The sequence below is a fragment of the Amia ocellicauda genome, chromosome 18 (assembly GCF_036373705.1).
Source record: "Amia ocellicauda isolate fAmiCal2 chromosome 18, fAmiCal2.hap1, whole genome shotgun sequence".
In the NCBI taxonomy this organism is placed as follows: Eukaryota; Metazoa; Chordata; class Actinopteri; order Amiiformes; family Amiidae; genus Amia; species Amia ocellicauda.
The window spans coordinates 16,735,130-16,807,218 of record NC_089867.1 but is presented as its reverse complement, the minus strand read 5'-3'; the positions used below and the strand labels follow the sequence as shown (position 1 = coordinate 16,807,218).

At 43.4% G+C, this 72,089-nt stretch overlaps 2 protein-coding genes across 3 annotated transcripts; both read left to right on the top strand.

Moving 5' to 3' along the window:
* Positions 1 to 19,474: 19,474 nt before the first annotated feature.
* On the top strand, positions 19,475 to 36,467 carry ttll10 (tubulin tyrosine ligase-like family, member 10). The gene is made up of 10 exons (XM_066690631.1): positions 19,475 to 19,705; positions 20,613 to 20,731; positions 20,824 to 20,944; positions 22,137 to 22,222; positions 22,766 to 22,937; positions 25,252 to 25,423; positions 29,515 to 29,655; positions 30,216 to 30,332; positions 32,016 to 32,109; positions 35,526 to 36,467. Exons 1-10 carry the CDS (start codon positions 19,485 to 19,487, stop codon positions 36,290 to 36,292), a joined length of 2,010 nt encoding a protein of 669 aa, XP_066546728.1. The 5' UTR covers positions 19,475 to 19,484; the 3' UTR covers positions 36,293 to 36,467.
* Positions 36,468 to 38,341: 1,874 nt separating this feature from the next.
* Positions 38,342 to 64,599, top strand: LOC136713522 (uncharacterized). 2 transcript variants are annotated; one of them, XM_066690633.1, is made up of 13 exons: positions 38,342 to 38,500; positions 44,763 to 45,112; positions 49,901 to 49,970; positions 50,157 to 50,207; positions 53,205 to 53,348; positions 55,144 to 55,230; positions 55,436 to 55,514; positions 56,212 to 56,348; positions 57,090 to 57,236; positions 57,432 to 57,518; positions 61,193 to 61,268; positions 61,609 to 61,685; positions 62,566 to 64,599. In XM_066690633.1, exons 2-13 carry the CDS (start codon positions 45,024 to 45,026, stop codon positions 62,632 to 62,634), a joined length of 1,113 nt encoding a protein of 370 aa, XP_066546730.1. In that variant the 5' UTR covers positions 38,342 to 38,500; positions 44,763 to 45,023; the 3' UTR covers positions 62,635 to 64,599. The 2 variants fall into 2 exon arrangements, with proteins under 2 accessions (XP_066546730.1, XP_066546729.1); XM_066690632.1 differs by lacking the exon at positions 38,342 to 38,500 and adding an exon at positions 44,473 to 44,657.
* The last annotated feature ends 7,490 nt before the right edge of the window (positions 64,600 to 72,089 follow it).

Sequence of the window (72,089 nt, the reverse complement as noted above, 5' to 3'; positions counted from 1 at the left end):
GGCAGAGAAAACAGATAGGCCATTTGCACTCAGGAATTGGGTAGAACATGACAGAAGTGGTTGAGAGAGAAGAAATTATAATAATAATAATGCTAAAAATACTTAACTGCACTTTCTTCATTCTTAATAAAAAACTGTCTGAGGGGGTATTCATTTCAATGAATGATATAACTTCTAAGGAAAATAACTGTGCTGTAGTATAATCATAATAATAATTATAATAATAGTGTATTTTACAACACTGACAAAAGGATTTCTGTTCTGATGTAAAATATTTTCATGAGATTACAGAACAGCAGCTGCTCCATTTGAGATGAAGGCAAATGCAAGAATAGTTACAGACTCTTTCCAATACTCCAGCTTCTGTTGATGCCATAACACAACAGATGATGAGAAAACAGTATTGTTTTCCCACTTTCAAAAACAGCTTTTTAAGTCATTGAGAGAACTTATTACATGGTTATCATCAGGCTGGTCTTTATAGTCTACATCACAAGCCATCACAAGAATGAGGGAGCACTTTTATACTTCACAGTCATTATTCAGCCAGTTGCTGCATTCCTGCTAAAATCAGAACAAACTTTACTTTGTAGAATCCCCTAAATCACACAAACACACATATTGGTCATTTCTTTACAGTTGAATGAAGCTGCAATAAGTCAGATGTGAACACTAAAATGGCAGAGACACAATTTAATGTCAGAAGGAAGTGTGATATTCAAGAAATGTATTGAGCCTGTAAAAAACAGAATGAACATCATCAAAAACAAAGCAACTGTACAAAACAGCAAATACCAAAGTGCATTATTGGAAAAGTGAATTATTGGAATACATACACTTGAATTGTCAGAGTGTAGGAGATATGATGTGCGAACTACAGTTCAGTACAGAGGGGCTGTGTAATTGGTATGTCGCTTAGATAAGGTGTCTATCAGGACCCTCTAATGACTGTTGGCAAGGAAAACTACTGCAAATAACGACAGTAGGAAGGTGGCAGGGAGGAGGAAGGACAACTCCAGGAAACAAGTGATTTAATTTGAATGTTGGCCATCAACCCCCCTGTGAAACTCCCCATTTCTGATGTAATGAACTGTACCCGTCCTTCTGACAAATCCGTTTCAGCCCCTCCCACTGTCCGTTGCTTTGTTGGATTCATTCGACCCAAGAGGCAAAGTGTGTGCTTGTGTGTTTGGCAGTTGCTGCTTCGTTGTTCGGGGAGGCCTGAAGCAGTTCCACCTTTTGATGTTTTTTTGTTCCATTATTATATTTATTATTATCTTCATCATTATTATTATTTCAAACTTCAACACAATCGGCCTGTTCTTTCCTGCAACTGACATACTTCTGCCTGCATCGTCCTGCTTGCTGTTATCTTTACACTAAATACCACCCCCCTCCCCTTCCCTCCTTCCCTCCTTCGCTGGCCCTTTCAGTCCAAGGTGGATAGCTGTGTTGTCCAGCTCTCCACCACCCCAAGCCATGCTGTGGGCAGAATTACTTTCACAGACTGCAGCAGGGTGTGGGCCTTTCTTTGTCTTGGATCTTTATTTGCTTTCCTGGCCTGAGCATAGCTCTCACCCCACCCAGCCCTGGTTAAAGAATACTTGCTGCTGACATACAGTTCCTCTAGACACAGGAAGTTCCGCCCCCAACCGTTTGCCTGACGTGAGGCTCTGATTGGCCCACTTTTACTGTTGCGTATCACAGACCAAACCTTTTTTTAACTGACTGATGTAAGATAAAAAAATAAAAAAGGCAACACCTTCCCTGTCCCCCTCCATTCCCTTTCTGTTATCATCTCCTCCCTGAAACGGCAGTTACATTTTCCTGCTGCTTTTAAAAAGTGGGGAAATAGAGCATATCAACCTATCTGCCTGTGAGCAATAAAACTTTCAGCACAATCTTGCAGCTCTTGCCATTAGCCAGACTAAAGTTGAGAACAATCAATTTTTTGTACTGGGAAAAGTATTGTGTGCAATACAGATTTCATCGTTTTTTGTAACTCAAAGTACTGGTGAGGGAGATAGCTGTCTGACGGCCTCTCATTGTTTAATCAAGGGCGTTAGCTCCCTATTAAAAGGGCTTCAATCCCATGCGAAAAATTAAAGCAGCAAGCAAATACTGAATTGCACCTTTATTTGCTCAGTGCAACGTCGAGTTTTTGTGGAATAAGTTGGAGAAGAATGAACTGACGTAAAGTCAGTTTTTTTCATTCTCTTTTATGCTCTGATGATCTAATTGAAGGTGACGACATTAACCTTTAAAATGCACGGACACGCCCAGCACTGCTGTAAATGTACATTGAGTTTATGGGTTTTTTTTTATGATACAGCATGACCTGCTTTTCTTCTTGTGCACTGGCAAAGGAAATTAAGATGTTGTGGAAGATCTGCCCTGTCTCTTTCTCTCTCTCTCTATATATATATAACCAACAGTGGCTAGAAGGAGCTGAGGTGTCTTCATAATTTATAGACGAGTTTCAGGTAAAATCAATCAGGTTTCGCAATACTTTGACATATCCAGGGAAGACAGATGGAGTGAAAAGATATGGTGTTGGGGGAGTTTGCAAAACAAAAATGTCAGGAAAGGACAGCACTGAAATTAACTGACTGATTCTCAAAGTCGCTGTGAAGGAGATTTGGCTTTATGAAACGTAATTGATTTCATACAATAGTATAAATGTGTGTGTGTGTGTGTGTGTGTGTGTTTTACATTACAGAGCTAACAGTGGTATACAAAAAAAATACATACATCTTTGTTTTCTCTCTTCTCAAGAAAGCTATAACCCTACTCAGAACAGCTTCCAAGCTTTTATGTCACTCTGACGTGTGCATCTCTCTACCTTCCCCCATATAGCTGTTAAAAGGCACAAAAAATGCTTTTTTGCCATGCAAATCTGATTAGGACTGCTGATAACGTTAGACACCAGGAGACAATTAAATTGAGGGAAAGAGCCCGGCATGAGAGTACAAGTCTTGTTGTAATTTTTTTGTAGTTTTTTGGTTCGCAAAAATATACAGTTCTAGTGTCAAGTTCCCCCCTCATTTGAGGAAATGTTATTTGGTGGTTCGTTTAGTTTAATGAATACTATTCAATAAACTCCACTGTACTCACCGGTGTTGTCTTTTCAGGGTTGTGCACAACTCTGTCTTAACCCAGAGAAAACAGAACTACTGAAATGGAGTTAAACTCAAGCTTTCACCATAAGTAAAGCTCATCGGACTATGTTTATCAAACTAAACCATTTGCAGAACAACACTGTACTTCCCTGTGCAATTGTATATACATGCATACTGTATAATCTCACCTCACTTTAACCTTCCCTGCAGCCTCTCTCTCTGACACACTCTCTCTCTCTCTTTCTTCATCTCCAGTTTCACCTCTCCTTTCCTGGAGCCTCGCCTTCTCCATCCAGGTCAGAGATCACAGATCACTCCACAACTCGCCCCCCGACCAAACCCCCTGCACTGCCCCACCCCGCCCACAGCCATTTTTGCCTGCTGATTAACGTCTTACCAGACAAGGTTAGATCTATCTTCTCCTGTCTAATACTGTCTGGTAATGCCGTTCATCACAAGGCCATAATTCTTCAGGCTTCCCTGGGCCGTGGCCGCCAGCCTCAGCAGCAGGCCCTGTCCTCCTGGGGACATGATGAGCAAATGACGATGGTGACGGTGATGATGAAGGAGAAAGATGGGTAAATTAACTATGATGAACTATGAACCTTGCACTGGAAGATTGGTGTGCTTTACAGAGCTCTTCCAGGTGCATTGCGTCAGAGTTTGCCGCGTAACTCCACCCCTGAGCATCTACATATATTATTATTCTGCCTAAATATATATACATATACGTATACATTATTTTGTCCTTAGTAAGACTGCTGTGCTTCTTACTAAAACCAACTGAAAGAAAAGAAAGAACACACGAAAACAAACTCAATCTAATACTACATAAGGGCTTGGATGCAAACGAGATTAAATTAAATACAACAACAGCAACAAAAGTTTTGGTGTGAGTTTAAATCTGGAGAAAGAATATATATCTAAATCTAAAATAACACCCTCCCCATATGCACTCTCCGTGTCTCTGTCTGCAGGGACCTATCCTCACTGATCAGGCCCAGCCTCCTATTGTGTTTTATCTTTTCATTGTTAATCTTCTTTTTTCTAGTCTGTTCCTAAAACTCCTAAGCCTGTCTGAGCACCTTGCTTCTGTACGGGATTTGTAAGCAAAGACTCCAGTAAGATAACAGATGTACAGTATTTAACAGGAGGAAAACAGTTATCAAGCGTCGGCCTTGAGCTTTTGAGTGAATTGTTATGTATTTACTCTCACACACTGTGTGTGTGAACGTGTGGATGGCTGATAATATAAGACTCTAGACACTAGAATGGCTGCCATTAAAGTAAAAAAGGAAGAACAAAGGAAAGAAAAAGAAAGCAACAAAACATCCATATACACATTTTTCACCCTCCATCCCCCAAATATATGAGGGACCCGAATGGGAGACTTTACGGTCGTCATGGTTTCCTGAATTCCAAACTAGACTGACTCACCCAAGTCCACAGTCATAATTGGTCAGTTCACTGGCGCTCCTCAAAGGCCTTGTTTTAAGGTATGCTGCCTGGCGGGTCTCCAGGCTATCTAATCAAAAGCCTGGGCACTTTTCTCAAGCATTAATTTCTGATCTAACAGACATTCATTCCTTCTGAGCTCCTCTGAATGAAACACCAGGACTGTTGTAATGGAACTCGTCAAGAGAAGGCACAGATGACAATAAAATATTAAACTCAAATCTTTGCTTTGTGTTTGTCTCATTGGTTGTTTGGTTCCTCAGATATTATGATTATCACCACCATTCATGTGAAAGTAACATCTGCCCTTCGCTGGTTCGTGTGTGGAAACAGTGACGTAAACACGCGCATATCATGCCGCTCAGGGCATTGTTTCTTCTTTTGTCTTTTTAAGGACACTCCCACAATATGCAATTAATTAATTCAGTGTAAAGAAACAATACAAAACAACAACATCAAAACCTCCTTCCTCATAGCTGCTACGATGCCTTTGCTTTACACCTTATCTCCACTGTCAGATTCGTGCTAAATGTCAGTGAATTCCAAGTAATACTAATACACGAAAACTGAGACACATCTCTCGACGGATGCCTTGGTTGTTCATGCACACCGTTTTGAAACTGCCAGCTCACCGTAATTCAGTGCCTTCTGCTCGACCTTGCAGGCAAGTCGGTGGCTGTGGGGATGAGGGTCACGTGGGGTCATGGATAGGGTTTACATCTCTTATTTGTATTAGATCAGGGTAATATTTACATATGACATTCCCATCTACCCCTCTTTCTCGTCCCTTACATCCAGGATATCCTGACAGTCATTGAACACAAGGCAAGTTTGAAAGACACGGCCCAGCATCTAAGACTAATCCTCCTCAGTCATGCTGAATGGCAAAAACATACCCACATACAAACACACATACACACACACACACACACACACACACACACACACACACACACACACATCCATGGATATTCAAAACTAAATAAACTATGCCGTGTTACATCAAGCACGAAATGCACCCAGATAGTCTAAAATAAAATAAAAACACCTGTACTGTTGTGACAGGTCAGTGGAATCCCTGCAATATTCTCCAGCAGCAGTGTGCCTTTTGCCTGTCTCTGTGTAGTGATGTGCTCGTTCTGTGCACACTAAATGCTTTCAGTCTGCAGGGCCCAGATCAAGTTACCAGTGAACAGAGCTCCTATTAAATCCCTCCATTTAGCCCCTGGGTCCTCTTCTCCTGCCATTGTATCCCACCACAAAGCAGCTGCACACAGACAAACTGTGTTAGGCTTCTACCTGAGCCTGAGCACTCGAGGATCCTGCAGCTTGGAAAGAGGCAAGAGCAAACCCTCTGTCTCTCTCTGTGCACTCTCTCACTTGCCAAGTAAAGAGGGGTTTAATAAGTATTTGTCAGTATTATGACACAGAACTTGTTTGCTCAAAGGCCATCTTTACTGGTATTGAATCGAACGCAGCATCCATTATGTGGTCTTATGTGTAGACAGGCCATTGATCTCTCCCCTGCCTCAGAACTGAATTCTGGTTCCCAGCAGGCAGACACAGAACACTGAACACCTGTCTTTCAGTCCCTGGCTCTGCATACACACTGGTTAATACTCCTTTATTTTGAGCTGAAGAAATCATGCAAAACCAGCCAAACATACAATAAAAGCTGTGTGTTAACCAGTAAATCACCAGATCACCCACTGATAAAATCATAATTTCCAATGTGACACCACAGATAACCCGAGTAATAAGAAAGTTTACAAACGAGAGGAGGCCATTCGACCCATGGTGCTCGTTTGGTGTCCATTAATAACTAAGTGACCCAAGGATCCTATCCAGTCTATTCTTGAATGTTCCCAAATTGTGGCTTCAACCACATCGCTGGGGAGTTTGTTCCAGATTGTGACGACTCTCTGTCATAATTAAATATCAATAATAAAAGAAAAATACATTCATCCAGCCAACTGCCATCACTAAAGTACAATTTAAGGATGACAGAAGCAACAAAATAGCATGAAAGTGTGCTTTTTGTTTCATTGCAAAACCTGGCAGGGAGCTACACTAAGCATCAAGTCATTGTGACGAACAAGCACTGTACTGAATCATGGGGGAGAGTGACTGGGAGTAAAACAACTGAGACAAACTCTGGTACAGTGTGCGTGCCACTTTTCAGGACGTGTACAGTGCAGGGTAGGCCCTTCACCTGTGACGTGTCTGGGGAAGTAATCGAAGGAAGCAGCGCAAAGTGGTAGCTAGTGAATAAAAGTAAATACATGCTATAGAGGTGGAGCTACAATTGTGCCTTCAACCGGTTGTGAAAGCCCCATGCCCCGCCCATCCCCGCACCCAGTACTGTCTCAAGGGAGCCATAATATGGGCCCTTCTATGGCTGTAATTTTCCACATGAATATACAGGATTGTGTTACCGTCCATGTGGTATGTTACACATTCAACCTTCACCTCCACCTCTCTCTCTGCCTCTTTCTCTTTCTGTGGCCTCAGTGAGACACTGAATCATCAAAGATGTATTAAAGCGTTTGGGTGATTCCATAAGTGAGGTATGGGACCCCCTGGGGGTCAGTGAAGCTTCAGAAGCATGTCTGACTAGTTTCACTGTAAAGACTGCAGAGCACCTAACTCAACACATTGGAACTGACTGACTTGTTAATTACAATGAGAGAATACATTTTCTCCATTATTGATTCCAATTATAACACCTCTGAACTGATAAAGACTATATTAAAATAAAAAATCTGAGAAATGGAGTATGGGATGTTGATAGTTAGTCCCTTGGGTTCAGTTTTTAAATTAGTTCAGTAATTGTAACATGATCCTTGAGCTGCTCCAATAGTTAGAGTCTGGCTGGGTTTTAGTTCCGGTCTCAGATTAGTATGAGCACCATCTCGAGCTGTATGATTTTACAATTAAAAATAAAAGACCAGTTCATGACAGTAGTTTTGTCCTGTTATTATGCTTAGTGGAACACTATGTTGAGTATACTACACGGAGAAACGGAGACATATCAATAAAAGTGTTCAGTGTGGGTTGACTAAACGGCTGTCTTGTGTATGTGACATTTTGAAAGTGTGTGACGTAAACAGAGAAATTCCCGAAGTAGCGGTGAGGGGGGGCTGAGGACACAGGCCCTGACAAGGCAAGAAAACTGCTCTGACTGGATTCCTGAGAGGTGGGAGAGGTTAAACTAGTTTTTTTTTAATGTTTAATTATTATTATTATTACAGTAAGGTAGAATGTGGCAATGACAGAAAGAAAAAAAAATGTGCGTGGGCTGATTTGGCCTAGGAAACAGCATTGCGTGCTGGCAGTTGGCGATTGGTGACGTAATTACACATGCATTGTGTGGAACTGGTTAACGTTCCACGTTCAGCCCAGGGAAACAGGTAGAGCGCAGCCAGAGACTGAAACTCTGAAAACAAACAGCAATTGTTGCCTGATTCATCTGTGTTTTATAAATGCCTGCTGAATGACTCTGACCTAACTGCTACAACATAAACACATGAAAAGAGTACGTTCTGGAATAGCCTATGACATCATTATAATAATAATAATAATAGTGAAAAAAACATCTTGTTCAAGGGTATAACAGCAGGTCTCAGCCCAGTCTTGAACAAAAAACCCTACTGCATATATAGTGAGGGAAAAAAGTATTTGATCCCCTGCTGATTTTGTACGTTTGCCCACTGACAAAGAAATGATCAGTCTATCATTTTAATGGTAGGTGTATTTTAACAGTGAGAGACAGAATAACAACAAAAAAATCCAGAAAAAACGCATTTCAAAAAAGTTATAAATTGATTTGCATGTTAATGAGGGAAATAAGTATTTGATCCCCTATCAATCAGCAAGATGTCTGGCTCCCAGGTGTCTTTTATACAGGTAACGAGCTGAGATTAGGAGCACTCTCTTAAAGGGACTGCTCCTAATCTCACCTCGTTACCTGTATAAAAGACACCAGTCCACAGAAGCAATCAATAAATCAGATTCCAAACTCTCCACCATGGCCGAGACCAAAGAGCTGTCCAAGGATGTCATCTTGCGTTGCTCCCCCTGCCGAAGGGACGCCCTGAGATGTGTAACAATTTTGTGTGATCCTGAGATTCTGGTCACTGGCCCTCCAACAGAGTAGTGTACCGATTTATTTTTGGTTCCCGTTTATAACTCGGTCGCCAGGTGTGACCAGTAGCTACACATTCCCAGTATAGTGACCTGCCTCCGCTCCTAACACGAGGATCCTGACTGTGCACAATCACTTAATCATACACTACAGACCCTCCCCTCCTCTTCCCTGTTCCCCTGCTTCGGTTCTCCTTGCTGCTGTGCTAATTCAATACCTAGACAGAACAGAGCAAAGGTCCCACAAGATGACCTGACATCCTTGCCCCGAAAGAAAAGGAAGTGGATTTCTGTCCGTGAGCCAGAGCTCATTGTGTAATCGCTGTGCCAACACAACACGAAACACCCACCCACATAGAGGACTTGCACGTTCAACCTCATCAGACAGGAATGGGCCTTGCTCACCCCAGGTGGGGCGTGCACAGCTGGGAGGCGAATACAAACATTTCTGATGAAGGAATGCAGCCAGTTTCCCCGCATCATGACAAACTGAACTCTAGCAGCACTTATTAAACATAATTATGTATCTATCTACATATAATACACGCCCCACACTCAAACATGTATTTCAAATATATGCAAACCAAATAACACTGTAAGGAAACATAAAAGGCTTATGGAATATAATAACTAACACACACATACACCTGTATTTAATATGTATTTATTTATCATACATATAGTTAGTACTAAGCTACCCCTATGCGGTGGCTTGTCAGGCTGCACTTCCTGGTCGTGTGCTGGGAGCTCTAGATTGTTTGGCCTGGCAGTGACGTCAAGCAATGAGGATGTACAAAATGGGGTGGGGGGGAACAGAAAAATAAACAAAAAAAAACACCAACAACCATCCAGAACAAGTAACTGTCAGTATTACCGGCTCACGCTCAGGTGTGGCGGCAGATGAGGGTGAAGAAACCAGCCTGCAGGTTAACCCTTTACTGGCTGTCTGCAGGTTAATCCACAGCTTCACCGTATGCCTGACGGAGTGTTGGTTTTACAAACGTCCCTCTTGCATTCAAGTCAAAATATTATCGTACATTACAACTAAGCGTAAGACTGTCTGCTACTCTCTGGCTGAATACTTCTATCATCTGTCATCATTGACATCTGATCTTGAAAAACAAAATCTCTCTTCCACCACAAAGAGTCTGCGCGAGCTCTGAGAGGCTGCATCTGAGGGCTGTCTAAAGAAACAAGCACTGCCTCTTACAGTAATTGTGTGAGTGTGTGCATTTGTGCATTTGCTATGGAATCAAAGGTTTTATTTTTGTTGCGCTTACTTACACATCAGAGGGAGAATGTTTTAAATGTTTTATTATGTTTTCAAATAAAAACATAATAAGGCAATAAGGTGTCTGTGTTGAAGCTGGGGGGCGAGTCTCAAATGGCTGATGCTGTGGGTCAGTATCGCCTCACAGGTATCCTTGGAAAACTGATCCGAAATATACACTTCCTTTCATGAGGCCATGGAGACGAGTGTGTATTCAGAAGCCCCCAAGCTTCCACATGTCAATAGCCAGCGTTCCCATTAAACAGCCAGGATCCTACAGGTAACTTAACCCGGATCCCCAAGACAATCCTGCCACCTTGACAATTACTCTCCAGCTACTTTACAATGGTGTCAGGGGAAGGGTGAGGTTGGCCCCTCTGGGCAGAGCCATGCTGAGCTGCCTCTTGGTCCGCTCCCCGGGTCTGCATCTGGAGAGAGGAGTCAAACTTGAGCTCCCCCAGCCAGCCCCACCACCACCACCCTTATCCTCTGTACCACCCCCCCTCCCCCACTATGCAAAACACAAAGATTTTTTTTTTTTAAAGCAGATGGCAGACCTGTAGATGTAAACTAAACTCTGCCCCTTTGTCAGAAGCAAAACCGTCTGCTATTCACCCCCCATCAGTCTCTCTCTTGATCCATCTCCCTATATATAGTATAGATATAGATATCTATCCCCATACAGTACAGAGTGCAGTCACCACCATCACTGTGATGAGAGAGACCCTCTCTGAATTCCCAGGCGAATTACATTCCAGCTACCGAAACACGCCAAACATGACCGCGCTTCACGTGTCAATACAACATTAATGAAAATCGAAGGCTTTATTTCTTTATTTTCAATCTTCAAAGAGTTCTTCTTCACACGGCACAGCTTTGGTTTGCTTCGCAACTGTCAGTATATCGGTCAGTGTCCAGGTCTGATACCCAAGCTTGTTTATTCACAATCAGCGCTTGCTTCTGTGATTACACACACACACAATGACAAACCACTATACGACGAAATGCCCTTCTCCTGCTTTCGCAGAAATTAATGTTTTCGTGCACCCAAAGCAAACAGGGCCGGGCTTCCTTGCTATTCATAGCACATCTAGACAAAACACGGCCACACTGGGGCTTTTCTGACAGTCAGCACTGTTCTAATTGCCATTTGCTTTCCCGTTCTCTTCAAACTGTCATCTGCAGCAAGAGCATAAGCTGGGGCCATATAGTGCCCTGCAGGGGGATAGTCACAACAGGAAAGACATCATGGTTTAGGGGTAATCAGGTCTGCCAGTTCTTCATTTCTTTTTTTTTTGGTTGGGGGTGGTTGGGGGAGATCCGTTCATAGTACATTGTCACATCCTGTTGCTTTCAAACAATAATTAAAATATGACAATACTACAATACCCCCCCCCCACTCCATCCCGCCTGTCTGCTGTGAATGGCTGGTAAAGCAGGAGGGTGGATTAGAGTTAATAGCTGCCCCCACAGGTGAGCTCCATGAGATCAATGGATGGGAGCTGCCATAATTACTGTGCTCCATTCATGCAGGGTCGCTGCTGGCTAGGAAACTTGATGTACCCGTTTGTTTGGCAAGAAAGGGGGGTGGGAGGGTGGGGAGAGAGGGAGGTTTCAACGTCCAAGGCTATTTATAGTTTACATGAAGAAAAATGTATATATAATAGAGCTAAAAAAAAGATATATATTTATTGCAACCAGCTATGACATGGACTTCTTCCCATCTGTCCAAAGCCAATAAAGACACTGTCCTTCGAGGCATGGAAGATATCCTGACCTTAATCCACAGGCAGGTGGAGGTACAGGTCTGATCACACTGAAACTACACAGCTCTCTTTACAGTGTCAGTATCGGTTCTTCCTACAGACACACCACAGTGGATGATTAATCTATGCTGTGCAGCAGGGTAGACAGAGTGTTTCCACACCGCCTCATTACAGTTACATGACAAACACTTCAACTTTAGAAACCGGGGATCTCACCATTAAATTCCCATGCTTACACATTCGGGTGGTAATGCATAAAACACTGGCTACACTAAGTGCACCTAATGTTTTAATTGGGCAATTATGCCTCAATTATTTAAAGAGTGTTAAACTAGCACTGCCTGCATTACTGATTTTGCTAATTACCAATATAACACACCCGGCAAACTTTCTGAGTGTGATTACCAAGAGCAAGCCCGGACTCGGTGGTTAAAACGAAAAAACGGGCTCCTGTGGTGTTGATGCCAGTGATTTCCACACATCTCGTTGCAACTCGTTTTAGGAAGGAAAACGTGAGCAGTGACGTGTTATTGCAATCGCTACGGAATTCGGTATGGATACGTGAACAGATCCTGAATATTACGCATTGCTTTCAACGGAGTGTCAGTCAAATGTTTACACGTTTACATGTTTACACTCAACTCCGTTCTATCAGGTTCCTCTGTCGGGAACTAGCAAAAAACAACAACTGATAAACAGATAAGTCACTGACAAGCAATCCTTAAATGAAAAGTACCAGCAAGTATCAGTTTCAAACGGTTTAAATTATTTTTCTGCAACTGCACAGGCCCTAACCATAACCATCCCAAACCTCAATCCAGCCAGACAACACTGTGAATAGACTATTTTTAATTATAACAGTAGTATTTATATATATATATGTGTGTGTTTTTTTTTTGTTTTTTTTACATATGCCTTCAGGAAAAGCTCAGAAGACTGAGGCAGATAAGGCTGAATGCACAGCGCAGACTGCATGACCCAGCAGAGAGGTGGAAATTACGACTGAAATTCTTAGAACAAGCGAAGAGCTACATCGGCGTTCCGTACAGCAAGAAGTATCACCAGCCTGGAAGTAAGCGAGGATTCAGATTGGAAACACACAGGGAAAACTGCGTAATACCACGGGCACTTCCCCTGGGGGTGTTATATACCAATGTAGTTCTTTAACAAAGGAGGTTGAGAAGACAATGACCTGTTGACAATCCTATAAGGGGAACATTTTTAACAAAATCACAGAACTACTAAGTTGGTCTAGATTTCTGAAGTGTATAAAAACCTTCACACAGAAACAACTGTCATTTGTAGATCTGATTGTAGAACAGCAAGCAGGAGGTGCAGCACAGCTTGAGTATGGATTTAAATGACAAAAATCTGTCCGACTCTAACCCTACACTTACAGACGTATGCATGTTGAATGACTGTTCACATGGAGGCATAGAGTAAACCTATGGAGAGGCCAGGTACAGATCATTTTGTCCATTTTGGGTGTTTTCAGACAAAACAGGTGTCACTGTCAATACCCATTTTCTACATTGATTTAAAATACAAAAGTGCTGGGATCAGTAGGTGTAGTTCAACGTCTTTAAATTTGTGTGCATTTCACAGCAACTTAATAACTATACGAAAATCGAAATTGACCGTCAATGCTGCTGCCTGCAGTCTTTGCACATACAGGCAAAAGTTTTAGGCAGGTGTGAAAAAATGCTATAAAGAATGCTTTCAAAAATAGACAAGTTAATAGATTATATTTATCAATTAACTAAATGCAAAGTGAGTGAACAGAAGAAAAATCTACATCAAATCCATATTTGGTGTGACCACCCTTTGCCTTTAAAACAGCATCAATTCTTCTAGGTACACTTGCACACAGTCAGGGATTTTGTAGGCATATAGTCAGGTGTCTGATTAAACAATTATACCAAACAGGTGTTAATGATCATTCAATATGTAGGTTGAAACACAATCATTAACTGAAACAGCTGTGTAGGAGGAATAAAACTGGGTGAGGAAGAGTCAAACTCTGCTAACAAGGTGATGTTGCTGAAGACAGTTTACTGTCAAAAGTCATACACCATGGCAAGACTGAGCACAGCAACAAGACACAAGGTAGTTCTACTGCATCAGCAAGGTCTCTCCCAGGCAGACATTTCAAGGCAAACAGGGGTTTCCAGATGTGCTGTCCAAGCTCTTTTGAAGAAGCACCAAGAAACGGGCAGCGCTGAAGACCGTAGATGCAGTGGTCGGCCAAGGAAACTGCAGTAAATGAGACACAGTACTGTATGTGTGTCTAACATGTGTACACGTTTTTATTTTATTTTCTTAATCCAAAGCTCCAGAGTTTGAGTCTTCAGTGTTCCTGGACTGCTGTGGACTGGTCCGGCGGGTGGTCCGAGACCTGAGTGAGGATTTCGGCTTCTTCATCGGGCCCGGAAACCAGGCGTACCAGTTCGACACCCTGCCGCTCACCCTGGACAGCGAGGAGGCCATGAAGCCAGGGGACCTGGTGTTCATCTCGGGGACCTACTTCAACCCGCACAGTAATCGCTCCCCACAGCCTGTGTGTGCTTTAACCACAGGATGCAGCTGGCACACTTCTTCTGCAGTGTGACAACTTTCAATACTATCCTCTGTCCTTCTACATATACAGGAGTTACCAATCAATATTTGTCATTTTCCATTTTCCAGTGCTGATCCATCCAGACTGGGTCACTGGAGTGGTGCCGAGTTCTGGCCGAGGCCCCAGTACAGTAATCAAGTTGCTTGTGCTTTGCCTTTGCTCATTGGTCTTAAAAGAGAGTGAGGCTGACAGAGGCCTGTGTTGTGTTGCATTGTGTTGGCAGTGAAAAGGCAGATCCATGACATGGTGCATGTGGAGATCTGGCTGGGGGACGGGCAGCGCACACTGGGAGCACGCTGGCAGAAGGGCGTGGTGCAGGTCTTTGACTCCTACTGCTTTGTCTCCTCCTCCTACGGGGACATGTGCTACCACTTCAAGTCCATCGAGACCTGGCTGGGCGGGGTGTGCGCCAGGTCAGTGGCATCACTCTCCAATGGGCACACCGATGGGAGGCTCCAAGGCTCCATTGTGGTCAAAGAGAAGGTTTTTTTTACCTGTCCCCCCTCTCCTACCTCCTCCTCTGCTTCTCTCTCTCCTCTCTTCCCTCTATCCCCTCCCTCCAACTTGGTGTGTCACCCCAAGCCAGCTGCTGAACCTCCACACACTTAAAAGACTGTATGCTGCCACCTGACCGTGGTACAAAAAAAAAACTAATAAAAAGAGTAAAGGAAACCAAAGTGTAATCCCAAGCAGGCAAGTTGCAGGTACAGTAAACTATGATAGACTGCTGAGAGACAAAGTCAAATAAAGTACATGCAACATCCAAAACATGGGAAAACCAGGGGCCAGTGCACGTCTACTGTGGTAAACAATATAAAGTGACTCTGTTGCTGATGTACAGATGACCTCCCGGTCTCCAAGTCCTTTCAGATAACCGCTTCCTGCTAAATTAAATTCCCCCATCTGCTCCTGAAAAATAAACAGTTCAGGCTTACAGTGCATCGTCCAATTCATGTCTCATGGTGGCACGAGTGGCTTTTTTGGACAGGGGTCTGACAGTCCACTCCTGAAACCGGTTGAGAGGTGTGAGTGAAAAGACAAACTGCTGCAGTGCAGTCCAGTAATCACTCAGCTTAAAAAAACATGCGTGCACAGCCCTCATGAACAAAAAACACACAGACCGTGGATGCCAGTTGTCCCGGAATGATTTAACAACCTTTCAGACAGGACAATCTTTCATACACCCCCAGTACCTGAAACGATATTCTGTAACACAATCTGTATCAGGATGCGCTGCATTGTTCTAAGCTCCCCCCACAGAAAAAGAAAAACAACTCGGTACCTAAACAGTCTTGTTTGTCATTTTCTATTCTCACATTACAACCCGTATTCAAACACAAGCTTTCGTGACAGTTAATATTTAATGAGAGCCAACTCCAAAGGGGATGACCGTTTACAGAGCAAACTTCCTTGAGGAAGTCACGCTGTACGTACTTCTCCGAATCCATCCACAATTAGCAACCGTTGCCAAGGCAGCTGTATCCGAGGTGACCAGCAGCTGTTTACAGTTTCGTGGCTCCGGCTGAAAATGTGTCGCAAGTGTAGCAGTACAACTAAAGACCCGTCACACACCAGTAAGTTAATCTTTCTACGGAGGACCTGTCCGCATTCTTCTGGATCGATGAGAAGCTTATTAAATGCTACTTTCAGTTAAACACCGTGAGAGGGTAGTTTTGTGCAGCCGAATTACAGCTTCTGCGAGTTAACACTGCCATCCCTACAGAGTTTAGCAGTTCCTGCCAGCAGTGTCGGAAAGGTCAGAGTTTAATTTATTGCTTGTGCTGCTACACATATCCTCACTCTTCTATCTGTCACTTCTGATAAATGCCACAGCTCCTTCAATTACATTTTGCAGTGTAATTAAACACAATGTTTTTCTCAGCTACTCCTGTAAATCGTGTACAGTGCTGAAGGTCAGAGATACCAAAACAAGTTCCTTACAGCATAATTCAGTTTCTTGTATGACTGGTTCATGTGAAACATCAACTCTTGAGTTGAGGAGAGCGTCAAAATGTACACACCAACGAAGTAGAGAAATACTGACTTATTATTATCAATGTGAATAATAATACTACAAATATTGCAGTGAATAAAGTCTTACAATTTGTTTTATTTTTTTTTAAACACACTCTACTGTAAATATCCACGCAATGTGTCAATGTGAAGTTTACAACACTTGGAAAACTGTCAAAAAGGAGGAAATTACTGTTGCAGTGTGGATAAGCTGACATGTGCTTAGACACACAAACACACATGCACACTGGGGCACATAGAATAAATAGCTCAAATAAAGAAAACAATAACTTTGTTTTTTGAAGTCACTGCCTGGAGCACAAGTGGAGGTCTCCCACAGAGATGCCATGTGGGAAATCTGTGTTCTATACTGAAGATCTGACTGAGCAAGACGCCATGCCCGAGGAGGCTGGCACAGGGGCACCCAATGTTCTAGGGAGCAGCGAGGAGGCCAGGGAGCAGCATGGTGGGGAAATGGACCTCGGACCTGCAGCCGACAGCGTAGCCGACAGGGACAATGCCGAGAGGTCAGTGGATGCCCTCATCACTACAACCTCTACAGAACCGGAGATCCATGCTGGGCCTCTCCGCAGCTCTGCGCACCTAGGATCCGAGCCTGGACATACTGGGTGCCCTGCAGGTTCTGTCAGCCCACCATCAGATTCAACAGAGCGCCCCTCGGAACTGCAGATGACCAGAACCTCAGCAACCGCAGCCCCGGGGGAGAGTCCAGCGAGACCTAGCAGGAGCAAGTCACAGGGCGCCGGGTCGGTACGCAAGGCTGGGTCCAAGATGGCTGGATCAGAGGGCAGCAGGAAGGCGAGGAGGGGAGGGCAGCGGCCAGGGCGGCAAGGGCAGGAGGAGCCAGGCCAGGCCAGGCTATCCCAGGAGGGGCTGGGGGCCTCTGCAGCAGCAGACAAGGAAGGTGGGCCTGGAGTGAGCTAGCTGTAGGGTCTGCAGTGTTTCTAGCCTGTGTCCTCTGTCTCTCTGACCTGCGGCGTCTCAGGCACTGGCACAAGGTCTCAGTAAGATTGCATTGAAGTGTATGAAAACAGAAAAGGTTCATGTTTGCGTCTGTAAATGCATGTCTGTGTTATTCGCTGTTTATTTTTTTTAAAGAAATTAGCGTGAGTTAAAAAAAATTGCCAAATGGCAAAATGCAGATGCAAGAAGATAAAAACAATGAATTGTACCAAGAGGTAATATGAAATATAAATGTGATACGTATGTGTGTATGTGCTGAAACAGCTGTGTTAGAACTTCACACATATTTTTGACATCATAACATTTTAATTTAGGAAACAAAGGCCACCAGGGTCTCAATAAAGATTTTGAATTCATGACAATCTGAGTGTACACTTTATGGACAAAATAGTTTTCAGTAACAGCAAAACATTCCTAAACCGGCTTTCTGTAGAGAACAATAAAGATGCTGTAATAAGGGACTACCACCATCCACACAACAAGAACAACAATTTAATTAGCCATGCCTATGTGGAGCTGTGTGTTTGGATGAGAACAATCGACCTTACCTTTTGCAAATTAAGTCCCTTTTATTATTTTCATGGCAGCTGAGTAAATAGGATCTAAAGTTTCCCTTTATTTGCTTAATGACTGGCTGAACAAAGACCGAGACCCACTGTACAGATAGAAAAGGGATAATTATACATATTAGATCCTTTTGTCTGCCACTACAATCCTGTATTCATCGAGAGCAACTCCGGCCTAAGTCAAGCGGCAAAAGAAAAAAGAACACAAAAAGAAAAGTGCATTGCAGTCATTACCCTTGCTGCATGCAAATGCCATGTCAGTGCTCAAACATGGCCAGAACAGGGCTGTTTTACAGAGAGTCTGCACTGCGGTGCGTGATTCGCACAGACATTTGCCACGTTCATTTCTTGCTTTTGCAGTATTTTCAGACAAACATTGGGTGCACATTAGATCAAGTAAAAACCAGGAGAAGACACGATTCGATTGCTATGTCGCTTTGCAATTAGCAAGGTTTCAGCTGGGCCTTTGCTTTTGAAACTATTTGATCTGAAAGAAGAAAGGATAAAAAGACACAAGCAAAGGTTGGGTGGGTGTGGGGGGTGGGTGTGGGGGGTGGCGGGGGCGTTTCATGTGAGGCAGCAAATCGAGGCCCAGAGGGCAGGTGGGGCTGTGGGGGGGAGACCAAGGTTAGCCCCATCCTTGGACATTCTGCCTCACTCTCACTGCTGCTCAGTCAGGTGACTAACAGCAAAAAGCTTTCTGCCAAGTGCTCACTTAAGGGGAGAGGGCTGGGGGGTGGCAGGGCTGCTGAAATCTTCACAAGAATCTGTTCGGTTCACATAAATGACCAGAACAATTCTCACAGGCGTTACGTACTTCTAGTACAAAAGCTGGAATTGGAGAGAAACCGGTTACAGGACCAGAAAACTAAACACAAAGGATAGGAAGAAAGGAAGAAATTAATGAAGAAATGAAGAAAATGGTCTGGTCTTAACCTGCACTGAATCCCCTCACCCTCCCCCAAAAAAAGAATCGGGTAGTCTTTCCTGATTCATTCAGACTTCTCCCACAGCTGCATGGAGGGGAATGGTCAGTGTGTGTCTGCGTTTGTGTGTGTGTGTGTGTGTGTGTGTGTGTGTGTGTGTGTGTGTGTGTTTGTGTGTGTGTGTGTAGGGGGGGCGGGGGCAGGTGAGCTGCATAGGCTGTGATTAGGGAGTTTGTGAGAGGAGCAGCGCAGGTGTCCTGTCTGAATAGCTGTCTGCAGCTGGTGGGTATCTGCTGTTGCCCTTCAAATAACGAGCGCGCCTTTTCAAAAACACACCAGCGTGTATATTTAAAAGGGGGGGTGGGGGTAGCTGCAAGAGAATCAAAGGGAAGCAAGTGTGGAAATAAATGTTAAGCCAGCTTCCCTCTCATCTTCATATTTTGCAATTTAAGAAATAAGGTAGAGTTAGGAAATAAGAGTTTTAGGTCAGTTATTCCTGCTAGGAAGAGGATCCAACTGCCTAGAAGGGTAAGTAATAAAAAACAAGTTCATAACCTGTCTGTGTCTGTGTGCTTTCTCATGTGTGCCTGTCTGTGTGTGTGTGTGTATGTGTGCGTGTGCGTGTATGTTTGTGTGTGTATGTGTGTGTGTGTGCGTGTGTGTGTGCGCAGGCTCCCAGGGCGTGGCGCACGGTGTGGTCCAGGCCGATGTGGACAGCGGGACAGTCTCCCTTTCCCGTGACCGCGCTGACGTCTCCATGACAGTCACCAATGGGGAGAAGAAAGTTGAGGATCCCAGAGGACCAGGGCCGTTCTACTACATCGGTGGTGGAAACGGAGCGTCCATGTGAGTGCCCTGCCCTGCCTGGTCTGTCAATGATTCACTGGGGGCTGCTGATAGGGAAGCAGCACTGGAGCCGTTCATAAATGTGCATCCTGGTCCAGAATCTTCTCTCTCTCTCTCTCTCTCTCTCTCTCTCATGCCTAGTTCTGCCAACGGACAACTAGGGAATTTTACAGTGTCTGGGCACGAGATAAGACTGGCAAAGGAGTTCTCCAGATTGGAGTGGGGAAAAGGGAGCCCCCTGTGCCAGCCAGCTGTGATTAAACAGACATATTTGTTTTAGGCTGGTTGTAAAAATCTAAAGAGCACGAAGCATAAATCACTCACTCCCCTCTGGTGGAGAAGGTCGAAGTTCAGAGTCACATCCACAACAGGGGAAAAGCCACAGGCACGAGCTGCTGTCGGTTCATTTGTCAACGTTGAGATTTTGGCTCGTAAGGAGAGGGAGATTCGTTCACCGGATGACAAACACAGAACATAACTGGAAAGCAGATCTCATGCCCTTTCTCTAAGAAGCTAAGAAGATGAGGTCCTCCAACAGTACTGAAGCTCAGACACTGACAGATTCGCTCCTCTATCTCCCCCCAAGAAATTACTCCACTGATATTGTGCAGTTAAGGCACAACACCTTAACTGATTTTCATCTTTAGGGATCTGTGTTTTCCGTTTTCTGAACTGCTCAACTTTACAGAAGACAAATGTAAAAAAAACAACTATTTAATTAGCGGTCTCTTGTAAGCATGTTTTCTTTCTCCCTTCAAGATCTTAATATTCACTTTAAGGCAAATTATTTGTATTGTTGTAATAGGCTGGTAACTGGCTTATGCCAAATCCCCTGAATGCTGAAACTATGAGAAACAGGCAAAGGGCAGTAAGGGCTGCTGTGTGACCGGCGTGTGTCTCGATGCAGAGTGAGCCTGTACTGCGAGAGGAAAGGGTGGCAGCGCCTTCATGACAAGCGTAGAGAGGACTACAGACTGAAGTGGTGCGAGACCAAATCCTGCGCCACATACAGCAGCTTCCGGGAAGGTTGAGAACTGCACTACTCCATTACACAGCACTACACAGCTCCAGACTGTGTGTGTGTCTGGGTCACTCACAGGCTCCTGTGTCCTCCCCAGGGGAACAGCTGCTGTACCAGATCCCCAACAACAAAGTCCTGACCACCAAGATCGGGCTGCTGACCAGTCTGCGGGAGTACGAGAGGGTCACCAACAAGGTCAAACAGGGCAGGGGTCACAGGTCAGTTGGGGTACAGTCACTTACCATTACTTAAATCTCAAGTTCATAACTGTAAAAAAAAAATATATATATATATATATATATATATATATATATATATATATATATATAAACACAGAAGTAACATGTTTTTTGTTACTAGTATGCTTGCTCTGTTGTTTGAGCTGAAGACACATTGAGCACAATTATATAGCTAATAAGAGTAATTTAAATATAATTTCATAGCAGATTGTGGAATTATGCTAAATAATGCAGTTAGCTGGCTGACACCCAAATTATAGCACAACAGCTCTGCAGAAAGTCACATCGGTCACCTCTGCATGACATTACATTATTTGTCATTTAGCAGCCACTCTTATCCAGGGCGACTTACATTTGTACCCATTTATACAGCCGGGTATTTTACTGGAGCAATCTAAGTGAAGCACCTTCCTCAAGGGGACAACAGCACTGCCCCACAACCTTCCAGTCATGAGTCCAGAGCCCTAACCACTACACCACAGAGCATGACTCACGCCTGATGCTCTGTCGGTGCGTCTCGGATACCATCAAACTCACGGCCAGTGCAGACACATTGCCATTAAGCTAAATTTGCAGTTGGTACCATATGTTTTCCAGACTATGTGGGCCTATAAATAGATGTGACAACACTGTGACTAATTAAATCAGTCTCATGAAACGTGTTGCGTGACTGCAAATCAGAGTTACGCAGGTGTGCCACCGAAGAGCCCAAATACAAATTCTATTAACTACACAATCCGCGTACTGACCCCTGTGCAGGTCACCAGCCTATAGTAAAGAACTAAAGAAGGCTGGAGCCGGGCCCTCTCCCTCCGGTTCTGGAAGGGGCTGTGCCATCTGTAGTTGTAATTAAATGTATCAAAACTATTAAAAACAAAGTACATCCTGTGACACTGGCCCCACTTGCATTTAGTGTCCTGAAGCTTTGCTGGTAACTGAAGAATTTTAAATCCTGATAATTCTATGAACGGGATGACATTTATACACAAGATAAGAGGCAAAGGATTGTTTGGAAAGGCTGCTCTGTGATTGGCTGGTTTCTCATATGTGATTTATAATATCTTAAAAATATACAAGACCATGTTCCCACACCATAAACCTTTATGACCCTTCATGGTGCTCAGTGATGTAGCACTGGTTGTCCAGTGTTAATCATGCGGTTTCCACACAGGTGTCTGACAATGGAAGAGTTTTTCCCAGAGACTTTCCGCATGGACTTGAGAGAGGAGAGGGAGGCATTCTTTGCTCAGTATGAAGGTGAATGAAGACAAAACGTCATCAATATTACTAATATGGTTAATGAAACTACTACTACTACTACTACTACTACAAGATATTTGTTAAGATATTTGTTAAAGAGTTTGTGGAATGCATATTCAGCCTAGAGGCCTAGAAAAAAAAATACAGATCTCATAAGAGAGAAAGAATAAGTTTAGAAACCTGTCTTGTTCTGACTCCTTTCAACTGAATTGTTATCCTGTTGCAGACAACCAATCTGTAAAACAAAAAGTTATACAGTTATATAATCAATAACTGACATGCACCATGCGAGAAAGCAGCCCAACTGCCAATCAAAAGTCTGCAGGCCTTCACTTCACTCATATGTTCAACACAAGTCCTTGCCCTAAAACCTAAATATATGCGAGTGTGCACTGTCCCCACTCTCACACTGTGCATGTGTGTGATTGTGTGCGCTGTCCCCGCACTTTGTTTGTGTGTCTGTGTGTGATTGTGTGTGCATGTGTGTGTGTGTGACTGTTTGTGTGTCTGTGTCCGATTTGTGTGTGTTGGGATGGCAAGAGGGACAGGTGTGGATCTGTAAGCCCACGGGTCTGAACCAGGGGCGGGGGATCTTCCTGCTGCGCTCGGGGGACGACGTCGTCACGTTCCGCAACAGGCTACAAGGCGGGGAGGACAGCCAGCAGGGACGGAAGACGGCCTACCGATCCCCCCAGGCCAGGATTGCTCAGAGGTAGGTAGGGCTTGCATGTTGACACACTGGTTGTTTTTGCCTGCTAATGTGGTGAGAACATAAATAATGGCAAATGATGATGAAAATACTTACTGCTGCCACTACTACAAAGCAAAGAATATTGTAATAAAAAAATAACCCTAATAATTACTACTATAATATTATAAAGTACTTCTGAACACACTTATCTGCTTGCTCTTGACTCCAGGCAGTATTTCTATGTCAAAGAACTAAAGACAGCAATCAACAACAGCTTCATTGCTGATAAAAAGAGAAGAAAGATAGAAATATAAGAAAAATGTTGAAAGTGCATTCCCACCTTGACAGCCATGGTCACAACCCCCTGCCCAGATCTTCATTTAGTTTTTTTCTGTTTAATTTCACACTCATTACCCTCTGCCTCCCCGCGACCCAAAGACTCGACATGACACAGATTTCATAAGCATAAGGCGTTTGTGTGTCATGAGCGCGATGCTCTTACGGAGGGTACTGTCTAACATATTTAAGCCCTGTTCCTATAGAGTGTTAAAGTGTATCATTAATAAATGAAAAATAAAACCAGGGAAAAATAAAACCATCTTCCTGGCAAAAGAATGCATAGGGTGCGTACCATTACACCTGGATACATTAACATATTAGTCAATGGTACTGCAGTGACATTAGCGTTCAGCTCTGTAGATGTTAATGGTGTGGAGTGAAACCAGTCCCATCATTCCCCTTTGACCCTTAGACCCCCAGTCAGTTGGGTCCACAAAGAGAAAAACAGGGCTGCAGTGGGGGGACGCCCCATGATATGAGGAGAACTGTGGGAGACGTCTACTGGTAAATCCAAAGTTCCTAAATGCCACCTAATTTGTCTCTGCAAGTTATTCTGAGCCCGTTCTATCCCTCTCGCCCACACCCTGTCTATTGCCCCCGAAAGCTGAGCTCAGGTTAGCCCCCGAGAGGTGGAATCGCTTCTGGTTACGAGTCTGCAAAGTGTGGCAGGGAGAGATGAGGTATGACATATGATGCTGCACCCATTTGGCAGCGATGGCCCTCTTTAATTCACTTAGCTTTTACGGCTTGGCAGGATGATGAAGCGCGCTCCGTCTGCAAAGTGACACCCAATTACAGGGCTGTGTGTAGCGCTGTGTAGTACTGCGTCTAGAACAAACAGCGCGCATCATTATCAGTGTTTCAGCATCAGCGCTTTATTCACACAGGCCCTGAACAGGCAAGCGGGGCCTTCGAGACAGCACAGCTATACGGCGCTACATTAAGATTTAACCTTCTGCTTTTCGCTTTCCTTTCAGTTTTTAAATGTGATTATTATTTTATGTTGTCACCCAGATTCTAAGCACCGACAAGTGATGCTTATCTGAATTTCTCCCGTGCTTCGCCACTATACTTCAGGTGTTTGTTTTTCGAACTTGGTATGCTGCTATACATTACATTTTCCCCCAGCAAGGCAGAGAATAAGAATTTGACATCCAAAAGCTCACTGATGATACCAAAGAGAAGGTCATGCTGTCTGTGTCAGAACATCCAAGCAAGAAAATACAGAAAACACTCTCTCAGCGATCTGGTGTCCCTGTACCAAAAAATACATCTCTCTCTCACAGACAACTATACCAGAGCCACAACAAAAGTGCTTTGGTTTGTCCTGACATGAAAGGCACTATAAAAAATTTAGATTATTATTGTCATCACCTGAGAGAATGAGAGAAGGAGATTCTCAACAGGCTGACCAGGCTCTGCTGACCCCTCCCCCAGTTCACAGCTCCAGCTCTGTGAAGTCCAAGGACTCTTTAATTATTACTGTTTTACTACATATATATATAGCTTAGCTCTCTAGATAACATATGAAGCATGCAACACAACAGTGACTTAATAAGCTTCAGTCGATGATGATGCATTGGTTTCTTGGTTCAGATCGCTCTCTAGTGGTTGCCACTCAAAATCTGGTACTATCTCCCCTGTCCAGAAGTTTCCTGTCAGCAATTTCACTTGGCTCCCTGCTGTAGCATCCTCCCCCGTGCCGCACCAACAGCAGAGAGTAACTCACAGGTCTAAACACTCAACAGAATATCTACAAAAACAGCAGCACACATCAGAGCAGGAATTCATTTTTGAGTCTACATTTCTTATTCTATGCCAGTATAATAGAATCATGCTGAAAATCTAAACATGATTCTTCTCCTTTTCTCCTTCTCCCTTTTTTAAACCCTCTCGACTGCATAAGGTGTCCAATGAAAGCCTGCTGTATTCATGCTACACCCCTGATTCTGACTTCTACTTTTATGAGGTAAATTCATTCATTATTTTTCAACAGGTATATTCAGAACCCCTTGCTCTTAGAAGGCAAGAAGTTCGACATCAGATCCTACTTCCTGATCGCCAGCACTACTCCTTACATGGTGTTCTTTCGCCATGGTTATGTCAGGGTGACCTGTGACCCCTACGACCCCAACTCGGCCGACCTCTCAGCTCACCTGACCAATCAGGTAGGTGCTTCTTCTTTGCAGCAATATAACCTGGCCTGCCGGATCTTGTTCTGTGCGTTGGTTCACTTCGATTGAGACTCAAGTGTGTGCAATGCTTGCGGCGTGTTTAATATAGGGAGTGTGTGGGCCCAATGTGTAGCATGTAGTGTGTGCAGTATGTAGTGTGCACGTAGTGTGTGAAGTTTGTGCAGAACGTTTGTTGTGTGCTGAGGGTCTCATGTGTTTGTGTGTTTGTCCTGTTTTTCTCGTCTTTGTTGTTGCTGTTGTGGTGTGAAGGAGCCCCCGGGGGGGTGGGTTTGGGGGTTGGGGGTCTCTGCAGAGACAGAGCCAGGCCCAACACTACAGTGCTCGCTCAACAGGAAGCACAGTAATACAGAGGGAGAGAGGCAGAGAAAGGGAAAGACAGTGACACCTGTCTCTGTCACAAGAACCGCCTTCATCTCCTGCCACAGCGTTATACACCCTGATGTCTTCACACAATCAACTGCATTTTCACAATACCAATTCAGCCTTGAAGAGGTTCGAAAACAAACAAACTAAAGAAAGTTTGAGTCCTTAAGTTCGGCATGATCAAGTTTACCGATGTCCATCTGGCTTGGCGATTTGACAGCTTTTCCCCATGTGGTTTCCCCATGTGCGTGCGTTTTGCCTTGTGTCATCACGCTTTGCTACATCCACCCTCCCTCTCTATGCATTACTGCGGTGTTACCAAGGTTGCACTGTAAAAATGTAGTCTCCACACGGCACACTGAGCATCGTCCAGAAACAAGTGGGCCCGGTCAGTGTCACACACACACAGCCACACCGTGAGGTTATTGTGAGAGTGGGCTGGGTGGGGGGCATGAGGGTGAAAGAAAAAAGAACGGGAGCTTTACCTGCAAGTCCCAGACCCGCCTTGAGTGGTTCTGAACCCTCGAGGTCAGATGCATGTGGTCCAGTCTTGAACTTAAGAGTTAAAACACCCAAGCCCAACTAACGTAGGAATATCAAATAAAAAATAAAAAATGAAACACACAAACAGACATTATCAGTCTTTTACACACACATTCACCCATCCCTAAGCTGTCTCATATAAGCTCCTGGTCACAGCTATTAAAGGCACTAAAACCTAGCATTTCATCTTGAAAAGGTTAAGTTATTTCACCCAATCTCTAGCTCTCTCTTTTTATATATACACTCACCTAAAGGATTATTAGGAACACCATACTAATACTGTGTTTGACCCCCTTTCGCCTTCAGAACTGCCTTAATTCTACGTGGCATTGATTCAACAAGGTGCTGAAAGCATTCTTTAGAAATGTTGGCCCATATTGATAGGATAGCATCTTGCAGTTGATGGAGATTTGTGGGATGCACATCCAGGGCACGAAGCTCCCGTTCCACCACATCCCAAAGATGCTCTATTGGGTTGAGATCTGGTGACTGTGGGGGCCAGTTTAGTACAGTGAACTCATTGTCATGTTCAAGAAACCAATTTGAAATGATTCGACCTTTGTGACATGGTGCATTATCCTGCTGGAAGTAGCCATCAGAGGATGGGTACATGGTGGTCATAAAGGGATGGACATGGTCAGAAACAATGCTCAGGTAGGCCGTGGCATTTAAACGATGCCCAATTGGCACTAAGGGGCCTAAAGTGTGCCAAGAAAACATCCCCCACACCATTACACCACCACCACCACCACCAGCCTGCACAGTGGTAACAAGGCATGATGGATCCATGTTCTCATTCTGTTTACGCCAAATTCTGACTCTACCATCTGAATGTCTCAACAGAAATCGAGATTCATCAGACCAGGCAACATTTTTCCAGTCTTCAACTGTCCAATTTTGGTGAGCTTGTGCAAATTGTAGCCTCTTTTTCCTATTTGTAGTGGAGATGAGTGGTACCCGGTGGGGTCTTCTGCTGTTGTAGCCCATCCGCCTCAAGGTTGTACGTGTTGTGGCTTCACAAATGCTTTGCTGCATACCTCGGTTGTAACGAGTGGTTATTTCAGTCAAAGTTGCTCTTCTATCAGCTTGAATCAGTCGGCCCATTCTCCTCTGACCTCTAGCATCAACATGGCATTTTTGCCCACAGGACTGCCGGTTACTGGATGTTTTTCCCTTTTCACACCATTCTTTGTAAACCCTAGAAATGGTTGTGCGTGAAAATCCCAGTAACTGAGCAGATTGTGAAATACTCAGACCAGCCCGTCTGGCACCAACAACCATGCCACGCTCAAAATTGCTTAAATCACCTTTCTTTCCCATTGAGACATTCAGTTTGGAGTTCAGGAGATTGTCTTGACCAGGACCACACCCCTAAATGCATTGAAGCAACTGCCATGTGATTGGTTGGTTAGATAATTGCATTAATGAGAAATTGAACAGGTGTTCCTAATAATCCTTTAGGTGAGTGTATATATGTGTGTGTCTACCTGCTCTATGGGATCTGCCTCTAGCCCCTGGAATGATGGCAATCACTTTGTGTCTATTACATTCTGCCGGTTCTAGCTGTGGGACCTTATCAGAGATGCTGGCTGATTTCTGTGTCCCTTTGATTTGCACACTCTGACAGATCTGGGTCACACGCTGCAAGAGATCCAAGGTTCCTCTCTCTCTCTCTAACTCGCCAAAATCACTACAAGAAAGCAAAGGAAGATACACTGGAAATTCTCATCAGCATCGCTCCCAATAACATATCCTCCTGCGGTCATCACAGCCTCAGAAACTTCCCAGTCAATTTGCATTATCGTTTGATCCCTCAATTGTATACACGGTTCCCTCTTTGAAATTGCAGCTTATGCTTCACTTTCTGTATTCTTCTTCTGAAAAAGTTAATTTGTGCAGGCTGGGAAATGAAGTACACACACACACACACACACACACACACACACACACATATATATATATATACACACACTTTATAATTATAACTTATCATTTGAATTTCTCTTTGAATTCAATCTTTCAAGATCCAGTTAAAGCTTACATTTTCCCTTAAATTCATTCTTAGTGTGTGCCTCTTGCATGCCGACAGACTCACCCTGTCATTTACTGTCCTCTCTGCCACCGAGATCAGTTCAAGCCCCTCTTCAAACTACCTGCGGAGTGACTTCGGGCTTTTCCAGCCCCATATTCACATTGCCCTGACCCCTGCGGACCACGCCGTCGCCACACAGAACCAAGAAAATGTAATAAAACTAAATCGAGAATCCTACCTAATCTAGTTCTTCTAACAGTACACGAACAATTCATGAAAAGAGAAAGTGAGAGATTCTTACTCCAGACCTCTTTATCAGGCCTCGCCGGGCGTACTTCACCTCACCGCATAACGTCTTACTTGGCTGGAGGCCCTGATTACACAGAAACTATACCATGACTAGAAAGTGTGTGAATGGGACAAATAACAAATAAAAAAAAAACACATAACATACATAAGCAGTTTTCGACTGAATATGTGCACTGAATAACGTGTCACAATATTAATGGAGTAGTTTGACCATTAATAACAATAATCTTTATCACCATTATCATGCTGAATGAATACAGATTTCAAAGTTCTCCTGTAGTATTGCACCACAGCAGGGACTATAATACACTAGTGCCTCCCAGTGCACTGACGATACAGACCCTTAGAGCAACTCGAACTCTCTACACAGAGTGAGCACCGTGCACCCCCCCGGGTAACCCCTGCTCCTGCAATACTGGTTTCTGTAATACTGTGTACAAAGCAGTGGCTTGCTGTCAATCAATTGAGTGATTTAAAAAAAAAATATATATATATATATATTTTTTTTTTTTTTTAGTCAAGTGCCCTTCACCACAGAGTGCATCATGTCACTACACCAAAGCTCATGGTAATAACACAAGGCCAATCACGGAGGAGAGAACAAATAGTATATTGTGGCCTTTATCCTAGGCAGCCAATGAAGTGAGGTTACAAACAAACAAACAAGCAAGCAAACTAACAAAGCCATTTCAAACAGGAGCTATGAGCCCTTGCTCTGGGACGTCCCGGGAGCAGATTGGATGCTTCAGTCACTGGTTTTTCTTGGAAGAGCCTGATTACTTCATCCCGCTCTCCTCTCCTCTCTTCCCCCTCCCAGTACATGCAGAAGAAGCACCCCCTGTATAATGAGCTGAAGGAAGAGACCGTGTGGTCCATGGAGCGTTTCAACTGCTACGTTAATGAGACGTTTGCTGCTGCCAGGGCTCTCCCCCGGGACTGGGTCTGCACTGTTTTTGCGGTGAGTTGCGTGCGAGGGGAGCGAGGCAGGAGGGCCTAATTGGCATGAGAGGGTCTCCACAGGAAGCCAGGTGTCCCAGAGCAGGATGGGGGGGCACTATGTGGGGGAGGGAGATGGGAAAATAAAGACAAACAGGTGAAGTGATGATGCTCTTACCTTTGTTGCTGGGGTAACCTGCTTAAACCGTCTTATTTTTTCCTTTTTTTAATTCTCAAACAATATTAATAATAAAATGGAAAGTTGAGTGGGAACTGGATGCTGAAATAATGGTTCAGGATGGCAGGCAGCAGGAGGGGGGGGTGCAAATGTGCATGTGTGGCAATTTACCTTGTGTGTTTGCATTTTTATATGGTTTTACTATGTATTTACTACAGTATTACCATGCTTCCTTATGAGACTCAAGGTGATCTGCCTGCACTGCATGCTTGTTTGGCTGTGATTTTATTCCTTCCCCGTTTTGTTTAGTTGTTAGTGTAGTTCTGAAACTAAAGCTGAATGTGTTTCTCTCTCTCTCTTTCTCTCTCTGGTAAATATATATTTTTCTGTTCTTTCCGATTCAGAAACGCATGCAGCAGATCATGACGCAGTGTTTCCTGGCAGTCAAGTCCAAACTGGAGTGCCGACTTGGCTACTTCGATCTGATTGGCTGCGACTTCATGATCGATGAAGACTTTAAGGCGAGTCTCTTCTCTTTCCTCTTCTATCCTCACTTGAATCTCTCTCTCTCTCTCTCTCTCTCTCTCTCTCTCTCTGTGTATAGAGACAGAGAGATTCCTATATTTGCAGGAATTCATGTATAGCAGAGACAGTGTGTTTTGTGTGTACGCAGCAAAGCCATAATCCCAGTAACTCCACCTGGACTCCTAACACTCTTGTCCTACAGATGGCTTTTGACACACTGTAGTAGTCACCCATTCAGAAGGTCTGAGTGACAGGCCCAGATGTTAGCAACCCCGCCCACCTGCCCATACACACGCACACACACACACAGTAGCACGTCTCACCTCACACACTGCGCAATGTGCTGGCTAATCCCTGGGTTTCTCTATGAAACTCACTCAGAAACTCAGATACACAACCGCCCCTGGGAGAACACTGAGCCCCTGGGGGTGGGGGGGCAATCGACTGCCAAGAGTTGCATCACTTTTCTAGATTGATTTTTTTTTTTTCCATTCCATTAAGTTGCACAGCATCCAAAAAGGTAAAAGACAAAAACATACATACAGGGGTAGTCACACACCAAATACACTCTCACACACACATACAAACAAGACGGTACTTCTAGAGCAGACAAATTAATCAGAATAAAAACGAGTACAAGGGACAGAGAGGAATGATAATGCAGTGAGCTCTGAAACACTCCTTCTACCGTCTTCTACACACACACACACTAAACCCTTACAGAGAAACACTTGGGGGGGATGACAATGGGAGAAAAGCCCTTGACGACCAAAATGATTAAAAACAACAATCAACAGCAGCAGCAGCAGCCATGGTGCTGACCCTGGGCACAGTCTGGAAACCCCAGGCTATTCAATTCTAAATAACCGTGCTGCGCCTAGCCAAAGTACTACTTCAGTTAGGAATTCAGTTAAGCAAGCAGGAGAGCTCGGCTGGTACAAAAACCAGACGGACGGTGGAACCCAGGACCAGGGCCGAGAGCCACTGACCTAGATAGAGACGCTGCAGACTGTGGGCAGAGCACACTCCTCCAGAACACCCACTGAGGTCTGGCCCCACTGTGCAGGGACAGTGGGCGGCAGGTCAGTGTTCAGCAGCTCTGCATGGCCACAGGCGCGAAAATGCAAATAGACTGTCAATAGCAAACAGAATGTCATAATGAATTATCCTCTGTGCTACTCCTAAAACAGCCCTGTCCCAAAAGATCTCGATTTGGGCTGAGGGGGGGGGCTGTAAAGAGTGCTGAGCGGTGTATGATTTATTACGCATACTTTTGACTCAAATTGTATGTGAGTGTCTTATAACTAACACACACTTTGTCTCTCTCGCTCTCTCTATAAAATATATATTAAAGTACACAACAGCAACTGAGTAAAACTCTTGCCTGAGGTGTGAAATTGGTCAAGGCTATGCAAAACAAATGATAAGCTGTTGCACTAAGATTGTCTTCCACACTGCAGCAACAGCACCACCAAGTGATCAATATAAGGACTGAAAAAATAAAATATTTCCACGACTGTTACTATTGCTACTATTACTACTTATAATACTACTACTAATAATAGTAAAGATATAGTTCCATCCTCATCGGTCTCATCAAAGTGCAGTATCCGAGTGTCTGCGCTGTGGTGGTGATGTGAGAGTGCCTGTCCAGCTCACACACTCTTGCCCTGTGCTAGGTGTGGCTGCTGGAGATGAACTGCAACCCGGCGCTGCACACCAACTGCCAGGTGCTGAGGGAAGTGGTGCCTTGCGTGGTCACCGAGACCCTAGGTGAGACTCCTGCCCTGCACTGCATTTCTCAGTTCAGGTCTATTTTTATTTGGTATGGCCCTCTTCACAAACAGAGAGATGAGAGTCAATGAAGGGTATACATAAACCAAACACCACAATGCAATCCAGGATCAGAGTAATCCTGCTGATTTTGAGTCAGTTTTTCAGAAAATTATCATATAGAACCATTCTGATCCAGATACCACAAGATCAAGATCAAAGAATACAAATTTTAATAGGCCTCTGTTTTGCATTTGTTAGGCCAAAAAGGCATGAGTAAACTAGACTAAAAGGCTGTTTTTATGTTACTTTTTTCACATATACATGCACGTAATGCATGAAATAACATAGACAAAATTCAACATCTCACTGGATAACAAAATAACTAAAAACACAAAACTTCCCATTTCTCTGAAAACTGTTTTACTGTTTTAATGTATTATTTCAAGGACCATTAACAAAGTTTCTCTAGAGCATCTCTCATTAACTGTCAGGGCCAAGTGGTATGTCAGGACCATCCACTTGGGGCTGTGAAAGATCACCCCTGCTATCATGGAGAGGAACTTTTGCGTGTTTGAGCTATGTTATGAAGGACAACACATGCGAGAATTATGTTGCATGCTCGCTGTGGCTCCACATTTAAGTGCTCAGTTGTGCTCCTGGTTGTTCCATCGGCACGGTTTAATCTTTTGTCTGCATCAGTGTTTGCTGTGGCAAAAGGTGTCATTAGCCATTGTAAGAGTGGGTACGCACTGTCACCTAGTATGATGCCCTTGGGGGTGTATGTTGAAAGTTTTAGAAGATATTAAATAATACAGGAGTATTTACAAGTTGCCAAAGACAGACACAGGACAGGTGAGGGGCAGCAATCTTGTTGTGTTCCTAGTTTCAGATAGTCTTAGCATTCTTCATTTTGTTTTAACTTTAACCTAATTGACATTAATCTTGTCTGTAGTTTGCCTTAATTTAAGTCAATTCAGTCCAGCTGCTGAGTTGGTGAAAGTAAATAGATTGAAGGAAAGGTGATTTAGTCAAGGACTAGCAGGAATTGCCTGTGCCAGGTGCAGCCAGCTAAGTGTGGATTGGTGGCAGCTAGACAAAAGGTACTTAAAGCTGCTATTGAGAAACAGGTAACAAAAAGTAAAGCAGTTCACTAGGGGACAGAAACAAACAAACAAACAAACAAACAAACAAACAAACAAATAAATAAATAAATAAATGTAAATTTAGAAGCATGTGGCCACTACAGCGTCAGGTTTGTAGAATGATTGCCTTCCTGAATGAGCTGATACAGGAAGATTTCATTTGTGAACGTTGTCGGCATGTTGAGGTCCTAGAGATCAAAGCCTGTGATCTCGACACTTGGCTTGCTGATCAGCGCTGTATTAATAATAATGGAATTGGTCAATCAGCCCATGAGAGAGATGGTGTGCATGCCAAAACCTAGGAGAGTTGAGACCTTAGAGCAGGACAGCATAGAGAACTGCTGGGTTACAGTAGGTCGTAACCAGAAAAAAGGGCACGCACAACCCCTAGCAACATCCCAGGAGCTAGAAATGCCCAACAGGTTCCAGCTGCTGGACACCGAGTTGGACAGTGACAGATCAGAGGGTGACAGGAGGGCAGTTGAGCACCAGAGCACTATGGTGCCCACTCCCCCCAGAAGAGGGAGGTAGTTATAGTAGGAGACTCGATTCTTAGAGGCGTAGATCACACAGTGATCACACAGCAGAACCTCCACGGTAGTTTTCTCCGAAATACTTCCGGTACCAGGTGCATGGCCAGGGAGACGGGCAGAGATTAGAAAGTTTAACACGTGGTTGAAATCTTGGTGTAGGGAAGAGGGATTTAGATTTATGGAGTATTGGTCTTTCTTCTGGGATAGATGGGACCTGTACAAACCAGACGGTCTACATCTAAACAGAAGGGGGGCAAATGCATTGGGAGAGAGTATGTGCAGAGTAATTGAGAATCTTTTAAACTAGGGACCAGGGGGGCAGGGAGCTCTGACAATGGGAGATGTTCCACTAAGGAAAGAAAACCAAGGGAAACTGCTAGTAGGAAAGTCCTGAAATGTTTGTACCTCAATGCCAGGAGTATAAGGAACAAGATATTAGACCTAGAAGCCATAGTGTTGGCGTGTGACTATGATGTCGTAGGAGTGACAGAAACATGGCTTACAGAAAATGATGGGGATGAATACAAGTTGAAAGGATACACACGGTTTAGGAAGGACAGGCAAAATCAAAGAGGGGGTGGGGTAGCATTTTATGTCAGAAATTACATTGAGGCAGAAGAACTCAAATTAGATCCTAGTAACAAAACTCTGTGGGTTGAACTTTTGAATGAAAGATCCGGAGGATTAGTGGTAGGAGTGTGTTACAGACCACCCAACTTAGATATTCAGCAAGATGTTGCATTGTACAATGTAATCAGGACTGTATGTAGCAAGGATGTGGCTGTTATAATGGAGGATTTCAATTTCCCAAACATAGAGTGGGAAAGCCCAGTTGGGACTACAGAAGCAGAAATAGAGATGGCTGATATGGTAAATGACTGCTTTCTAACTCAATTTGTCAGGGAACCAACATGGGAGAGCGCATGCATTGACCAAAATAGAGTCAGAGGGACACTAGTTAGAGAAGCAATGGCAAACTGTGATCACAATATGGTTAGCTTTGAGGCATTCTTTAAAAAAACAAGGACCAAGTCTAAAACAATGGTCTACAATTTTAGAAGAGGTAAACTGGAGCACACTGGATACAGATTCAGTTAAAAATGGCTTGAATGGCCTCCTCTCGTTCGTAAAGTTTCTTATGGTATTATAACTCTCCCTCAGAATGTATTCATCATGGACAGACCTGAGATCTGCATGAGAATCTCCCACAAGTTGCACGTTGATGCTGTGCCGCCCCTTTCTGCTCACAAACTCCCATTCCCTCTCATGGGGTGCCTGGATGTGGACATGGGTACAATCTATCACACCAATAATATTTTGCTTTTTTCCCCAAATCAAAATACTTGTGCTTGATCCACTTGATGTGTTCTGGATTACCTGGAAAAGAAACAAACTGTCTGACAAGGCTGGCCAATGCGGGGGAATTAAGATGTAGGTGTGGTTTGTAAATGTGATGTGTTCGTTCTAAGTTCTTTAGATATTGAATTTTCCTATTTTTAAGATTTGGTGTATTTTCTTGGATTTGTCCCTGATTCACTATTTCTGTAAAAGCTTTTCTAAATAATAGTTTCTTTTTTGTTTCACAATTAGATGATATTTCCAAAACGCAGCTCCCTCATTGTAAATAATATAGTAGAAAGCATATAAAGTGAATGCTGTTAGAATTTGCCACACTTAAGGAAACTGAAAACCCTATTCTGTGTGTCTTGCCCCCCCGCCCTCTCATCCTCCTGCACAGATTTGGCCATTGAGATGTTTAACAAGCAGCGCCGGAGCCAGACCCTTCTGCCCCTGGACTCGCAGGGGGACTTCGTGCTCCTGTACAACGGTGCACAGCGGGGCAGCCCAGGGCGGCCACAGCCCAGCCGGGGGTTTCCGGGGAGGAGCACGGCATCATTCACCTCAGCACCAAGGGCCAAGAGTGAAGCACAAGGGGCCCCCTCCCAGCACAAGCCCCCTGACAACAAACAAAAGCAGGTGGTGATGATGGGGGCCACCACGGGGGAAGCTGGTTCGACAGGAGTTGGGGCAGCAGGTTCAGGGGTTGGGGCAGCAGGGCTGGGCAGTGTGGTGTCCCCAGTGTCCGCAAGGCGTCCACTATGGAGGGTCATGGAGAGCAGCTGTGCTCCACTCACAGCTACGCCCAGGCACAGGGTGGAGTTGAAGCTGAACAAGTGCGTCTGGCCCGTCCAGGACCCCACCCCACTCCCGCATCTGGGCATAGGGTCTGAAGCCACCCAGAGCTCCATCACCTCTCTTTCCAAGCATGTTTCTCTGCGGGCCAGCAGGCCACCCGGGCAGATGCTTCCAACCTCAGTCACCAGGCTGAGCCAGTCTTCGCCCTGCCTGGGCCCCCGCCTCAACAAGGCCTCTGCCTTCCACACACAACACCAAGCACCCAAGACGATCCAAGCACACCAGGAGATGCCAACGGCTGCCCCGAGGTCAGAGATCACGCTCAAGGGCGACCCAGAAGGAGAAGCTTCGACAAATAGAGGGTCGTGATCCTGACTGGCCACCTGAGGCTGAGAAATCATTCATTGCACTTGCTGTGGTGAAAGACAGAAAGTTGTGATGTCAAGGCCGTGTCACAGCAAAGGCACAGTTTCGGATGCTTCGTTTTTTTCTTTTTCTTTCTTTTTTTTATACCTAAAATAAAGTTTCTCAGCCTTCAAAGCTATTATTTTGTTTTAGTTATTTTAACATATTCCGTGCTGCAAAGTTTCCACAGAAACTTTTATTGTGTTTTATTTTAGTTTTGTTTATGCTTCTGCTTCAATTGACATTGCTCTATTCTCCAGAAAGGGCATGAAGGAAGAAAATCAAGGTTGCACAAGGGTCCCTTCCCCACCAGCTATAATTTAGTTTCCTTTTCTGTAATAGTTGTTACAATTATGACACAAGATGAAGCAGTAATGGGAACCAAGACACCTAATTTACTTTACATGTAAGATAATAACATAGGCCCTTTTCATGGCAAGGTACATTACTAATCTCTGTACAGAAGCCTGAAAACGTAAGACACACAGCTACAGATTTAAGACCCATGCAAGTTTAACATGCATGAGTGGATGGGGAGGGGGGGGTTAGCTTGAGCTCTTACGAATAATTCACTGAGCTCTGCAGGAAGCTGTGCAGCGTTTTCAGCACACAGACAAGTGGCAACAGGGTGGTGTCTATCACTTTTAACACAGCACTAGCACTATACAAAACCTCCCATTCCCACCCATCATCTCCCCAGCCACACACACACAAACAAGCACAAAAAAGCAAGCACACATGCGTACACAAGCCTTCAAAAGTTTACACAAGCATACACAAGTAAATGAAATGCACACATTAATGGAAACACACACACACACAAACACTTTCTCTCTCACACATACATATACACTGTCACAGTGGAGCAGTGAGCTCAACGTGTGGTGTGGAACTGTGTGGTTTGGCCTTCATGCTTTGAACCGTATCATGTGATGTCCTGAATTCTGACCGACAAATGTCTGCATCTGTGGAAGGGTAGGGACAAAGGGAGGAGGGTGAGAAGAAGAGAGAGAGAGAGTGCGAAGACGGGCATCTGTATTTTACTTCTGTTTGTACTTTCTGTTTTGACAGTAACCACAACTCAGCTGTACTCTTCACTCTTCCCTTTGTTGCAGAGTCTGCAGGGCTGGGGGGGTTGGGTGGTATCTGTGCATGAGAAGCAACTGCAGTGCAGACACTTGTCCATATACTTTGTGCAACGGCTGCAAACTCAAGAGCGCCCCGGTCCCTTTGTGAGGCAACCGCACCCCTTACACTGCAGGTGAAGTGCAAAGAGAGGAGAGGAGTAAGGAAACCGAACAGGAGGGCTGGAGGTGTTAATGACAGCCGGCCACAGACCCTGACCATCCCACACAGCCAGAGGAAGCAGTGAGCAGCGAACACAGACCCCCAAAGAGCCAGTGCAGACGCTGCTGAGTACAATGAAACACAGCTGGGAATCACAGGCACACAGGCACACTCTCACACACAAACAGACACTGACACACAACGCACAAACACATATTGCCCCACTATGCACCTTTTTCCCCAAGGCTGCACAAAAAAATAGAAAAATGCAGATTGTAGCAGCAGTCTAAATGAGACTCCTTTTTTCCGTTTCTCTTCTTTCTATTGTACTTTTATAGTGCCACAGGGTATATGTTTGGTATTTGAGGCTCTTTAATAAGCCCTGCTGCTTTTATTGTTGTCCTTAAGGCCTGAGAGGACAGGTCAGCACTGACACATGACATTTGCGGTCATCCTTCATATGCTGCTTCCTGGTGTGAGCCTCAGTTTTAACCACACTGCATGGCCTTCTATGAGTGTCCAGCTGTAGGGTCATGTGGTCAACACTCACACTCTCTCACACACACACATATTCAAGCGCACCCCATGCAGCAGAGTGAGGGAAGATAAAATGTTATAACTATCAACCGCTTATTACAATCACTGTGCATCAGTAGCGCAAACCTGCTCTTGCTGTTTCATCACATTTGTGTGTGAGTGAGTCAACAACTGCCAAAACTACACCACCATTTATCTGTCATCACAAAGCTCAGGCCTGACTGTGGAAACACACTAACACCTACACACAGAGTCACACATACACTCACTCGCACACACGGAAATAAACTCTACTCTGCTGCCCTGCAGTGGAACCAGCCAAGACAGCCTCTGTCTCTTCCTCAGGAGGTAGGTACGCTTTTACTTATCTGGTTTATCTGGATATGTCAGCATGTCAAAATATGATGACTTCTCTCTATCGATCTATTATAGATGTTAACTTGAAAGTTTCCCCCTCAAATTTATTTTGTGTTGTGTAGTGTTGTCATCTGGTTTCACAACGAGTCTCTTGATGTTCTTGAAGTGATACTGTAACTTTGTATTCATTTTACTTGCCTAAATGTAATTTTGTATTGATTGTATCACCACGCTTCTGAATTTCTTAAATTGTTTATTGTGTGAACTGTATGCCTACTGGGTGCCCTGGAAAAGGGTGTCTGCCAAGAAAGAATAATAATAATGATGTTCTCCATACAAACATGGCTGTTTCCGACAGTTAAGATTGATTCTCTGAACGGGACAGCAGTGGGTGTCAAAGGCTTTATTGATCAGGGCAAAGGAAATGGGAGTTCTGTCAAGATGTTCCAATATCTTATACCTGCTTAGGGTGACCACGCTGATCAGAAAAGTATTTCTGTATTAGTTTATGTAGTTTAAATGGCATATTACACAAGAGGAATCAACGACCCATCCATGAACACTCAGATATTACATTCTTGCCATTTTAAGTTTAGATCTAGTTTTTTTATACCAGTTCTTTCACAAATCAGTTCCCCCTTAAACAGGAAAGATAATGATCTGGTGCCATTTTCGTTTTGTTTTCTTCGGATCAAGTATTGCAATATTTTATCTGTTTTCTGTCTTCCTGTTGAAGAACTGAAGCATTTCTGATTTTTCAATTACACGTCAGGAGCTCCCAAGCCATTGCAGCAGAGTCTGGGAACCGTTTTATATATTAAGAAATAAATACCTACATAAGTCACGGGGCTGGACACTGGAGGCAGAAGCAACCTCTATGGAGCAACACAGATTATCAACAGCACAGGGCTCTGCTCGGCCTACGCAGGAGGGTGGGGAGATGGCTTAGCTACAGCACCAGCAACGCAGAGGTGAAAAGTCTGTGGTTAGGAGAGAACAACACCCATGTGGCGTGTTGCTGTCTGTTCCCACCAGTTGATACCCAGGTCCCCTAAGAAAACTATCTGAAGCTAAGACCCAGAAGAAGAACAGAGAGACAGACACTTACACACATATACTATAACTCTCTAACACATGCAAACACACTCTCTCACAGACTCCCTCTCTCCTCTCTCTCTCACACACACACACACCTCTATACAGCTGAGAAGTAGGGGAAGTGACCCTTTTAAGCCCACCAAAAGTTTTACATGTTTTCTTATAAATATGTGCATTTCTTCCCAATAAAGTGGGTATTAAATCAAAGATTAATCTAAACACTAGATTTAGTCATAAATTGACTAAATTAAATTAACTTATTTAATTGGAAAAGTGAAAAGTCCAGAGTGGGCTTATAAGGTACATAAGGTTATAAGGCATTAAGCCCACATGTGTCCCAAATAAGCCCACAAGAGTTTTAACAGTAACTACTTCAAATTGTATTGATTATGCCCTTAATATTTTATAGATTAATGAATTCAGACCTCAAATAACCACCCTAACCAATTAAAATTGTAATTTTATATTATCTGAGACTAATTTCCATCACATGGAATTGTTGCACTTGTAGAGGCAGTTTGCTCTGCTGGTGTGCTGCTTGCTGGGGTTGGGGCCGGGGCTGTCGGGGCTGTGGAAGTCTGCACAGGTGCTTCAGAAAAAGGAGCATGATTTGTGGACAGTTGTCTGTCCACCCGGCTCTGGCTCACAGGGAATATTCCAGCGCTCTCAATGCCACCGATGATGTTTTCTGGCTTGAGAGCAGTGGAAAGCACATCAAGCTTCACAGGGAATTCCTGTCCGATGGTGCTGCTTTTATTGCGTCTAACGAAGCATCCGATTTGTTCTATTCTACTCGTGTACTTTTAACAAAACATAAATGACGCGCACAAACGCACAAAAACCCCCCCCGAGACCTGCTCTCATTCTATAGGTCAATAAATAATAGGAAAATATCAGTATCGGACGATCTTCTTACATGAATATCGGACACCGGTATTGGCCCAGAATTTTCATATAGGTGAATCCCTACTTTTGTCTTCACCAAACACTATCTTGTCCAGTGGCTGGAGGATGTGGTTGAGGAGAGATGGTAGCTGGAGAAGCAAAACCCCATTTTCTCTGGCCTTGGTTGCAAGTGCCAGGGAAATATCTGAGACATGACCGTCAAAAATGTAAACTCTTGGCAGTTCCATGTCACAGATCTTTGGCAAAAATAGCTTCTCAAAATACTCTTGAAAATTATTCTTCTCTGTCCATCCGTGATCCGCAAAAAATTCACAGCAAGGTTCCATTATGTTATTGCAGTGCGTATAATTTTCTCTACCTACCCATTTTGTCCCCATAATTAAAATATGGTAATTAGTTAAGTTCATGAATGAAAAGGATGTATTCTGAGTAATATTAATTAATTGAAGGTACAATGGGTTCTGGTCTTAGTGGGCTTATTAACAACAACATTGGTCTATGGGAAATTAACCTCAACAATGTTTTAAAGAGTTAATGTAAAGATGTAATATCTTTATAATAAAATACATTATTCTTTACAACTTAGACAATGTTTATAATTGTTGGTAGAACAAATTAAATAATTATTCTGCTTTCAAGCCATGTCATGTCAAGGGCACTGTTCCTTTTAAGCCCATATGACCAAAACAATTATTTTTTAAGATTATAATAATTGATAGAACACTAACTATTGTTTTATCTAAAGAAGGCTCTAAAATGTTTTGATTTACTATGGTCATCAACAGTTTCTCTCATTTTGTGTTGTTCTACTGCATCTGTGTGACCATCATTCTGACAGTGTCCCACGCTAGCTGCAGATTTCTTTTTCAAATACAAAATAGTGCTTTTAAATACCAAGCACATTCATCATATAAGGTTTCATTTTATTTATTATTCTCTTAATTTTATAATTCTTATCAATATTCAACATGTTTGGTCACCAAATTCCAGAACAATGGCTTCTTCGGAGGGCCCCTCATAAAGCAAAGTTTTGGGGTGACTTCTAAAAATGCTGCTGCACAGTGGCAGCACAAAGACATACATAACTCAAGAACAATAAATTTGATTGGCTCCAAATAAAAAGTAACATGACAGTAACAACTTTGTGAATCAGATCATCCTTCTAATATTTCCTGTATTTTTTGTATTTCAAAATAAAAGAGCAAGTGGGCTTATATGGTAAATGGGCTTAATTGGGTCACTTCCTCTACACCAAGGGATGACATTATTTTTAGAAAAGGAAAAAAGTTTTGTTCCAGAGCATGTCTAACAAACACCCCTCCTCCTTAGCTGTGCAGAAAGCAGAAGACGTTGCTGAAATGTTTGAAAAAGCTTTGCAAAGAACAATAATTCTGTTCCAAAAGAGACTGGGGGCACAAAACAAACAGGTACACTACCATTCAAAAGTTTGTGGTCACTTTGAAATGTCCTTGTTTTCGAAAGAAAAGCACATTTTTGTCCATTAAAATAAAATCAAATTGATCAGAAATACAGTGAAGACATTGTTAATGTTGTAAATGACTACTGCAGCTGGAAACGGCTGATTTGTAATGGAATATCTACATAGGCGTACAGAGGCCCATTATCAGCAACCATCAGTCCTGTGGGCCAATGGCACATTGTGTTTGCTAATCCAAGTTTATCATTTTAAAAGGCTAATTGATCATTAGAAAACCCTTTTGCAACTATGAGCACAGATGAAAACTATAGTGCTGATTAAAGAAACAATAAAACTGGCCTTCTTTAGACTAGTTGAGTATCTGGAGCATCAGCAATTGTGGGTTCGATTACAGGCTCAAAATGGCCAGAAACAAATAACTTTCTTCTGAAACTTGTCAGTTTTTTCTTGTTCTGAGAAATGAAGGCTATTCCATGCGAGAAATTGCCAAGAAACTGAAGATCTCATACAGCGCTGTGTACTCCTCCCTTCACAGAACAGCGCAGACTGGTGCACAACTGAGCAAGAGGACAAGTGTCTAGTTTGAGAAACAGACGCCTCACAGGTCCTCAACTGGCAGCTTCATTACATAGTACCCGTAAAACACCAGTCTCAACGTCAACAGTGAAGAGGCAACTCCAGGATGTTGGCCTTCTAGGCAGGGTTGCAAAGAAAAAGCCATATCTCAGACTGGCCAATAAAAAGAAAAGATTAAGATGGGCAAAAGAACACAGACACTGGACAGAGGAAGACTGGAAAAAAAGTGTTATGGACAGACGAATCTAAGTTGTTTGGATCACAAAGAAGAACATTCGTGAGACACAGACCAAATGAAAAGATGCTGGAGGAGTTATGATGCCATCTGTCAAGCATGGTGGAGGCAATGTGATGGTCTGGGGGTGCTTTGGTGGTGGTGAAGTGGGAGATTTGTACAGGGTAAAAGGGATCCTGAAGAAGGAAGGCTTTCACTCCATTTTGCAACGCAATGCCGTACCCTGTGGACGGCGCTTGATTGGAGCCAATTTCCTCCTACAGCAGGACAAAGACCCAAAGCAAAGCTCCAAACTATGCAAGAACTATTTAGGGAAGAAGCAGTCAGCTGGTATTCTGTCTACAATGGAGTGGCCAGCACACCGGATCTCAACCCTATTGAGCTGTTGTGGGAGCAGCTTGACCATATGGTACATAAGAAATGCCCATCAAGCCAATCCAACTTGCAAGAGGTGCTTCAGGAAGCATGGGGTGAAATCTCTTCAGATTACCTCAACAAAATTGACAACTAGGATGCCAAAGGTCTGTGTAACGTACCGCAGGGCACGGGAACAGGGGGATCCAGTTGCGGTGCGTGGTAGAGGTGGTCAGACAGGTGTGGGTTGTATACCAGCAGAACAGGGCAATCAAGGGCAAGGCGAAGACGTGGTCGTGGTCACAGGCAAGGGTCGGGTGATCAGGCAAACAGAGCAATGAGGAAAGTCCAAAGTCGTAGTCGGTAGGTCAGGCAAGGAACCCAGGGAACAAGGCAATAACAAGACACAGCGAGTAACGCTCAGAGATGTAGTGGTAAAACTGACAAAACTTCACAGTGACTGTGAGTGAGTGAAGGGTTTATATGTGGAGCAGAGAAACAAGATGAGAGGTGCAGGGCAAATGGGAGCAGAGGGTGATTGAACAAGTGCACAAGGATTCCAGGAATGCTAATTGAATGATTGAAGGGAGCTGGGAGAAGTGACTGATAAGGAAGGGTGATGGTGACATCTAGTGGAGGAAAATTGAAGTGCTAGATGGTAGCCGTAACAGTCTGCAAGGCTGTAATTGCTGAAAATGGAGGATTCTTTGACGAAAGCAAAGTTTGAAGGACACAATTATTATTTCAATTAAAAATCATTATTTCTAACCTTGTCAATGACTATAGTTCCTATTCATTTTGCTATATTTCCAAATCAAACTCATTTGAAGTGACCCCAAACTTTTGAACGGTAGTGTACATCCAGTGACACACAATGCTCTGAAGCCCAGATGAGAAAGACTGTGCAGTTGACACCAAGACAATTCAGCTGCGTTTACATGTTTGAACAAGGGCTAGCCAGCTTGGCACAGTAAATAAGAGGTAGTCAAGTAGAACAGAAAATAAAATGGAAAGATGTAACAACGTGAAAAAGAAAAAGCAGACGCAGATTTGATTTGCCTGATGTAACTAGACCACACCTGTTATCAGCTACTATAGGCTCCTCAGGAGAAGTGAAAGTTGAGTGGAAGTACAGTCAGCTGTAAATGCTGTGGCTACATGGCAAATGTTTACTTTTTATTTTTTTGGACAGAACTTTTTCATTTCTTACACCGCTCAGCCTCGTTTTCGTCGACACGTCACAATAAAACCCATTCCTCCACGCCTCTGGAAGAGCTCCTCTCACGGCCAACATGCGTCGCAGAGGAAGCCAGAGTGGTGTCACAAGCTTGGGCTGCTCAAACCAACAGGAAGGAGCAGCGCCTCAACACACACACACATGCGCACGCACTCTCACACACGCACACAGCCAGCAGGAACAGCGCAGAACACGAGCCGGCGGCACCTCAAACTCATATGCACGCGCACACACACACTCGTACACAGCTAGCTGAAACAGCGCAGCCGTGCCAACTCAACTCACAGTACTTCCTACAACATAGGTCCTGTTACCAAACTCTCTTTCTCTCTGTCTGACTTTCAACCTGTGGCTTTGCTGTCCTATTCTGTCTGTTTGTTCTAAATTTCTACTTTTTTTTTGTTTGCAGGTCGTTTTCCCACTGCGGTTCTCAATACGTCCACTAGACAGCTTTGAAAAGGGAGCCGGTGGAGGTGGTGGGTCAGAGGGGGGGGGCTCGGCTGTCTAGCGTCTACAGGAGCAGCGCCCAGGACCTGCCGGCAGCTGTCTGGGCGTGGAGGGGTGCTGCCCAGAATCCCCTGTGATGGGAGGCGGCAGACAGTTGGTCCTCCGAGAGCACGGGCTCAGTGTGTAGGGAGCTGCGGGACCTGTGGGACTGCGAAGCACAGTGATGGGCTGCTGCAGTGTGACAGCGAGACACTCCGGGACCGACCCCGTGGGAGCTGACGAGATCGAACTGCTGGAGGTTCAGGACGGGCGGTAGGTAGACAGTACAAACCCCTTAGAGCACTTCCCTTGTGCTGTGCTGTGCTGTGCCGGGCCGTGCTGTGCGTGTGTGCTGTGCTATACTGTGCTGTACCCCCACGCTGTGCTTTATAAAATACAGAGCTGCAGAGGCTTAAACTGCCCAGAGTTATCATGGCATTATGTGGTTTAAAAAAAAATATATATATATATATATATAGTTTTTTAAAGTGCTTAGCAAACCCAGAAATTAAGGATGGTTTAAGGAACTAAGCGTGGCTGTCTCTGTGGAGGGCTGTGTGTGTGTGTGTGTGTGTGTGTGTGTGTGTGTGTGTGTGTGTGTGTGTGTGTGTGTGTGTGTGTGTGTGTGTGTGTGTGTGTGTGTGTGTGTGTGTGTGCGTGTAGGGGTGGTGGATCTGGGGTAACAGGGACTCAGGATGTAAGTGACAGCTCAAGAGGAGAAGTGCAAAAGTTTCAGAGGATGCATTTTGATGTAACCAAGTGAAACCACAGCCACTATCTCTCCAGGTCTAGAAACGTCAAATGCTTGCTACATTCAATATACTAAACGATATGCAGGCAGACCGACAGATGGACAGACAAAATGAGAGGTAGATGGATGGATGGATAGAGATAGATTAGTAGACCTACTGACAGAGAGAGAGAGAGAGAGAGAGAGAGAGAGAGAGAGAGAGAGAGAGAGAGAGAGAGAGGCATAGACAGAATTATATTAAAAGTTACAAAACTGGTCACAAGATGATTTTTACTGCCTGGTTCTGAGGCCTAGTCAATGCATTTATATTTTGAGTTGTACAGGAAGCACATTCTGGGCTCAGCTGCTGCCCCGCAAAAAGAGTTGAAGTGACCCGAAAATCGTGCTGAAACCTGTGTGGACCCCATAGCATACATGTCCAGACACCAAAATAAATACATATTTCAATCTCAGATTCAAATAGAATACAAATCATTCATCAATTCAAAGAATACACAATAAAAAAAATAATAAAAATGCCAGCAGAAGGAGAAATGTAGCCTTTCACTCCAGAATAATCTTCCACCTTCATTATTCATCTCAGCAGACCTTTTCCGAGCTATGCACAGACCACACTGTCAATGAACGTGCATCTTCTGCCACCAAAGTAAATGCATCAGTACTGCACATCATAGCTGGTTTCATGCTTTACATAATTTAACATCTTGTTGATGCTATTGGAGGTTACTCTTACTTCCTCATCCAAGTGGCTGCGAACTGCAACACTGTGCTGACAGACACAAACCTTTCAGCGAGAGGAAACCCAGCACAGTACTTGAAACATAAGAATTAGCAAAGGCGATTTCCCAGACTGCATATTGTGAGGTTGCTTTCATTTCCCTGAACAAAGCTGGCAGTTTCTTTATGGCACAGCTCACAGCACAGAGGAGAGCGTCAAAACAAACAGCTGGTAAATATCTGAGAAGAATATGTGTGCAGTCACAGTTCATCAACAACAACAGCAACAACAAATGCACACTATATGCACACCAGTATTGCTGCTCCTTCTGTGTACTGTCTGGTCTCTTTAAAGAGCCAAAACAAGTCTAATCCCTTTCTTAAAAAGAAGGGGGGGGTTGACCAGGGCTGCTGATTGCCGCTGACAGACAGATGCCCTGTGGAGATCCCAAACATTGAGCCTAGCATCAGAGACATAAACCCTGCAGGGAGAGTTAGTGTAACCCACAAACTCAGGGGCTCAGGAGGACAACAGGGAAGAGAGAAACACAGAGAGTAAGGTAACAACCCCAGAGCCACAGGCAGCCTTCAGAAACTCTGAGTCCCGACGAGGTTAGCCACAGCTCTGCACAGCACAGGTGCACCTTCTAAAGGCCAGCCCAGCGAGCAGGCTTTACCCACGGAGGACACAACGAGACTGGACCCCGGGGAGCAGGCCCACCTCAAGGAGGACACAACAAGACTACAACCCAGTGAGCAGGCCCTCCCCACGGCAGACACAATGAGACTGCAGACAGCCAGCTCAGACCAGACTCTGCTTTCCCAAAACAATTGATCTTTTTCATTAAACAGATTAGTCTTTTTAGTCCTAATGGGCCGGAGGAAGGGGGTAGGGGGTAGGACGACGGGGGTCTCTCTCTCTCACACACACACACACACACACAAGCACGGACACACGCCTGCACGCCCACACACACTTACTCACTCATACACACACACCCCTCTCAAGCATCTAATGTCTTTGCAGCTTTTAATTGTTCCGAAAAGCATGACAAAGCAAATAAAACAGTAAAGCAGCGACACAGATTACTTCCAGTTTTCTTGAGCAGTGGTTACTTTTCGAAAGCGCTGATGTTCATGGCCCAACTGTAACTGCCATTATTAATACTGCACTGGTAATGGTATTTGTTATTGGGATGTTAAACCCAAGACCGCCCTTGTACATGGCAAACTCTCTCTCATTAGGAGAAATACTTAGAACCCTTTTTAATTGCCCAGGACATCTGTGTAAGTACCTATGCTGTGCCCTCTACAATATGAACTAAAAGAGGATCAGCAAAATCACATCAAAGGGTTTGAAAACAAACTCTGCACCTGCGACCGCAGCCTACAGAGGAAATTAACTGTTCACCTCTCTATTAACTCTTTCCTGTCGGCAGTGACGGCCTTGTGCACTTTCACATGCAAAGCCACACAATATACAGGGCTGCCTCAATACAGAGTCATAGAGAGAAACTGGGTTTATATGGCTATAGATATCGAGAGAGAGAAAGAGGGGGAGGGACTGAGAGAGAAGAGAAAGAGAGATAACAATACACAGGTCTAGAGGCATGCAAAAGTGTCATCTATTTGTAGCGTAAGGTACACTTATAAATTTCAATTAAAGAAGTGAATTTATAGTATCACCTTATCACGAATCCTGGAATCTTGTAGAACTCAATTTCTGTAATAATTGGACGCAGACACCAATTCCAAAGATATAAATTGTCAAATTTATTCAAAACAAAGACTCAATGTAGCACTACACTAATTATACAAAAGGGAAAAACTAATTAAAATTCAACTCTAGATCAACAAATCAAAGACAAATCACTTCCGTGACCAAATCAAAGACCATGGGATCGCATATGATAACACACAAATCGTTAAACAAAAAAGGTTATAAACACATTGACTACAATACCGGTTAGTAAGACGAAGGTGAGTCTCCCGTTAGTATTATTAGTCAGACATTAAATAACTACGCAGGTTAGTATTTATGTCAGGTGACTTCTCGTTATATATATATCAGTCTCATTTACGTTTAGGTGCCGAGAAAGATCCTATCATTACTTGTTACCACAATTTCCCTTAACTGATTATTATTCAATGATTAAGGATAGGCAGGGCCACCAATAATCTAATTTCTATTAACTTGTGTCAATTTCAGACTAAACAGTTAAACAGGAATGAGAAGATATTTCTCGGCGTTGACAGATTTTATTTCTAAAATTATCAACAAAACAGTTTAATGCAACACACATTTATATTTAAGAAAACTAAATGATATTACACATTCTAGAGTTATGAATCACAGATTAACATTTCTAATTGATTTCTCAAATGTCATGAATCACAAACTCCAAACTGTTAAACTTATCTGAACTTCGTCGCAGAGAGGCCTCTCTGTCTTCGGGCTCAGATAACAGCACACGGCACGAGGTCCGTGTGGTTTGGAACAAAGACAGTCCGGTTCGGCTTTGTCCAAGAACTTCCACTCAGTCGATGCACCTGGAAGTTGGGGTTTCGCGAAAGTAGAGTCGTTTCCAAACAGATTTTCCACTGGTTTGAAGGCTCCAAGGTTGTGCACAAAATCTTCTTGGCAAGCAGGGTCTCTCACCGTACTTATTTGAAGACGAAGTCTTTGAGGAAAGCAGGGCCCTGTTTGTTCCAAGGGGCAAGTTTCTTAAGACTCAAATAGCTATTTAAATGACTGACACTTTCGTATACAGTCGACTTAGTCAATTGTCCAGCTGTAAAACTCCACTGATCAGGTGGGCACAGGCGGTCAGCACAGTCTGTAAAGTTCTTTATTTAATAAAGTCCTTTAAAAGAATTCTTCGTACGGCTCAATCTCCTTCTCCCAGTTTAACTCTTCTGTTGCCGGCAAAGACTTAGTTGGTTTCTGGTTCCGGTTCTGGCAACAGAGCTACAGGTTGAGCTGTGGCAGCGAGTTACTGGTTCAGGTGAGAGAGCGAGAGAGACTGACTGTCCGCTGTTCCTTATAGTCTGTCAGATCAATAGTTGATTGGTCCCTGAGTTCTTGAGATTGGATTTCGGTTTCAGCCCCCAGTGTCCTATTGGAGGGGGGCTTGATTTATGACTGATGTCAATCCATGCCATCTTTTGGAAATGCCGGTTGGCTTGGGTTCGTAGCTCTATGTCGGGATTTCGGCTCTCATCCACTTCAAAGAGTTTTTATCACCTACAGGCCCCTTTCTCCAGACATTTCACAGCAGGACTCTAAACCATTCGGCCCATTCTCGGTGCCATCCTCCCCAAAACTGTCACTTTGATGCAAACCAGTTCCAAGCTGATGAGCTAAGGAAATCTGATAACTTTGGGGGGGAGAGGTTTTCTTTAGATCAGTGCTTCAGCTCCGAGCCCAGATGCTCTTATCCAAATACACCCAACATAACGCTACATATTTATAAGCAAGAGGCAGTGATATAACAGAGGCGGGGCATAGAGAGCAGCACCGGCACACATAGATGCGCACTTCTGCCTTTGTACAGGAGTACCATGCTGACATGCAGCGTGCTTGTCTTTCTCAGGTTATGGAGTCTGGCAGAGGTGAGGCAGCCACTTGCCGAGCCAAAGAGGACAGAGACGGGAGCCCCCCAGGTACGGGCGTTACTATTATTATTATCATCAGTATTAGGCATTGAAATTGGTAGTGAGATAAAGATGGAAAATTTCAAATTTATTAATATATTATTAGTAGTGTTATGTAGTAACGGTAATAGTAGCACTAGTATGTATTGAAATTTTCAGTGATATAAAGATCAAATGTTTGTTGTCTACTTCCAGAGCGCAGACCCACCCTGTGGTGCATTACTGGACCAGACGTTCAGTACACAGGTAGTGTCGGTGTATAATTTACTCTCAAGTAACACCAAAGGACATACATCTTCTATTCTCATTTGTTAAAAATAGCACATATATACACATTATATATATTGGAATTTGTTAAATGTATTATTTTGAATTGCTGTTTTAGCTAAATTGAATTTGTAATGATTGATGCCTTCACTGTATTTTTGCAATATTTTCTGCCAAGAAAAATAAATAAATAAAAAAAAAAAAAAAAAAAAAATAATAATAATAATAATAATAATAATAATAGTTATTATTATAATTATAATAATTATTATTATTATTATAATTATATATATACAGTGAGGGAAAAAAGTATTTGATCCCCTGCTGATTTTGTACGTTTGCCCACTGACAAAGAAATGATCAGTCTATAATTTTAATGGTAGGTGTATTTTAACAGTGAGAGACAGAATAACAGCAAAAAAATCCAGAAAAACGCATTTCAAAAAAGTTTATAAATTGATTTGAATGTTAATGAGGGAAATAAGTATTTGATCCCCTATCAATCAGCAAGCTTTCTGGCTCCCAGGTGTCTTTTATACAGGTAACGAGCTGAGAGTGCTCCTAATCTCAGCTCGTTACCTGTATAAAAGACACCTGTCCACAGAAGCAATCAATCAATCAAATTCCAAACTCTCCACCATGGCCAAGACCAAAGAGCTGTCCAAGGATGTCAGAGACAAGATTGTAGACCTACACAAGGCTGGAAAGGGCTACAAGACCATCGCCTTGCAGCTTGGTGAGAAGGTGACAACAGTTGGTGCGATTATTCGCAAATGGAAGAAACACAAAATAACTGTCAGTCTCCCTCGGTCTGGGGCTCCATGCAAGATCTCACCTCGTGGAGTTTCAATGATCATGAGAACGGTGAGCAATCAGCCCAGAACTACACGGGAGGATCTTGTTAATGATCTCAAGGCAGCTGGGACCATCGTCACCAAGAAAACAATTGGTAACACACTACGTCATGAAGGACTGAAATCCTGCAGTGCCCGCAAGGTCCCCCTGCTCAAGAAAAGCACATGTACAGGCCCGTCTGAGGTTTGCCAACATCTGAATGATTCAGAGGAGAACTGGGTGAAAGTGTTGTGGTCAGATGAGACCAAAATCAAGCTCTTTGGCATCAACTCAACTCGCCATGTTTGGAGGAGGAGGAATGACCCCAAGAACACCATCCCCACCGTCAAACATGGAGGTGAAAACATTATGCTTTGGGGGTGTTTTTCTGCTAAGGGGACAGGACAACTGCACCGCATCAAAGGGACGATGGACAGGGCCATGTACCGTCAAATCTTGGGTGAGAACCTCCTTCCCTCAGCCAGGGCATTGAAAATGGGTCGTGGATGGGTATTCCAGCATGATAATGACCCAAAACACACAGCCAAGGCAACAAAGGAGTGGCTCAAGAAGAAGCACATTAAGGTCCTGGAGTGGCCTAGCCAGTCTCCAGACCTTAATCCCATAGCAAATCTGTGGAGGGAGCTGAAGGTTCGAGTTGCCAAACGTCAGCCTCGAAACCTTAATGACTTGGAGAGGATCTGCAAAGAGGAGTGGGACAAAATCCCTCCTGAGATGTGTGCAAACCTGGTGGCCAACTACAAGAAACATCTGACCTCTGTGATTGCCAACAAGGGTTTTGCCACCAAGTACTAAGTCGAAGGGGTCAAATACTTATTTCTCTCATTAACATGCAAATCAATTTATAACTTTTTTGAAATGCGTTTTTCTGGATTTTTTTGCTGTTATTCTGTCTCTCACTGTTAAAATACACCTACCATTAAAATTATAGACTGATCATTTCTTTGTCAGTGGGCAAACATACAAAATCAGCAGGGGATCAAATACTTTTTTCCCCCACTGTGTGTATATATATATATATATATATATATATATATATATACACACATACAGAATAAATATACACCGATCAGCCATAACATTATGACCACCTGCCTAATATTGTGTAGGTCCCCCTTTAGCCGCCAAAACAGCCCTGACCGTCGAGGCATGGACTCCACTAGACCTCTGAAGGTGTGCTGTGGTATCTGGCACCAAGACGTTAGCAGCAGATCCTTTAAGTCCTGTAAGTTGCGAGGTGGGGCCTCCATGGATCGGACTTGTTTGTCCAGCACATCCCACAGATGCTCGATTGGATTGAGATCTGGTGAATTTGGAGGCCAAGTCAACACCCTGAACTCATGATTCATCAGACCAGGCCACCTTCTTCCATTGCTCCGTGGTCCAGTTCTGATGCTCATGTGCCCATTGTAGGCGCTTTCAGCAGTGGACAAAGGTCAGCATGGGCACCCTGACTGGTCTGTGGCTACGCAGCCCCATACGCAACAAACTGCGATGCACTGTGTGTTCTGACACCTTTCTATCAGAACCAGCAATTTGAGCTACAGTAGCTCGTCTGTTGGATCGGACCACACGGGCCAACCTAAAACCAATTGGAAATGTGTGGCATGTCTAGAAGATTGCTGTCCATCAACTCTCCCCAAGGAACTTATCAAGAGCTTGAACAGTTTTGTAAAGAAAAATGATCAAATAGTGCCAAATATAGGTGTACAAACAGACCTATCCCAACAGGCTCATAGCTGTAATTCCTGCCCAAGGGGCTTCCACCAAGTATTAACTGACACAAAAAAAGTTCAAGGGGGGTGTAGACTTTAGGTATATAATAAACATGTATATAATTAAACATGGTCTGGGTCATCTCACAGACTTAAAATTATCTCACGTTTACATCATTCCTGACAGTTGTCGGACTTTTGCTTTTTTCATACTTATCTGACTTCCTGAACAACTAAAAGAGAAAAAGCACATCAGTTATCTCTCACTGATTTCTCAGAGTCTATACACTAAACTGAACTGAAAGGGCCAGCTGTTTCCACCACGAAGGAGAGCGATTAAATCAGTGAAATCTCTCTCTCTGTCTCTGTCTCTCTCTCTCTCTCTCTTTCTCTCTCCCCCCGTCAGGAAGTGCTGTGGGGTCAAACCAAGGAAGATCTGCACCACAAGATTTACACTCAGCACATCGAGGCCTGGGAGGGTCAGCCTGTCCACTCTTATGGAGAAATCGCCTGGTCCTCCTTGGTGTCTCTACACAACCGTTACACGCAGGTGAGCCCTCACCCCTCAGCGCTGCATGCAACATCTTCAACCGATCGACCAATCCATCGCGAGATACTTACATGCCCCCTCCCCCCGATGTGGCGTTCAGTTTTTAGTTTGGTATTTAGCGGGATGGAGCCTCACTAAGGGCCATACATTTATCATGTTTCCAGAATTAACTCAGCGTATTCTCACAAAAGACACATTCACTTCCCCTTCAAGTCTGTCTCCTCAGTGAAGGAACAGTATTCTAACATTTTACACTCCCTCCATTTTGACCTGGTTGGAACTTCTTAAGACTCACAACTGTATAATATGGACATTATAAGGAGTACAGGTATGTGACACCTATCAAATGAAACTAGACAACCTGTTCTATATTATGCATAGCTGATCATGATTAGACAAACTATATTACAGTCCTACTTTTTTCACAAAAACAAAATGTGTTTTCAGAAATGTTGACATTGTTGACCTTTTTCCTCCATTAAAGTCTATGGGAAATCTTTTTTTGAAAATGGTATGTTGAAATACCACTCAAATTGAAACTTGTAGAAGTTGTTTGGTGACAATAGCATAATAAATTAAGGAATAATATGCATTTGAAAAAACTAGCTTATGTCAAAAATGTTAAAGAATATTTGTACCACAAAATACTTGCAAAAGGGCAATTTTTCCATTATAAGGGCCACAAGCATGTGTGACATACAAACTACATAATCAATTTCTGCATTGTTGATAATGACTAGACATGATATCACAAGATAAATAGCATAATTATGAATTATGACATTTTTGGATTGTATTAAACAAATGTCAATGTAAACTTATTTTCTTAAAATTTACCCTTAAAGTAAGTAAGTAACTTTTAAGACAAACTGGGTGAAAAGTTGATAAAAACTGATCATTTATTTTTTATGTATTGAAAACAGCAATTCTCCAACCCGAGATTTTTCTCCTACTTTGCAAGTTAATGTCTCCACACAGCAATATCTGATCTTAACAATCTTGCCCCAAGTCCCCAGTTTCCAGTGATATAAAAATTATGTTTCTGGCTATAATAATGCCAGCGTTATTGAAGACTCTGTATAGGAAGTTGAAGAAAGTGTTTTGTGATAATTATTTAATGTTTTGTATTGGTACTAGCATTGGTACCAGATTCGATTTAGCAGGACAAGTAAAGGGTCAACAAGGTCGATTTGTTAGAAACTCCTGTCAGTAATGAAAGATTACACAGTGCCGAAATAGCCTACAGATGTCTGCTGTGAATTTGTTAATGACTTAATCGTTTCTCCAGATAAGGCAGGAATGTTTCTGTTAATGAGCGACTGACACTAGGTAAATGACCACCGTGGGATCGCATCTTCCTAGTGCACATCAAAGACGGACATCTGCTTTTTGTATCCATCACCTCTTCACCGGAGGACAGATCGTAAAACGGACCCGGACCTGTATCTTCTGATTGGATGAATGGCCATAAGATGTTATGTCATTTTCCCTATAAAAGTTGTACTCATGTCTGTAAACATTAACCCTCACTGAAGGAATTATTTCTGACAGTGGAGCTTCCGAGCCGGCCCGATTAAAGTTCTGTTTACTTTGTCTCCGCGACTTCTCCACTTATTTCCGAGACGGTTCTACAGTTATTAATAGATATATCTCAAAACAATGGTGAAAACAATGTTAAAAGAGTTAAGGAAGCCCTATAAGCACAGAGGATACGGTAAAGCACAGGAGACTCGGCTCCTTCCCCGTTGTTCACCTCTCGCTCTCTCTCCAAATTCCTCTCTGTCTGTTTCAACAGGAAAGCTGTGAGCGATACCTGGTGCTGTTCTCTTTCCATTTGCTGATCTTGGCGCTGGATGACAGCAAGCGAGAGTTCATTTACCAGGTCAGTGAGCAGTTCAGCGTGATTCGAGCACCTTCCAACCCCTTGTGTGGATCTGAGCAGTGTTTCCCAAGCTCCCGAAGATTAACTCAGATATCATGTGGTGTGGTTGTTTTTATTAGGGATATAGATGAGGGTAGCAATGGACCACCAGTTACATTTACGTTGTTTAGAGAGCATTATTTTGATGCTGATTTATCTTCTGCAGGGAATTCTCCCGCTGTCGGGAATGTCTGTACACGCCATCACTCAGGACAACGCCGCCACGGACATGTTCGAAATCTCGGGTGAGTCACGCTGCAGGCCAAGCACTGGTTTGTTATGCAATTATTACTGCTGTCTCTCTCTGTCTCGCTGTGTCACTGCACAGAGCTCTTTCAGAGGTAAAAGGCTGACCTATACTTTGTTGTGTTGTGGTGCACTGTGCTAGACTGTGTTGTGCTGTGCTGTAGTGGCTGCCCACCGCAAGTTAATGAATGAAAGTCTGGTCAATCCCTATGCAAAGCTGTGTCAGCGACCTAGGTAAATAAGTGGGCAGAGGGTTAAAGGTGAAGAGCCCCACCCCAGTAAAACATCTAACGATCTGTTCTGCTCTGCCTACAGCTGGAATCACATACACACTGACAGGCCTCTGTAGGCCGGCTGAGAAATCTCTCAAAACTAGTGTTTGGTCCTGCATTGGTAATCAATTATTTAGAGAACTTCCTCCCCAGACACTCTCTGCAGTCCGTTTTAAAAGCTAGACAATTGTCTTCTCCAGCTGACTATTGGAATCATGTGTGCCAAACTGATGATCGCAGACCCTTTTATTATCCTAAATATCATATTGTAACAGAGCGTCACAATATGCACACACGTGGACAGACAGACAGATCAATATCAGTACTGTAATGAATGCACCCTGCACACAGCGAGGGCCTGTCCAACAAGCAGACCCATGTAGCCTTGTCTGCCTCCGTGGCTAACAGGCTCCTCCCCCTGCAGGGCCAATGGTGGACTCAAAGATAGTGATCTGTGCCAACCCGGCCGAGCTGAGGACCTGGCTGGACAACATCCAGGAGAGGATCGGCAGGGCCACCAGCCAGCAGCTCTGCCCCTTCAACAGCATCCTCTCCTTCCTGGTAAAAAGCACCAGATCCCACTGTGCTCTCACTGCCAGTCCCCCCCACACACAGCCCTCCGCCCAGGACATGCAAACTGCAGGGCATGTTTCGGTTGGTTCTGCTTTTCCACAATCACAGAAACGGCCTAGATGGTCAAGACCCTGTTAGCGAGCGGCTTGCTTATGTCTTCCCTTTCTTGCCCTTTTATACAAATTTTTATGAGGCTGTGTATATTAAACACTGATAACTGAAAGAAACAAAAAACAGAGATGGAGAGAGACAGAGAAAGAGAGAGGATGGGAGAGAGAAACTTAACATGCAGTCCCTCCTCTCCTGGGGACAAAGAAATCTCCTTGACACCCTGACTGCCAGGCAGGGTAGCAGACCATCACGGATCGCCTCCAGCACATTTCCTGGAAAGCCGAGGGAGAGAATTGTGCTGAGTAACTGAGCAACACAGAGTACAGGCCAGTGACATGTTCTGTATAACAACATAACTTCAGTTGCCTCTTAAGTGTGCCCAGACTTTTAGGGCGTGGCGCAATGACAATAAACACATTATAGATGATGCACTAAAATACACAAGTCATGGGATAAAGCTGCTTAATTGAGTCTAATACCCCACTTATGCAATACTATGGACAGTGCATTAAAACAAAGAGCCCAGAACACCCACTTCTGAGAGAGCGAGGATATTAAGAGGCAGTGTGTAGTAAACAGGTGTGTGTGTGTGTGTTTCTGGTGGATTAACTCTCCCAGGTCCCATGCGATGAGAAGTGGAAGAAGGAGGAGCTGAAGAGGTATTTACTGCGGACGCCCATCTGGAACTGGGAAGGGAAACCCATACAGCACCTGGGCCCGGTGGGATACCTCTCTCTGGTCCACATCTCAGGCGCACAGAGGACGGTGGGTGTCACAGTGCGTCTGTCCGTGTGTGAGAGTCTGTCAGTGTGCACGCAGTTGGGCAAATCATGTTTATGTATTTTATTCCAACATGTTTTGGGGTTATTAATTAAGACTAGTCACTAATTATGCACACAGACAAGCTGTGACTAATACGCTGACTGATACACTGATTTCTGCACCTTTGCTTCTCTGCAGGGTTCAAAGGAGCGCCTCCTAGTGATCTTCCCTCAAGACCTGCTGCTGCTCTCCATTGACAGCCAGAGGGTCCAGGTCCGATACGAGGTACAAACGCACACATCGGCCTGACACAACAGAATGAGCAGGCTCAACTGCAAATAAGCATTGCGATTCAGTCAGAGCTCAAGAAGAACTTAAACTGTCTTAGGCTGTGTTGCACTTTACTGGCTGCCCCCTGCTTGTACAAATACATACATACATACATCTTAAATGTATGAAAACGGGCAGCACATTCCAGACAGTGGCCTGGCTCAGACAGTCCTACATAAGTGGTGTAGTGTGCAACTGTGTGTAACAGTAACGCAGTTTGACCACAAGGGGACGCCATTGTCATATCTGCATGTATTGTTTTGGTGTTGCTTTAAACATGATATCGGAATGAATGGAAATAATTGAGACTAAGAAAACTACTCGTTGTAATGACATAAATACATCAAATAAATAAATCCATTAATACATTCGAAGCTATATACAACTTTAAACACATTTGACTAACAATAATAATGACAATTAATAAATGTATTGATTTGTATAACTATTACTAATAATATTATTGCAGATATCTGTATACATGAAAACATATATACATAAATATAGTAGGAAATAGCAGCAACTGGATTCAGGTTTGCTTTTAAATAGCGAAATGGGTAAACTAAAATTAAAAGTCTCATCAACAAAATGTAGGCTACTTAAAAGCAAAGACTGTGAAGGGCAAGCACACCACAGGTTTGCCATCAATATGACCAATGGCTTTGGACTCTACTGCGTATTGTCGTCTTCTGCCTGCTGCAGATCAAGTACACCTCGGTCTTATCGGATCCTGCCCTATAGTAAACCCCATTGGATTGCACGTAGATGTAACTACCGACAGCCCTGCATCTGTCTGCATTTCATTTTGTATCAACTTGAACCAAGTCTGAATAGTTTTCTCCTGTAGCGTTTTCGCAGAATCTCATGTAACAATAACACCAACCATGGGCTAGCATTGCCTATCGCCGTAGTAAACGCAAGTCTATAGTAGACTCGTACAAGACCTGCTATTTGAGGTACAATACAAAACCCCTCACTTTTTCATTTGTTGGAGCTTCATCATTGGAGTTTTAAAGTTTTTTCTTTCACCTGCCCATTGCGTTTGCAGTGTCGATCAGCTGTAGGTATGAAGAGTGAGCCCTGTTTACAGTCATTGCAGCTTCAGCAGCTCACAATTTTGCCGGAATGTTTTTTTTTTATTTATTTTTCCCCAAAACCAATACTGTTTGTAAAAGTAAAATATTTACAAAAAGTGCACTTAACACCACACCAGATGTCGTTACCCAAGTGGCATGTCCCGGTTGCTGGGGTTAGTATGGTGTGCGTCATGCCACTGCATTCTAAATTAACACTGGAAAATCATTTAAAGCATAGTGTTGAGATTTATGGCTAGATTTCCCACTGAAATTAACTTTAGTCCTCAACTTAGGGCTACATTGTGGTCCAGGAGGCCTCAGGTTAGGCATGTGTTTCCAACTAACTCTCCACTGAACTAGATGGGTGTAGATCAGTATGAGCCTAGCTTCCAAGGCTGCTGTTGGCCAGGGTTTTGGGGTATACAAGTGTCTTTTAGTGAGCCCTATAAATACATACATACACACACATATTTTTATTAGTTCAATGCTTCACCAGTGTTGAACTCTTGTAACCTCACCATCCCCATGACCTTATTGGGGGTGTTTTGAGAAGCAGAACCCTCTCACTCTTACCTCCAAAACGCCTCCAGTGCCGACTTTCAGACAGTCATGCGGCCAGGAGACCTCTCCCCACAGGGTAGAAGTGAGAAGGGGATGTGTAGCCTGCCCCGGTCCCCCCGGTCCCTCTGATCCCAGGGTGTGGGAATATTGGGTGATACCGTGCTGGCAACCTGAAGTATGAAAGAGACCAGGAGTCATTTCTCATCACAGAAGAGGAATCTGAAACTCGCATGCATTAAAACGCAGACCCAACCCACACAAACACACACACACAGCAACCCTACAGCCACACATACATTCATTCATACATACATACACACATAAATTATGTTATTACTAGCTCAATTGCTATAGTGGTTCTTGGTTTAGTTACTGTTCTTCCCCCCACTGCACTGAAGATGTAAATTCAGTGCCAGTTGGAAGTGGCAGAAGCTGCTGGTGATGCAGACACAGATCACTCACTGTCTGTCTGAAGATTTGGGTGACGGCCACGTAACTGCTTCTTAACAAGAATTTCAGCTCCTGCCAGGGAATCCTCTATATCAGCTGGCTTCCAATTAAGTACTCTATATATATCTACATAGTATTCTCACGCTGTATACCATATTATTTCAAAGTGACCTACTCACTACTCGCTGTGATCTTTCTTTAATGTGGCTACCAATATAATTTGACTTTTCTGATTCGGTAAGGATCTGAAGGGTTGATTGCAGAATAAAAAAATGTAAAACCAAAAAAAGAACAGAAAAACAAAGTTGATGACTGTACCTCTGAGCAGATAAAGTGATGTTATTTTCAAGCTTGTCAGACTGAAACTAGTGATATCACCAGATTTCACCTGGTGAGCCCATGCAGTCATACACAGCCCTGCTGGTGCCTATGTGCCTAGGTAAGGGATCGAGGCTGCAGGGAGGGGAATTCCCCTGGTACTGTTTGAGGGTCTTTCACTGATTCATTGTGCTAGAAGAGAAGATCCACTTGGGAGGGGGGAGGACTCGGAGGTAAACCACACAGGGGCCAGGCTTGAAGGCACAAGTATTTAGATTTATTTTTAAATGAATTTCTTACTGGTTCTCATATTGAACCATTATATAGTTTATCATACATGGATTTTGTCAGATTTTGTAATTGAATTAGAAAAGAAGAAAAGAAAAGAAGGAAAAGGGGGAAAAGGAAGAGGGAGAAAAAGAAGCAGAAGAAACAGCAGAAGAAGAAAAGGGAGAACATGTAATTGTATCTCTCTTTGTATTACTTCCTGCACTTAACTGTAGGAAACTGCCTCTGAGACAGCGTGGCTGGTGTGTGATATAAAGACACTTGTGGAGTGTTGTGGAGCTGTACGACATACTTCCTTTCCTTCCTGTCTCAGCTGAGGTGTAATCTGCACTCACCATGTCATCACCAGATTATTAACCTCCGTGCCCCCCACCTCCTCTCGGCTGACTCAGCCAGTGTAATGGAAAAAAAAATATTAAAAATAGATATATGTTGGGGGAGGAAAGAAGATAGTGAAACCAAAAGAGAAAGAGAGATGAACATGATAAATGTCCATGTATGACGGGGGTGCAATCACTGGCTTGCACATTCATTGTGTCATTCTCACTTGCTCTCACACTTTCTAATGAAATGGTTCACTGCGGCCCGTTTATTTCATCAGAAAGTCTCGCTACACACGGCATTCAGACTGGGGGATGCACACTGTGGGGGGACTGGGGGGTGGGTGCGTCTTCACTCTGACTGCTCCAGCTGCGCTTACAAAAATCATGTGCGGCTTTAATTGTGACCACATACAGTGCATTCAAGGAAAAATTCATGCTATGATTCAGTGGCCAGGAAAGCAGGCAGTGTATCCTCAATCTGTTTAGAGAAACATATACACAGTACGTTGGCGTGTTCCTCAGCATAAGATAAACACACATAGAGTAGAAGACATGATATAATGGGAAGCCGATTGCTCTGTGTTCTGACGCGTGTTTGGCCTTTCTCTCCCAGGGAAGGCTGCCTCTGAAGAGCATCAAAGCCCTGGAGAGGTCAGCGCTGCCAGGCAGGCTGGAGTTTGAGATCACAGGTCTGTACTGACAGCCCACAATGCTGCACTTCACAGAAAGACACAAGTTGTAGGCATTAATTTGAACCCCAATTAGTGCTAATTAGGTCTTCATTGGGTTCCATGTGCCTTCACTGAATATATCTGAGTATTCCCACTTTACTGTGGTGGGAACACCCAGGCATACCCTGACAAAAGTCTCTCAGGCATGCATAGTAGACACATGGTCCCATGTAGTAAAGCACAGTTGAAAGCATGCTGAACCCAGAGGAGGCCACTGTAAAACTATGGTATAACCAAATTAAACCAAGTTAAAATCACATTTAAAAATAAAGCTCAAGCATCTAGGGTTCCCACACAGGTGATATGATGGAGCCAATGCTGGTAACCTGCACCACACCTGGAGATTACCAGAGCCTGACCTTTCAGCTGCAGCAAGTGAGTCTCTAAACTGCATGTGTGTGCGTGTATGTACGTGTGAATACGCATGAGTGTGTGTGTGCATGTGCGTTTGTGTGCGTGAGTGTGTGTGTGCGTGCATTTGTGTGCGTGAGTCTGTGTGAGTGTGTGTGTGCATGCGTGTGTGTGTGTGTGTGTGTGTGAGTGTGTGCGGGTGTGGGTGAAGTTTGGTTTTAAATTGTGAAGTTTTAACTACATAAACCATTTTAAGATGATGATGATTATACAAAAAATATTATTATTATTATTTTGCAGATTCTGATTTAATCCACACCTTAGCTAAATTAATAATGTCAATGTTCAATTATTGTTTTATTGATGATTAATAGATGCTTAATGTTGCAGTGTATTCAAATAAAGCTTCTTAAACACAATATTATAATGCATTAATTACACTTTTTCTCTTCCCACTACTGTGGAAGTCAAATGATTTGTTCTGTCTTATCCAACATATATGATGGAAATTCTATTAATACATTGTAATAATGTATCTATACTGCTTTTCTGATTTGTATTTCATGTCATTAAACATGTATTACACATGTATACAACCTTAATAGGCAACCCTTAACCTAAGATTCTAGTGTTTCGTTTCATTTTTAAAAGAGAAGGGGGGGTATGAGATATCTTATAACTTTAAGTCTATAAATGAAGACAGCCATAAGTTTTTGTTTTCAGTGAGTAATACCATGGTAATCTTTAGTCAGTATCTGATAGGCAGAGACTCAGTGTATTGGCAACAGACACCCCTCTGTTTATTGACTTGGGAATTTCCATTAATGTGGGTTGTGTAGTCAGTCTGTGTGCGCATACACAACAAGTAAACCACTGCTTCTTACTTATTTTTTTCTAACAAAAGCCCGAAGAAATCTTCAACACCATCTCCAAAGAGCCACCGCCCCTCATTCCAAAGAAGAGAAGGATCTGAGCTGGCTGATGCCTCTTCCGCACCTGTCCCCGGCCCAAGCCCAGATTGATTTGAAACTATACAAAAAACTACCAAAAAAATAAAAAATAAATAAAAAGAAGGCTGACCTAACATGTGTCAGACTGAACTTGACTAGGAAGAACTCCTTGGGATTGAGGCTGTACTAGGAAGACTACACTGAGGAGATTTGGAGAGACATTGGAAACATAGAAACAAAGAAAGGACTCTTGCAAGAAGCTGGTGACATTGTGGCCACAGAACAGCGACAGCCTTGGTGGACCGTGCACACCAGGACCCGTTCAGCATCACAGCTCAGCCCAAATGGCTGCCGTGGTGCCCACTCCTGGGGACAGAGCTTCTAGGAAAAGTATTTATTTATTTGCAGTTCCCGGCAGGTGAGCCCCATCCAGAGACAAGACCAAGGGTGTCTCAGGATGGACCTTTAAAACAAGAAAGAAAAAGAAAACGAGAGAAAGCTGAAAGTAAAAGAAAAAGAGAGAAAAATAACAAACTCCATATTTTCAAAAGCATAAAAAGGATCCTATGACTCAAAGTGTACAGCCTTCACTGAGTTTTCATTGCAATTTAGTTGGACGATTCAGTGTCTGATACAGTGGAAATATTTGCTAATTTCATCCGGTACTTAAGAGCTCATATAAAGGAAGTTTAAAAATAGCAGAACAGGTACGCTCTGGTTTCCTCTACACATCACAATATTTTAATTTTGGGCTTTCATGTTCATTGGAAGCTGGGCTTGAGATAAATCAAATATATAAATATAAATATATATATATATATATATATATATATATGTAGTGTTCATTTTAATATGGGGCGTTTTTTCTTTTGTTCTTTCTTTACATTATTTTATTTGAAAAAGTGTGATGAAATCATGAATGCTGGTTTGCAGCCTCTCAGACTAACCACAGGGAGCAGCACAGATGGGATTGCACTATATACCCCAGGGCACTCAAACACAGTTCCTGGTGAGGCTGTAGAGTCTTCTGGGGCTTTTATAATTACTTAATTAACCTGGCCATTCATCAATCAGATGCAGAGACAACAGTACGTAAAAGTATTTTACAGTTTGTGGCTTAGAAGATGCTTGTCATTCAGGGCGCCCCTAGCTGTAACTTCATTGGCAGCCTGTTGGGAGAGGAGTACTTAATTCCTGCAGCGAATAATCTTAGTAAGTCTACCGGGAGCTTGCCTAGGAAAACAAGAGCCAGGACACACTGCCACCCTTCACCCTTCATTCAGGCCTCGTGTCCCCATTAAATCAGATCTGTAATGTGCATGTTTGGATTTGGCTGTGTAGTGCGCTGATCAGCAGCAAAGTGAGGCACAGACCTGCTGCACATACAGGGATTATTTTCACAACAGTTACAAGCTGCATGTTCGGTCAAAATGTATTGTCTGAGTGATGGACGTGTCCCAGAGTGCAGTGGACTGGGCGTGGGGCTGTCCCCACCTGCTGATGGCAAACTATCTCTCTCCTGGTCACAGTGTGGTTAGGTGTTTTTTTCAATTTTTTTTATTTTCCTTTGTGTATGTCTCTGTGAGTTTGTGTGTTTCTGTGTGTGTGCGTCTGTCTGACGAGATTTAAAACTGAGCGCTGTTTCTGACCTATTCATTGCGAATTAGGGGAATGCCTACATGTGGGTTTTTTCTTTTTTTTAAATAAGAGCCACAATAAAAAATCGAATTCATTCTGAAATAAGATAACATTTACAGAAGCTAAGCCAAGGTACAATGGTACAACAGAATATATAGATCGAATACAATGGAATCAACAATAGAACTGAGGATGATGGATCTCTTGAAAGCTCTTTTGTTTGTATGTAGTGACTGTGATCTATGTAGGAATTAATCCAATGCAGGAATACTTCTGTGTTGACAATCTTTCAGACCAATGTGACTGACATGCTTTGTAATCTATTAAAACTCAACAGAATGGCAAAAAAACAGGTCCTCTGTGTTGTTGTATTCTAATTCTGTCTTCCTAATTAATTCAGTTGTGTCTGTGAATTTGATACAGTGCTGTTTCTTGCCTTTGTAATATTGAGTATTATCAGAACAGTGTGTGTCAGTGTTATTAAACCAAGCAAATTGCCTTGGATGTGCAGACCTGCAGTCTGAACAAGATCCGTCCATCGATCCACGCTGATACACACGCTTCTCCGCACAGATCCCCTGAGATTGGAACACAAGAATACCACAAAAACCAACATTTCAAAACAGTTTAATTTATACAATATATGTACACATACAGCTATTAACTTCCAATTAATACATTTTAAACTACTTTACATTTACACCTTTAAGTTTTAAGAATTTTCACAATTCTTTTAGGAGTTAAAAAAAAAAATTCACACACATATGCACACACACACATCCACAAACACACCAGCAACATTTACTGGCATCGACCTCGAGACTAAATAAATGAGGGGATTCCTGAAAAGGTTGGACATTGCTGGTATGTGGTTTTCACACAGGCCCTGAGGAGCTGTAAACCTTCACTCTTTTCACTCATGTAATCTTTGTGTTATAATTAGTAATAATAATACTGCTAATTAATGAAGTATTTGAAAGTGTCAGAACATGGGATTTTATCAGAGGCCTTTATGACTTTGAACACAACAATTCCACAAGTGAAAAAACGTCTCAACCTCTATACCCAGCAGAGCAATTTCCTATTTCGGAGTCTCTGGAGAGTTCACTGAACTCTGCATTGGTGATCACGCACACACCAGTGAAGGATACCCCCTGGATTGGGCTTCCTCTGCAATGTTGTCAAGAGTGTACCAAAGAGAGCGCTACAATACAGGTCTTAGATCTTAACGCCTTACAGACAACCAAAGAGAGCCGCTGCTGGACAGAACTGATGTGGCTTAAATACCCACTATGAAAGGTTTCCAGCAAATACAAATTCTGTTCAGCTTTTGAAACTGCTCATCACTATTAATGGTGTTTTGCATTAGTCCTCGATAGCAGAGACCCATAGCCTCAGGTCTCACACACACTGATGCATTCAGACCACAACTTCTTCACAATAGTGATTACAGCCACGTTTCTCAACAGGTGTCTGTTAACCTCAAAGCCAGTAATCACCCGATTTCATGCTTGAGTTCATATCACATAGCCTGTGCTCATTCAACATGAATTACCTAAGAACAGCCACTTAAATAAGGTGGCACTAGTAGGATTACAAGACAATCTCAAGTCCTTTTAAGTGTGCACCTCCCTCCCTCCCTCTCTCTCTCTCTCTCTCTCTCTATCTATCTATCTATATATATATATATAGTAGAGGTCTTCACGGGTCCAAAAATGTGTGCCCGAACCCGAAGAGACCCGGAAATGTGTTTCCCGGACCCGACTCGGACCCGTCTATTATTTGAAATCTGGACCTGTTCCGAAAACAGAGCTACTTTGTCAGAATGAGCGCCTAGCGGAAGTACGCGTGCGCAGTGAACACGCCCAGAAATCTGTTGGTAATAATTATGAACATTTAAAATGATTTTGGCCGTGTTATTTCATAGTGACCAATTTGCTATGTACGGATAGATGACAGGATGAGCTGCATAGGGTTTGAAAGCTTCTAACACAGTAATAGTGATGAAAAACAGAGGGCAGCCCATTCTGACGGTGCTTTATGTCCGACAGGATGAGCTGCCTCGGATTTGAAGTGTTAAAATACAGTAATAGTGCTGAGAAACAGCTGGTACCCATTCAGACGGGGCTTTATGTCGGACGGGATGAGCTGCTTAATGTTTTCCGTCGGGGCAGCTCATTCCAGCTGGTCGCCCATTGTTTCCAGATACCGGGCAGCCCATCCTGATCGGGAAGCGCAGTTTGTCACAACACAGACCCGAATGAACCCGATCGGCACAGAGCCCACAGCTAATCGCTTTTAACAAGTTAATTTACAAGTTGTGAAAATAAAACTGTGTGTCTTACCTAATGTAACGTTAGTAGCTTCTCTCCGGTACCGGCCCGGGACGCACAGTCCGTCCTCCTCAGCTGGTAAAATGACACCCATGTTGCTCCTCTTGCTGATCGAAAGCGCCGGTATAATCCGCTCATTATTTCAGCTTCACGGTGGCGGAGGACAAACGCGACTTTGCAGTTTTTTGTATCACTTCCACCGTTTGCGCTTTTGAACTATAATAGCGACTGCTCCATCAGTGCCACGGCGCCGACGTTGCACGACTACTGTGCGGTCATTGCGCTGAGACGCGTCGGCCATAGATTTTAGATACAAAGCGAACGAACTCCAACCACGATATCAAAAATCGCGCCCGCTCCCATAATGCATTTCGGTTCACGTCTGCAAAATAATCAGTTTCTCTGGTTTTACTATTTATATTTATATTACCTGCCTCGCTGACCTTGGGATCTCTGGGACTGCTCTCACCTGGTTCTCCTCCTACCTCAGCGACCAGTCCTAGCAAGTGACAGGGCGAGGCTCCTCATCCACCCCCAACCTCTCCTCACAGGCGTTCCCCAAGGCTCCGTCCTGGGCCCGCTCCTGTTCTCTCTCTATACTCGCTCCCTGGGCCCCCTCATCGCTTCCCATGGCTTCTCCTAACACTTCTACACTGATGATGCCCAGATCTTCCTGTCTTTTCCCTCTTCTGACCCTGTCATCCCCTCACGCATCTCTTCCTGCTTGTCTGCTATCTCCGCCTGGATGCACTCGCACCACCTCAAGCTCAACCTCTCCAAATCAGATCTCCTCTTTTTCCCCCACTCTTCCTCACCTTCTGCTGACCTTCCCATCTCGATCCCCGTGGAATCCACCACACTCTCTCCTTCTTCTTCCGCTAAAAATCTAGGAGTCACCCTCGATCCTGCGCTCTCCTTCTCCCAGCACATCACCACGCTGACGCGCACCTGCAGATTCTTCGTCAAAACGGCAGAGTCCTTGACCTCATTCCGGCGCTTACTCAAGATGCATCTCTTCTGACAGCACTTGTAATATTAGTCCTCTATCCCTGCTAGATAGCACTTTTTTTTTATTTGCTTCTCGCGTTCTTGATTGTTTTCCTCCTTGCTCCCTTTCCTGTAGCCCTTGTCTGTGACCCAACATCTTGACAGCACTTAGCTTTCACCGTCCAGGATGTAGGACCTCACTTACTGTACTTGTGTAAACTGTAAATTGGAATTTGTAAAATGTATTTTGAATTTGCTGTTTTAGCCAAATTGAATTTGTAATGATTGATGCCTTGATCTTCTCTGTATTTTTGCACTTATGTTGTAAGTCGCCCTGGATAAGGGCGTCTGCCAAGAAATAAAAATAATAATAATAATAATAATAATAGGTATGCGTTTGGGTAAAATGAACATTTTTGTTTTATTCAATAAACTACTGACAACATTTCTCCCAAATTCCAAATAGAACTATGAATGGAATGGCTGCCATACATGTAGAGATGCTGATTTAAGAAAAAATTGCAGTGGTCTAATTTTTTTCCAGACCTGTATATATATATATATATATATATATATATATATATATATATATATATATAAAACAGAAACATAGATGTAATACTTCACAAAAAGAGATGCAGTTTCATACATAGTATTGGTTAATTACAGGAGGCTTTTCATAGTCTATGCTTCCTACAGTCAGAAAAGGGGCTGTTTTTCTTTGCCTTTGGACACATTAGTTTCAGAAGCCCGAGTTTTTGTTTCAGAAAGTAAAACAATAATAAATATGTGGCTGAAAGTATTGGTACCCTTCCACTTTTAAATAAAAACATTTGTTTGGTTACAATTTTAAGAACAATTTTTCCAGTTTTTATTGAAATGTATGCAGCTTAATGTCTCAATGTAGCATAGAAGAAATAAACAATTGGAGATAAAAAAACAAATCATGGAATAATTTTTTTCACAAAATGTAACCCCTTAAACTGACAAACCCCTCAGGTACCCTTAAAAGGGTAATACATCTGTGAGCTTCTCTTTAATCTCATGTTTGGTTTTTATACCCCCATCAATTTTTGCTAACCTAAACTTTTTTTAACCACTTACCACTTACCTTTGCACTATTTCAGATTGTTCACTGGACTTGAAATGCTTACATTTCAATAAAAACTGGGTTTTAAAACTTTTGACCGGTAGTGTACATATACCAATATATATACAGTGAGGGAAAAAAGTATTTGATCCCCTGCTGATTTTGTGTGTTTGCCCACTGACAAAGAAATGATCAGTCTATAATTTTAATGGTAGGTGTATTTTAACAGTGAGAGACAGAATAACAACAAAAAAATCCAGAAAAATGCATTTCAAAAAAGTTATAATTTGATTTGCATGTTAATGAGTGAAATAAGTATTTGATCCCCTATCAATCAGCAAGATTTCTGGCTCCCAGGTGTATTTTATACAGGTAACGGGCTGAGATTAGGAGCACTCTCTTAAAGGGAGTGCTCCTAATCTCAGCTCGTTACCTGTATAAAAGACACCTGTCCACAGAAGCAATCAATCAATCAGATTCCAAACTCTCCACCATGGCCAAGACCAAAGAGCTGTCCAAGGATGTCAGGGACAAGATTGTAGACCTACACAAGGCTGGAATGGGCTACAAGACCATCGCCAAGCAGCTCGGTGAGAAGGTGACAACAGTTGGTGCGATTATTCGCAAACACAAAATAACTGTCAGTCTCCCTCGGTCTGGGGCTCCATGCAAGATCTCATCTCGTGGAGTTTCAATGATCATGAGAACGGTGAGGAATCAGCCCAGAACTACACGGGAGGATCTTGTTAATGATCTCAAGGCAGCTGGGACCATAGTCACCAAGAAAACAAATGGTAACACTACGCCGTGAAGGACTGAAATCCTGCAGCGCCCGCAAGTTCCCCCTGCTCAAGAAAGCACATGTACAGGCCCGTCTGAAGTTTGCCAGTGAACATCTGAATGATTCAGAGGAGAATTGGGTGAAAGTGTTGTGGTCAGATGAGACCAAAATCAAGCTCTTTGGCATCAACTCAACTCGCCGTGTTTGGAGGAGGAGGAATGACCCCAAGAACACCATCCCCACCGTCAAACATGGAGGTGGAAACATTATGCTTTGGGGGTGTTTTTCTGCTAAGGGGACAGGACAACTGCACCGCATCAAAGGGACGATGGACGGGGCCATGTACCGTCAAATCTTGGGTGAGAACCTCCTTCCCTCAGCCAGGGCATTGAAAATGGGTCGTGGATGGGTATTCCAGCATGACAATGACCCAAAACACACAGCCAAGGCAACAAAGGAGTGGCTCAAGAAGAAGCACATTAAGGTCCTGGAGTGGCCTAGCCAGTCTCCAGACCTTAATCCCATAGAAAATCTGTGGAGGGAGCTGAAGGTTCGAGTTGCCAAACGTCAGCCTCGAAACCTTAATGACTTGGAGAGGATCTGCAAAGAGGAGTGGGACAAAATCCCTCCTGAGATGTGTGCAAACCTGGTGGCCAACTACAAGAAACGTCTGACCTCTGTGATTGCCATCAAGGGTTTTGCCACCAAGTACTAAGTCGAAGGGGTCAAATACTTATTTCCCTCATTAACATGCAAATCAATTTATAACTTTTTTGAAATGCGTTTTTCTGGATTGTTTTGTTGTTATTGTCTCTCACTGTTAAAATACACCTACCATTAACATTATAGACATAATATATATATATATATATATATATATATATATATATATATATATATATTATGGTGAAGCCTTCATCCAGCAGTGGATCTGTATAGGCTGATGATATATACAACCAAGAGGAAGAGCACAGAGAATATGGGAAGATGAAAGCAGATGTTTTGCTGGCGTAAACTGGAGAAGACACACTGTGGATGAAAACAGGAGGAAACATCTTGGTAAGGCCTTCAGCCTGCAGTGGATGGCCAAAAACTGATGATGATGACGGTGATATATATATATATATATATATATATATATATATATATATATATATATATATATATTCCAGCAGTTCTGATCTATCCCTTACACTGTGGAGCAGCACGCAAATAAAAGAACAGTAAAGTGCAGTCGATTCCAGCGAAACTGTGGCATAATACAGCATGGTAAAGACAGCACACAAACGGTGTGCAGTAAACATGCAGGGCACAGTGTAACGAGAGACACACTGCCTGGCACACCCTCAAAGCTGGGCCAAGAGCATGTAAAGAACATGCAGGAGCCTTTTCCCATGTGGTAACAGGACTTAGAGGTGCCTTTTCGGGATGCCCAGGGGCCAAGTGTGGAAGGTGGTAGGTCAAACAATATCTGCTTTGTCATACAGAGGCAGGTCACACAGTAGCAGACTGCTTTTGTACTCCAAATCAGGTCGATCTCCCCGCTCTTCCTCGGACAGCGCATAGACCGAGGTCTCATTCACATTCAGGAAATTTACTAGGAAATAAAAATAAACAAACAAATAAATAAATACATGAATAGATCAATAAAGTGATGTTCAGTCCATACATTTATCGATTAATCTGCTTCATCATTTTTACACTTCACTGCCCAGGTTTGGCGCATGTATCCTTTTGTTTTTTTACCCCCACCTCTCAGAGAGAAAAGGGCTGGTTATTTTTAAAACAGTTGATTTACCTTTACTCCAGTCTTCACCTTCGCTTCTCTATGGCTATCTTTAGTAAAGTGACTCAGAAGAGATCTTTCTGTTCCCCCAACAAAGGTCACCGAGCATCTGACTGGTGTTACTAAAGGTTGTTTTGGTGAGGGTCTGTGGTCCAGGATCTCATTCAGACTGCTGTGAACTGCAGTTGCTTTACTTCAAGCTTACAGTATTGTGCAAAGGTTTTAGGCAGGTGTGAAAAATGCTGTAAAGTAAGAATGCTTTCAAAAATGGACATGTTAATAGATTATATTTATCAATTAACAATGCAAAGTGAGTGAACAAAAGAAAAATCTACATCAAATACATATTTGGTGTGACCACCCTTTGCCTTCAAAACAGCATAAATTCTTCTAGGTACGCTTGCACAGTTTTTGAAGGAACTCGGCAGGTAGGTTGGTCCAAACATCTTGGAGAACTAACCACAGCTCTTCTGTGGATTTAGGCAGCCTTAGTTGCTTCCCTGGCAGACTCGATGATGTTGAGATCAGGGCTCTATGGGGCCGCATACCATCACTTCTAAGTATCTGCCTGTACTTCTCAGCATTGAGGAGACCATTCATTCTGATCAAATCCCCAACTCCATTTACAGAAATGCAGCCCCAAACTTGCAATGAACCTCCACCATGCTTCACTGTTGCCTGCAGACACTCATTCGTGTACCGCTCTCCAGCCCTTCAGTGAACAAACTGCCTTCTGCTTCAGCCACATATTTCACATTTGACTCATCAGTCCAGAGCACCTGCTGCTATTTTTCTGCACCCCAGTTCCTGTGTTTTTGTGCATAGTTGAGTCGCTTGGCCTTGTTGAAACGTCAGAGGTAGGC

Coding starts and splice junctions, on each gene's coding strand:
- LOC136713522 (XM_066690633.1), top strand. CDS start 45,024: ATGGGCTGCTGCAGTGTGACAGCGAGACACTCCGGGACCGACCCCGTG. Junction 53,349..55,143: donor TACACAACCGTTACACGCAG/GTGAGCCCTCAC, acceptor CTGTTTCAACAG/GAAAGCTGTGAGCGATACCT. Junction 57,237..57,431: donor TCTCAGGCGCACAGAGGACG/GTGGGTGTCACA, acceptor GCTTCTCTGCAG/GGTTCAAAGGAGCGCCTCCT.
- ttll10 (XM_066690631.1), top strand. CDS start 19,485: ATGTTTGTGTGTGTATGTGTGTGTGTGTGCGTGTGTGTGTGCGCAGGC. Junction 20,732..20,823: donor ATACAGCAGCTTCCGGGAAG/GTTGAGAACTGC, acceptor TGTCCTCCCCAG/GGGAACAGCTGCTGTACCAG. Junction 20,945..22,136: donor AAACAGGGCAGGGGTCACAG/GTCAGTTGGGGT, acceptor GTTTCCACACAG/GTGTCTGACAATGGAAGAGT.